Source organism: Bos grunniens, chromosome 11, assembly GCF_055505025.1.
Source record: "Bos grunniens cultivar Pamir isolate PY7600 chromosome 11, Bosgru_T2T1.0, whole genome shotgun sequence".
NCBI lineage: Eukaryota > Metazoa > Chordata > Mammalia > Artiodactyla > Bovidae > Bos > Bos grunniens.
The window spans coordinates 41,965,367-42,037,455 of record NC_141175.1 but is presented as its reverse complement, the minus strand read 5'-3'; the positions used below and the strand labels follow the sequence as shown (position 1 = coordinate 42,037,455).

The following is a 72,089-nucleotide window of genomic DNA, read 5'->3' as shown; positions in this document are numbered from 1 at the left end:
AAAAAAAATCTTAAAAATTCTTATCCCAGAAAAATAAAATGTTTAACAATGTGTGGTAAATGGATGTTAAGTAGACTTTTTGTGGTGATCACTTTGTCATGTATACAAATATTTAAATCACTGTCTTACACCTGAAACTAATGTAATGTTATATGTCAATTCTATTGCAATAAAAAAAATTATTTTCAGTGACGATAAGAAGAAATTAGTACAAACTTAAAGACTGAATAAACAAAGAAAGTAATCTATGTTTAAAAGAGAAACACTCACAAAGATAGTGAGGTTGAAAGTATAGGGAAAAAAAATAACTTGCCCCACTGCCCTCAAAACCAAAACAAACCTGTAGTCTTTATATTAATAGCAGACAAGATGGAACCTAGACCAAAACATGTTTTGAAATAAATAAAGGTCATCATACACTGAAAACATTAATAATTACCAAGAATATATAAAAATTACAGCCTTGTATGTACTTAAAAAAATACAAGATATAAAGCAAAAATCAGCTGAAAGACAATGATAAATTGATAATGCCATAATAGTGAAAGATTTTAATAATCTTTCATTCAGTTCAGTTCAGTTGCTCAGTCATGTCTGACTCTTTGCGACACCATGGACTGCAGCACACCAGGCCTTCCTGTCTACCGGCAACTCCCGGAGTTTACTCAAACTCATGTCCATTGAGTCGGTGATGCCATCCAACCATCTCTTCCTCTGTCGTTGCCTTCTCCTCCTGCCTTCGATCTTTCCCAGCATCAGGATTTTTACAAATGAGTAGGCTCTTCGCATCAAGCAGCCAAAGTATTGGAGTTTCAGCTTCAACATCAGTCCTTCCAAACAATATTCAGGACTGATTTCCTTTAGGATGGACTGGTTGGATTTCCTTGCAGTCCAAGGGACTCTCAAGTCTCCAACACCGCAGTTCAAAGGCATCAGTTGTTCAGTGCTCAGATTTCTTTATAGTCCAACTTTCACATCCATACATGACCACAGGAAAAACCATAACTTTGACTAGATAGACCTTTGTTGGCAAAGTAATATCTTCTTTTTAATATGCTGTCTAGGTTGGTCATAACTTTACTTTCAAGGAGTAAGGGTCTTTTAATTTCATGGCTACAGTCACCATCTGCAGTGATTTTGAAGTCCAAAAAAATAAAGTCAGCCACTGTTTCTACTGTTTCCTCATTTATTTGCCATGAAGTGATGGGACCAGATGCCATGATCTTCTTTTTCTGAATGTTGAGTTTTAAGCCAACTTTTTCACTCTTCTCTTTCACTTTCATCAAGAGGCTCTTTAGTTCTTCTTCACTTTCTGCCATAAGGGTGGTGTCATCTGCATATCTGAGGTTATTTATATTCTCCTGGAAATCTTGATTCCAGCTTGTGCTTCTTCCAGCCCAGTGTTTTTCATGATATACTCTACATATAAGTTAAATAAGCAGGGTGACAGTATACAGCCTTGACATACTCCTTTCCCTATTTGGAACCAGTCTGTTGTTCCATGTCCTGTTCTAACTGTTGCTTCCTGACCTGCATACAGATTTCTCAAGAGGCAGGTCAGGTAGTCTGGTATTCCCATCTCTTTAATAATTTTCCAGAGTTTGTTGTGGTTCATTCTGTAATCTTTCATTAAAAATTGCTAAACTGAGGACAAAAAAACAATCATAAAATAAAATTTAAGAAATCTCAATAATTCATGGATTCTAATTCTAATGGTAGTTTCAAAGTATTTACTATATTTATTTATTTTATAACAGGCAAATTTGGCCTTGGAATATGGAATGAAGCAGGGCAAAGACTAATAGAGTTTTCCCAAGAAAATGCACTGGTCATAGCAAACACCCTCTTCCAACAACACAAGAGAAGACTCTATACACGGACATCACCAGATGGTCAACACCGAAATCAGATTGATTATATTCTTTGCAGCCAAAGATGGAGAAGCTCTATACTGTCAGCAAAAACAAGACCAGGAGCTGACTGTGGCTCAAATCATGAACTCCTTATTACCAAATTCAGACTTAAATTGAAGAAAGTAGGGAAAACTACTAGACCATTCAGGTATGACCTAAATCAAATCCCTTATGATTATACAGTGGAAGTGAGAAATAGATTTAAGGGCTTAGATCTGATAGATAGAGTGCCTGATGAACTATGGAATGAGGTTCATGACATTGTACAGGAGACAGGGATCAAGACCATCCCCATGGAAAAGAAATGCAAAAAAGCAAAATGGCTGTCTGGGAGGCCTTACAAATAGCTGTGAAAAGAAGAGAAGCGAAAAGCAAAGGAGACAAGGAAAGATATAAGCATCTGAATGCAGGGTTCCAAAGAACAGCAAGAAGAGATAAGAAAGCCTTTCTCAGCGATCAATGCAAAGAAATAGAGGAAAACAACAGAATGGAAAAGACTAGAGATCTCTTCAAGAAAATTAGAGATACCAAGGGAACATTTCATGCAAAGATGGGCTCAATAAAGGACAGAAATGGTATGGACCTAACAGAAGCAGAGGATATTAAGAAGAGGTGGCAAGAATATACAGAAGAACTGTACAAAAAAGATCTTCAGGACCCAGATATTCATGATGATGTGATCACTGACCTAGAGCCAGACATCCTGGAATGTGAAGTCAAGTGGGCCTTAGAAAGCATTACTACGAACAAAGCTAGTGGAGGTGATGGAATTCCAGTTGAGCTATTTCAAATCTTGAAAGATGATGCTGTGAAAGTGCTGCACTCAATATGCCAGCAAATTTGGAAAACTCAGCAGTGGACACAGGACTGGAAAAGGTCAGTTTTCATTCCAATCCCAAAGAAAGGCAATGCCAAAGAATGCTCAAACTACCGCACAGTTGCACTCATCTCACACGCTAGTAAAGTAATGCTCAAAATTCTCCAAGCCAGGCTTCAGCAATATGTGAACCGTGAACTTCCAGATGTTCAAGCTGGTTTTAGAAAAGGCAGAGGAACCAGAGACCAAATTGCCAACATCTGCTGGATCATGGAAAAAGCAAGAGAGTTCCAGAAAAACATCTATTTCTGCTTTATTGACTATGCCAAAGCCTTTGACTGTGTGGATCACAATAAACTGTGGAAAATTCTTCAAGAGATGGGAATACCAGACCACCTGATCTGCCTCTTGAGAAACCTATATGCAGGTCAGGAAGCAACAGTTAGAACTGGACATGGAAAAACAGACTGGTTCCAAATAGGAAAAGGAGTACGTCAACACTGTATATTGTCACCCTGCTTATTTAACTTCTATGCAGAGTACATCATGAGAAACGCTGGACTGGAAGAAGCACAAGCTGGAATCAAGATTGCCAGGAGAAATATCAATAACCTCAGATATGCAGATGACACCACCCTTATGGCAGAAAGTGAAGAGGAACTAAAAAGCCTCTTGATGAAAGTGAAAGTGGAGAGTGAAAAAGTTGGCTTAAAGCTCAACACTCAGAAAACGAAGATCATGGCATCCGGTCCCATCACTTCATGGGAAATAGATGGGGAAACAGTGGAAACAGTGTCAGACTTTACTTTTTTGGGCTCCAAAATCACTGCAGATGGTGACTGCAGCCATGAAATTAAAAGACCCTTGCTCCTTGAAAGTAAAGTTATGACCAACCTAGATAGCATATTCAAAAGCAGAGACATTACTTTGCCAACAAAGGTTTGTCTAGTCAAGGCTATGGTTTTTCCTGTAGTCATGTATGGATGTGAGAGTTGGACTGTGAAGAAGGCTGAGCGCCAAAGAATTGATGCTTTTGAACTGTGGTGTTGGAGAAAACTCCTGAGAGTCCCTTGGACTGTAAGGAGATCCAACCAGTCCATTCTGAAGGAGATCAGCCCTGGAATTTCTTTGGAAGGAATGATGCTAAAGCTGAAACTCCAGTACTTTGGCCACCTCATGCGAAGAGTTGATTCATTGGAAAAGACTCTGATGCTGGGAGGGATTTGGGGCAGGAGGAGAAGGGGACGACAGAGGATGAGATGGCTGGATGGCATCACTGACTCGATGGTCGTGAGTCTGAGTGAACTCTGGGAGTTCGTGATGAATAGGGAGGCCTGGCATGCGGCAATTCATGGGGTCACAGAGAGTCAGACATGACTGAGCAACTGAACTGAACTGAACTGAATTTTGTTTATGTATATATTTTATAAGATTTAATTTTGAACATTAATGAAAATTTCACATTTCAAAAGTTGTGGGATACAGCTAAAGAGATATTTAGAAGAAAAATTATACTCTTAATGGCATATACTTTTTTAGAATCAATAATCTATGCAACTTAAGAAATTAGGAAAATAGCTAGAAGAAATACAAATTATTAGAAATAATAAAAATTAAAATAGATATTAATATGTTTAAAAGCAATGACAAAAACAAAGTGAATCAATAAAAGCAAAAGCTGGTTTGAAAACCAAAGCTAGTTTGAAAAAACTAATTAGACAAACCACTAGTCAAAATGATAAAGAAAACAAAAAGCAAAGGAAAATAGATAATTGTCAAAGTGGGGGAAAAGGATATAGCTACAGAAATAGGAGAATTTTTTTAAATCAAACAGATTACAATGGCCAAACATGCTATTAAATTTGAAATCTAAGATAAAAAGGACAATATCTTTAAAATATATACTTTATCTAGTCCATCTCAAAAATACAACAAAAAATAAAACTCCTGAATAGATGTATCATCTTTAGCATGTAGATATTTAATCCCTAGTTAAAATTTACACACCCCACACTCCAAAAGCAAAACAAGTTAATTTGTTTAATCCTTTTCATATGTGAGAACCATATCTAGAATCATGGACTGTTAGTACAAGATGACTTGTAGAAAGCATCTGGTCCAAACCTTTCTTGCAGATAAAGGAATCAAACTTCAGAGAGATGAAAACAACAGCCACTCATGTTAATGGATTCTCATTATGAGTCAGTTACTATTTTAAGCATTTTTCATGCATTACTTCATTTAACATCAATAAGCCTGTAAATAAGCACTAACTTTTTTTTTTTTTTTTACTTTGCACATGAGCACATCACAGCTCACAAAATATAAATACCTTGCCCGAGGTCACAGAGCTCAGGAGGGGCATCAGGATTCAAACGCAGGTTTGTCTGCCTCCTCCCCTGTGCTCCTAGCACAGCAATGGGGATCAAAGGCCATGCAGCAAAGTCATGGTCCACACTCAGTTACCGTATTTCCTTCTTAAAAAGATCTTTCCCTACAACATTGTCTCTTTAAGGGCAAGTCTTTGAGAAATTCTAGGTATCATAACACTAATATATCTTACAGAAGTTGCTGCACATGAATTTGATATTTTAAAAAAAATTGCGGGCAAAAAAGAACTCACATTTCTACAAGGCAGCGCTGATACAAAACAAGGCTGGTGAAAGATACATCAATGTAATCAGATTCATCTCCCCTGAGAACATATATTAATAGTAAAGTCAGATTATTCAGCTCCCAATTAGCAGGGTCTACTTCTCTTTAGGCACTCTCCTATGGGAAGTAAATATACATATGTATATGAAAGTGAAGTGAAAATGAAGGTCTTGTCTGACTCTTTGCTACCCCATGGAATTCTCCAGGCCAGAATATTGGAGTGGGTAGCCTTCTCCAGGGGATCTTCCCAACCCAGGGATCAAACCCATGTCTCCTGCATTACAGGCAGATACTTTTACCAGCTGAGCCACAGAGGAAGCTCAAGAATACTGGAGTGGGTTGCCTATCCCTTCTCCAGAAGATCTTCCTCACCCAGGAATGGAATTGGTATCTCCTGCATTGCACGTAGATTCTTTACCAACTGAGCTATCAGGGAAGCCCACATATGTGTATATATATATAAATGGCAATCTTAATGAAGTAATCAAAAAGTGATCAAATAAGGTATTTTATGTAAAGTACTAAACAATAATATATATCAATAAATATTAGCTGTGTTTTATTTGTTTGTTTCTATCAATAATCATTATTTCTTGCTAACTGTAGTCCTTATATATTTTCTCTAATCCTTATAACAATTTTGCAGCGTCAATATTATTTTCATTTTACAGATAAGAAAATAAAAATTTAGAAAGATTGAGAAATTTGTCCAAGGCTACCCAGATCAAAAGTCAGTTTTGGAATTAATGAAAACTTTCTTAATGTGATTCTATGTGAGGATAAAAATTATTTGAATGTGTAAATTTTAGCTTTTTTTTTTATTTAAAGAAACATCAATCACAGATGTTCTAGACTTCAAAGAATTCAAACTACCAAGTGAACATCTTTTCTGAATCATCAAAAAGAGATCAAAGAAGTAAAAACCAAAAAATCTGCCTCCTGATATCTGCTTTAACTCTGCCTCATTGTGAGGTCTTGGACAAGTCTGTGTATTTCAGTTTCCTTGTCTGGAAAAATGAATGAGGGAATGAAAAACTCACCATGGTGTCTTGCAGTTATTATATTCATGGTTTTAAGAAAAGTAACTTCATCAAGATACTAATTCCAGCACCATAGTAATTTACTTACTGTTGTTGTAATAATAAGTAAGGCTAATAATAAATAAGGCTGTTGAACCAGAATCATATCCTGGCCCTTCTCTTCAATAGAAACCAATTGCTCTTAAACCTACGTTTAGGGAGGAAGCTGTAAAGAGAAAAAAACAAGAACTGGTTAGAACCAAGTAGGCCCAAGATGGCAGAAGACTTGTCTTCATTGTATTACAATCTACATGCTCAGTGTAATACATTAGCATGCTAAACAACACACCTACGAGTGCCATTACAGTTGTTGATTGCCATGACAGCCACTGGAAAACCCATGTTGTTGTTGTTTAGTTGCTAAGTTGTGTCCAACTCTTTTGGGACACCATGAACTCCTCTGTCCATGGGATTTCCCAGGCAAAAGTACTGGAGTGGGTTGCCATTTCCATCTCCATGGGATCTTTCCAACCCAAGGATAAAACCTGCATCTTCTGCATTGCAGGAGGATTCTTTACCACTGAGCCACCGAGGAAGCCCCCTACAAGGACTAAAAAGAAGAGTTGCATCAATTCCAGATCCAAGCCACACTCCTGTTCTTGAATAAATCATGAACATTGATTCTTCTCACTCTTTCCAGTTCCCTTCTTTTTACCTAGATCCTCCTATATACTTGATGTCTCTGGCTGAATTGAGTTAAAAATTTGTAAACTAGGTTCCCACTTCTCAATTCTTCAGCCATTAAATAAAGCCTGTGCTGTTCCAGTGTTAGCATCAGTTTCATTATTGGTTGTGCAAATCCAATTGGAAAAAAAAAAAAAAACTTCCTGGCCAGGACAAGGAGTCTCAGCCAGGGCCCCAGCATGGATCCAGTGATTCAATTCAATTCAGTTTTGGCATCAGGCATCCTCTTCACTGGGTTCCTCTAAACTGCCTCCCTGCTTCCATCATGCCAACACTTTTCAGCCTTGATTCCCAGAAGAGCAAACTCTTCTGATTCTCCTTGCCCCACTTTGTCTCTTTTTACTTTGCATATGTTGTATCCCTGCTTAGTTCTTTGACTAAGAATCCTATATACCCTCTCTGGGGAAAACATTTAAGAAGAAACTAAAACTGGGTACTCATATATGTTAATGATGTATTGTGCCAGGAATGAAAAAATCTAGTAAATATTTTGCAATGAGATAGAAAATTTGAAAACCAAATTTAAAAAAAAAGAAAAGATTGAGCCCCATACCTTTTGAAGTTCTTGTTCTTTTTTTTTCTATATTACTAACTTGTGGATTTTAACTAAAACACATACACAGATCCAAAGTCCCTCTTTGTTAAACTCCAGCACCTCCTAGAAAGAATGTTTTATGTGATGGGAGCCACTGGCATTCTCAGAGTCCCCTCACGGTGCTTTATTAATGTTTATCATCAACATATGATAAGACAAAACTGCATTTTATTTCTCAATAAAAATTCCCCATTTTACAGCCCCAGAGCAAAAATTCAAAATGTTCAGAGAAAGGAAATTCTGACTGGTATACTAAAAAGACCCTTTGTCATCCAGGGAGGTTTCCAGTCCCATTAGTGGCTAATACCACACAACACATGAGTCTTACAAAGATACATTTTCACACAAATGGGGAATATTAAAATAAAAATATACATCTGCAGATAAGATAATTCTATTTTACACTATGGGTTACAATTTTAATTAAAGTTGGCATATTTCTGCTGCTATGATTTATAAGATTAACTAAATTGGACAAGGTCTCAGATCTTTAACTACACCCAACCTGTTTGTGATTTTTGGCACTCTACATTTTAGGTGTGTTATGAAGATGACAATGTGCCAGTCATCCAAGCTGTCAAATACCTGCTAAGATCTGTTCAGAGCCAAACTCATTTGCACTCAGATGAACACCTCCCAAGAAGCAATCGCTTAAATACCTGCAGATTCAGGTGCCACTCAAGGCTAGTAAAAAAAAAAATTCACAAGCAGTCCAGGATGATGTTTCCCAAAGAACTGAAATAATTCCATAGAATAAATCAAGGTCAAGAATTATGGGAGTGATGAGGACTGTAATTATACTATAGGAAACATTCACAGAATAAAGATTTGGGGTTGGACATGTGTACAATTATGTAGTTTAAACATTTTTATGAAATAATTCGGTTAACACTATTTTGAAACACTATTAATGGGAATTTCCTGGTGGTCCAGCAGTTAGGACTCCATGCTTCCACTGTAGGGGGCATGGGAGCAATCCCTAGTTGGGGAGCTAAGATCCCACAAGTTGTGCGATGAGGCCAATAAAGTAAATAAAATAAAATGGTCCAAGAAACTGAGTCATTTAAAAAGATATGACATTGAAACATGTAAAATATCATGTAAGAAACGAGTTGCCAGTCCAGGTTAGATGCACGATACTGGATGCTTGGGGCTAGTGCACAGGGATGACCCAGAGGGATGGTATGGGGAGGGAGGAGGGAGGAGGGTTCAGGATGGGGAACACATGTATACCTGTGGCGGATTCATTTTGATATTTGGCAAAACTAATACAATTATGTAAAGTTTAAAAATAAAATAAAATTTAAAAAAATAAATAAAAATAAAGTAAAAAAATAAAAAGATATGTCCCCCATCAGCCAGGAAGAAAACTTTTGGGAATGCAACACTAGTGGGAATTTAAGCCAATATAAATTTCTGACAAGCTATTCAAGGATATTCATCATCATGTTTCAATGTCTGTATGCTCTGATTCACTAATGACAGAAATTGAGCATACCCACGTGGACAAAGGGGATGAAGATTCCTGAAGAGTCTTTAGGCAGGGAGAAATTCATATGCAAAGTCTAAAGATCTTTTTCAGAACTATTAATACAGAAATTTTCAGGCACTCAAGAACCAACCTGCACAGTCTGTGCTCTTCCAAACAACCAAGAATGTGACATGGAATAGTCTGGAATGTTGCTGGGGAATGACCGTATCTGAATGGGTCGGGGGCTTGAGAACATCTCTTTGCCAGTGAGTGTGCCAGTGGTTGTCTCTCTTGTGCTATCTCTCAACAAGAAATTCTGGGGATATTTATATTTTTGGTTATACTGTGCTGTATTTCTGTGGAGGAAACATTCTATGCTATGATAGTGTAAAGGAGCAAGATTCTATGGGGTCTTCCCACAACAGACTCCCCGTTCTGATATCTTCTGCGTGCCTCTTGTCTGTAGAAAAGCTTCAGCCAAAGAATAAGCCTAACAAAGAAATGAGAAAGTGCAGAAATGAAGAAAAACAATCACACAAGACAAAATAATAATACGTTAACCACTAAACAAAGTCAAGGACCTTTAGTTTCTCTTTAAGGGCTGGATAATGGATAATGGATACTATTCTGAGCCATATCCTTTGAGCTGTTTTGCAGATACTGAAACTCCCAGGAGTAAAAGCTAGCTGTATAATGACCAGACTATAGCCACAACAACCAGTCAATCCTAAAGGAAATCAACCTTGAATATTCACTGGAAGGAATGATACTGAAGCTGAAGCTCCAATACTTTGGTCATGAGAAGCGAAGGGCCAGTTCATTGGAAAAGAACCTGATGCTTGGAAAGATTGAGGACAGGATAAGTAGAGCAACAGAGGATGAGATGGTTGGATGGCATCACCGACTCGATAGACATGAGTTTGAGCAAACTTCAGGAGATAGTGAGGACAGGGAAACATGGCATGCTGCAGTCCATGGGGTCACAAAGCATCCGACATGACTGATCAACTGAACAACAATAGCTATGACATAAGCTCTCACAATTTTGAGAACTGGCCCTAAGGAAATGCGAAAAAAACTGACCCTGAAATTAAAGATTATCTGTACTTAAGACAACAAAGATGATACGAATCAGACCACCACATGACCAATTTCAAGATGATCATTAGAGCTAACTGTGTTGTTTCACAAGTAACATCGCGCCCAGCCTGTGCCCTCCTGAGATTCCCATTTAAAAGCACTTGCCCCCTGATCAGCAAAAGGGAATTTGTTCTTTGAAATATGAATCCACCCTCTCCCCAGGGTTGCCAGCTTTCTCAACAAACCAATCTTTCCTTTTACCCAACAGTTGTCTCTCAGTATTGGATTCTTGAGTGATGAGCAGCTGACAGTGTTATCTGAACCTTGGGGGTTCATGGTGGTCTTCACAAGTGGGAAGGGTATGGATTAGTTTGATATGGCAGTAGCCATAAAGGTGTGTGAGGAAGTGATGAGAAAAACTATGAGGCAGAGACCAGGTTATGAACAAATAGTGCATTCTACTAAGAAGCTGAAGCAGAGGGGAGGTTGTATAGGGATCTTTTGAGTCAGATTTATAAGAAGCTGCTGTGGAGAATGGGAGTGGATAGAGGTTCTTGACAAACACTGCTAAGCATTGTTGTGAGCCAATCTGAGGTAAGAGGAGGGTTAGCTCTTAATTTTTTTAATACAATTTTATTGGCATATAGTTGATTTACAATGTTGTGTTATTTTCAAGTGCACAGAATGTGAATCTGTTTTATATATATATATGTATAAAACATATATCCACTCATTTTTAGATTCTTTTCCCATATAAGTCATTACAGAGTATTAAGTAGAGTTCCCTGTGTTATAGAGTAGGTCCTTGCTAGTTATCTATTTTGTATATAGTAATATGTATATGTCAATACCAATCTTCCATTTTATCCCTCCCCCTGCCTTACTTTCTGGTTACTATAAGTTTGTTTTCTGTATCTACAATTATTTCCTTTTAGGTAAGTTTATTTGTAGTCTTTTTTTTTTTTTTTTTTTAGATTCTGCAGATAAGCAATGTCATATGCTATTTCCCTTTCTGTGTCTGACTTACTTCACTCAGTATGACAATTTCTAGATCCACTCATGTTGCTGCAAATGACATTATTTAGTTCTTTTTATGGCTGAGTAATAGTCCACTGTATATTTGTATCACAACTTCTTTATTCATTCCTCTGTTGATGGACATTTAAGTTGCTTCCATGTCCTGACTATTGTAAATAGTACTGCAGTGTACATTGGGGTGCATGTACCTTTATGAATTATGGTTTTCTCCAGAAATATACCCAAAAGTAGGATTGCTGGATCATATGGTAGCTTTATTTTTAATTTTTTAAGGGACCTCTATGTTGTTCTGTGGCTTCCCTGATAGCTCAGTTGGTAAAGTTGCAATGCAGGGAGACCCTGGTTCAATTCCTGGGTTGGGAAGATCTGCTGAAGAAGGGATAGGCTATCCACTCCAGTATTCTTGGGCTTCCCTGGTGGCTAACCTGGTAAAAGAATCTGCCTGCAATGTGGGAGACCTGGGTTCCATCCCTGGGTTGGGAAGATCCCCTGGAGAAGGGAAAGGCTACCCACTCCAGTATTCTGACCTGGAGAATTCCATGGAATTCTCCCAAGTTCTTGGGGTCTCAAAGAGTAAGACATGACTGAGCGACTTTCACTTTCATACTGTTCTGTATGAGGCTGTCCTACTTTTCATTGCCACCAACAGTGTAGAAAGTGTCTCTTTTCTCCTAGCTCTTGTTTTTTGTAGGTTTTTTTATGATGGCCATTCTTCTTGGTGTGAGGTCATACTTCATTGTAGTTTTGATTTGCATTTCTTTAATAATTAGAAATGATGAACATCTTTTCATGTGCTTTTTAACTCTCTGTATGTTTTCTTTGGAAACTGCTATTTAGACTTTCTGTTCATTTTTTGATTGCCTTATTTTTTTTTATATTGTGTTCCATGAACTGTTTGTATATTTTGAAGGTTAATCCTTTGTCACCTGCTTTGTTTACAAATATTTTCTCCTATTCTGTGGGTTGTCTTTTCATTTTGTTTATAGCTTTCTTTGCTATGCAAAAGCTTTTAATTAGGTCCCATTTGAGGTAAGAATGAGGGTTAGTTTTTAATTCTTAATTCCAATTATTGGCCTGTTTTTATAAATTTCCAAGCTAAGAATTTTACATTTGTGAAGTATCATGAAAAAAAGAAGACAATAACATAAAAGAAAATGGTGTGTGGCCCCAAAAGTCTAAAATATTTACAACATGACCCTTTTCAGAAAATGGGTTTGAAATAGAAATAGAGAGAACTGCTTCTCGTGGTTACTTGAACTCTCCCACTGTGTTCAATAGCCTGCAGCCCACCAGCTACAGGGACTGGTTAATTCACATGGGAGCCAAAGGGATGAAGAGGCAACGAAACATTAATTGATGTGTTGTATGGTGTGGTCAGAAAAAGAAAGATAGACAGAAAAGAACTAGCCCTGGGATTTCTTTGGAGGGAATGATACTAAAGCTGAAACTCCAGTACTTTGGCCACCTCATGTGAAGAGTTGATTCATTGGAAAAGACCCTGATGCTGGGAGGGATTGGGGGCAGGAGGAGAAGGGGACGACAGAGGATGAGATGGCTAGATGGCATCACTGACTCGATGGACGTGAGTCTCAGTGAACTCCGGGAGTTGGTGATGGACAGGGAGGCCTGGCGTGCTTCGATTCATGGGGTCGCAAAGAGTCAGACACGACTGAGCGACTGATCTGATCTGATCTGATCTGATACTTATTTGAGGAAGTGAAGGAATAAGTGGATTGGAGCTCTGAAATATTGGTATGATAAGAGTAAGAGAGAAATAAGCTGAGACTATTGGCGTTTAAACTCAGGGTAAGGAATTAGGATCTAATATTTCAAAGACAAATCAGTTCCAAATTATGTCAAGGAGAATATGACCCTGAGGGCAGGAACAGCAGAAATGGAATGCAGAAAGATGCTGGAAGCTGGAGAGGTTAAGGAGGTTTAGGCTCAAATTCTGGATGAAAATTATCCATATGGTTGTATAGATGGGGATGAAATTTTAAATATAATTCCCTGTGTATGTGTCCTCTGTGTGTGTATGTGTGTGTGTGTGTGTGTGTGTGTTTGCAACCCCATGGACTGTAGCCCACCAGGCTCCTCTGTCCATGACTTTCCAGGCAAGAATACTAAGTGGATTGTCATTCCCTACTCCAGGGGATCTTCCTGACCCAGGGATGAAACCCAAGTCTTTTGCACCTCCTGCATTGGCAGGCAGATTCTTTACCACCAGCGCCACCTGGGAAGCCCAAATCTAATGAGTTAGTGTGTTCTATTCCTTCTGTAAAGCAGCCACCATAGCTGAAGTTGCTGAAGTTGGGAAGAAATACACGATCTGTTCTCTGGACACAGTGGGAGCCACCAACAACATATCACTGACAGAGAGAATGAATGATATCTTAAGAATAAAGAGAATGTGATATTCAAGAGGGTTAACCAAACAGGTGAAAAAAGAATGTCTTTCTAGTTCAGGGACCATAAAAACAAGAAGTGAAGTGTTTGTCACTCAGTCATTTCCAACTCTTTGTGACCCCATGGACTGTAGTCCTCCAGGCTCCACTGTACATGGAATTCTCCAAGCAAGAATACTGGAGTGGGTTGCTATTTCCTACTCTGGGGGATCTTCCCAACCCAGGGATCGAGCCCAGATCTCCTGCATTGCAGGCAGTCTCTTTACCATCTGAACCACCAAGTAAATGGAGACTAAACAGGAGGTCAGAATCTATGTTATATTCTGCACATTAACCCTTATTCAGGAAGACTATTACATGATTATTTACAGGCCAAGGAGTTCTTTTGTATAGTGGATACAGAGCAGATTTTCATTTTCTGAAGAAGATATGGAATTGATAAGAATTATCAGGATTGCTTCTGAAGCTTGGGCCTGGCAACTTAATTTCCAAACCAAGTACATGAAGGCTCTGATCAGTTCCGTTCAGTCGCTCAATCGTGTCCAACTCTTTGCGACCCCATGAATCGCAGCACGCCAGGCCTCCCTGTCCATCACCAACTCCTGGAGTTTACCCAAACTTATGTCCATTGAGTCAGTGATGCCATCCAGCCATCTCATCCTCTGTTGTCCCCTTCTCCTCCTGTCCCCAGTCGCACCTAGCATCAGGGTCTTTTCCGAGTCAACTCTTCGTATGAGGTGGTCAGCTTCAGCATCAGTCCTTTCAATGAACACCCAGGACTAATCTCCTTTAGGATGGACTGGTTGGATCTCCTTGCAGTCCAAGGGCCTCTCAAGAGTCTTCTCCAACACCACAGTTCAAAAGCATCAATTCTTCAGTGCTCAGCTTTCTTTATAGTCCAACTCGCACATCCTGATCATTCTACCCCAAAGCATTCACACTTGTTGCAGCAAGGGAAGAAAAAGAAAAGAAATACTTTAATATTTTGTTGGAGGAAAGCTCCTATTCAGTCTCTGAAATAACAAAAAAAAGTACAATGGGATGGCACCATAGTTAATTTTTTTCTGATTCCATAAGTTCCAATTTGAGGTAGGTTTTAAAAAAAAATGTAGCTACAAAAAGAATACTCTGTCTTTGTATAATCCTATATCTTGAAGAACTTCAGTGTGTTTGGATATTCAAAAACTGGGAACCACACATACACATACAAACTTAACAGCTTAGACAGTCTTGGATAGAAAATAAAGACCCCACACAGATAAAATGTGTTTTATGAGGGGCTCTGGGCAGAGGAGGATTGTAATCTCTATTTCCTAATACAGCCATCAGAGCATGCTAAATTGTGCTGAGACTCACAAACAGAAAACATGAGTAGCTAAAAACCATAATCTAGCTCACATTTCCATTGTATCTCAGCAACTGCAAAGGCAGGAAAAATGTAGTGAGCTGCTCATTGGTTTTTAAAGTTTTTGAATGGAATTCATACATGATTGGTCCATTCATGCCTCATCGACCAGAGAAGGTTACTTGGCCACTTCTCAATTCAAATAATTGGGGTAGTTCATTCTCCTTCAGGAGAAGGCAATGGCCACCCACTCCAGTACTCTTGCCTGGAAAATCCCATGGACAGAGGAGCTTGATATTTGTTTATATATATATAAAACACACAGACTACTGTTTTTAGTATTTTGAAATTTTTGACTCACTGCATTTAAAATAGTCAGTGCATTTTAGCCCTAACACGGGTACATCTGATGGTTCAAACGGATTCCAAAGTAGACATGAGAGATCAAAAGTAAATGTAAAACTTGAGGGGGAAATGGTTGAACTGGGATCAGTATTGTTGAGGAAGGTGGATCTATAGACCAGAGGTTCAATTAATGATAGGGACCAGTAAGGCAGATGGTTAGTATCTGAAGAGAGTAACCCTTAAAACAGGACAATTTGTTACCATAAAGTAAAAATGAGTAGGCATATGGAGTTAGGATTCCTTCCACTTTCTCCCCTGTTGCTCCCTTGATTAAGTGAATGGAAGGAGTGGCACATTTGGGGGAGATCTGATTTTATTTCAGTCATGGAGGTGAGGAAATCTATAGCAAGTTGAAGACTAAAGTGTTTGTTAGTTGCTCGGTTATGCCTGACCCTTTGCAACCCCGTGGACTGTAGCACCAGCCAGGGCCCTCTGCCCTTGAAATTCTCCAGGCAAGAATCCTGTAGTGGGCAGCCATTCCCTTCTCCAGGGGATCTTTCTGACTCAGGGATCGAACCTAGGCTTCCTGCATTGCAGGCAGATTCTTTACCATCTAAGCCACTAGGGAACCCCTTGAAGACTAAGAGGAGAGCTTATTTACTAAGGAGCAGGGGCTTCCATGGGTCTGCAAAATACACCCTGTTGGGAAGAAGCAATAGCAGAAAGACGGGTAGAGGGAGCACATGGATTATAAGGAAAAGGCTAGAATGAGCAGATGACCAAAGAGGCAGGCATTTACGGCACAGCTAGAGTCAATCAATCAAAAAGAGTGGTTTGGAGTAATTAGGTGGTCCCAAGAGTCCAAGTGAACCTGCTGGGACAAAGTGGTTCCTAGTCCTGCATAGACTGAAATTGCGGGTAATCTCATAAGTCTGGGGGTGCTGGGAGCTGCTAAATCCAACACAGACTAGACTCCAAGACTGATGTGGGTTGTGCGACACTTTCCCATTCATAGCACTAACTGGGGGCTTCAGCCCAGAAGTCGCTAAATAACTGGGCAAAGCAAATCCCTCAGGAAGCAAAACTCTTCCTCAATATATTATTTTTCTTTGCCTTTTCATAATAACTCAGAGATATATAGATATACAGTTACAGAAGCTTCAAGGAAATGAACAAATGCTATGACTCTTACTGAAGATAAAACTGAAAATTGCTATCAAGAGCTACTTTATTTCTCACTTTTTTAATCAATGAAGAATTAAGGATATTATCCTATGGATCATTCCCCCTTTTTGTTTAGTTTTTTAACTGTTATGTCTTTGAACAAAATATTTCCCTCCCAGTGGCATTGGTTGGTGAAATACAACTAGACATTCCCTTTAGCATGCTGATGAATGATATCCATTGAATAATTCCATGGCTCTCAGTGCCATAAACCAACAGCCCAAACAAACACCCGTTCATACCACTCCTCACCAGGATCATTCACACTTCACCAGAAGAAAGAAACTCTTTTGTATTATAGGAAATTATACTGGTGTTTGATCTCTGACTGCTAAGTCACTTGATAGAAACTTTGGCATCTAATTACAGTAATGTAACATTAGGGAATTAGCCTCCAAATGATAATATTTTATAAGCAGGATCTATGGGTCAAGAATTCCTTCTAGGAATTCCTAAGAAAAAAGTCCTTCTTTTTGATTAGAAGTTCAGAATTTTTTAAAATTCTGGTTTAATTTTCTTTTACATGAAAATTAATTTTTTGGCAAGGCATGAAACAGAGAGTTAAAACAATTTCTGACCTACACAAACAAAATCCATTAATAAAATAGCAAAAATGTACAAACAGGATATTTTTTCTCTTGATAAATTAGAAAAAAGTGAAAAAATAAAAATACACAATGCTTGTTAAGATGCAGCAAAATGAGTATTTTCACACAGAACTAGATTGTTTCAGTTCTTTTCAAAAGCAATTTTGTAACATCAAATTAAATATGACATATTTATAAAATGTAAAATAAAAATAAGTATTTATAAATGCAAATACGTATTTTAACTCACTAGTCATGTTTTAGAGAATTTATTGAAAAAAAACTTATACTTAAGATTTTCTATACATTATTTAGAATAGTGAAAATTTGAAGATATGCTGCTGCTGCTGCTAAGTCGCTTCAGTCGTGTCCGACTCTGTGCGACCCCATAGACGGAAGCCCACCAGGCTCCCCCGTCCTTGGGATTCTCCAGGCAAGAACACTGGAGTGGGTTGCCATTTCCTTCTCCAATGCATGAAAGTGAAAAGTGAAAGTGAAGTCGCTCAATCATGTCTGACTCTTAGCGACCCCATGGACTGCAGCCTACCGGGTCCTCCATCCATGGGATTTTCCAGGCAAGAGTACTGGAGTGGGGTGCCATTGCCTTCTCCGTTGAAGATATGAGGGGACCTAAATGTTTCCAAAGAGGGAAATGTGTAACTTAATTGTATTATAATCAGCCACTATGCAAAACATATGTTTACAAATGTGGTTTGTGTCTATGTGAGTGTATGCAAACACAGGCTCATACAGACACATGCAAACACATTTAAGAAAACTTTTATTATTTTGACTGGAGGGAATAGAAAACCCAGTGAAAAACTGGCTTTTAAACAATAAGAACATTGTATAAATTAAGATTCTGCTGCTGCTGCTGTTGCTAAGTCGCTTCAGTCGTGTCTGACTCTGTGCGACCCCATAGACAGCAGCCCACCAGGCTCCCCCATCCCTGGGATTCTTCAGGCAAGAATACTGGAGTGGGTTGCCATTTCCTTCTCCGATGCATGAAAGTGAAAAGTGAAAGTGAAGTCGCTCAGTCATGTCCGACTCTTAGCGACTCCATGGACTGCAGCCTACCAGGCTCCTCCATCCATGGGATTTTCCAGGCAAAAGTACTGGAGTGGGGTGCCATTGCCTTCTCCAATTAAGATTCTATCAAGAAACAAATAACATACTCAAATTCAAATAGTTTTAATTTGATGAAGAATTATTTAAAAAGAAATCAATTATATAAGTGCAAATGGAATGTCAAGGAACCATAGGGGATAATGCAACAATCTGCGACTAGAGGCAAGAAAGTTGTTATTACCCATACGTTCCAAAAGAAAAAGGAAGAGTGGGGTAAAGAAAAGGAAATACTAGATAATTGACCAGCAAAGGTGATGTGAGGTTATGATAAGCAAATGTACCAACTCAGACCTGCCTACAAAGTCCTTGTGAACAATTTCTCAGCACCCAGTAGGATGAGAGGAGCAAACTAAAAGAAAATAGAAAAAGAATCCATCAATAGTTCACTACACTGTGAAAGCCAAGGGGATACAGGGCTTGAGGGGGGCAGTAACTCGACATCACAATAACAAAGGCACATCATAATCTATGGGGAGAAATGGCTTTGTGAAAATTCAAAACTGAGCATCACAAGTCTTTGACTTCCAAAGGACTTCTCTAACTTTACCAGGCCAAAAAAAGTAACCCTAAGAACTGAGACAGATTTATTATATCTGGGGGGGGGTCTCAGAAAAATTTTTGATCTTCTTTAAATTCAGAAGGAAGAGACAGTGTGATATGACTATCATTTGAAGTAAAATTTATAAAATAAGAACAAGAGGCAATAGTGATGTAGTGCTGCCTTTGAAAGCAGATTAAATTATAGCCAGAACAATAGTCAGTTACCAGTATGTACAGTTTTAGGAATGTATTGTCTAGAAGTCATGTATGTATGTAGAGGTCACATATGTAGTCATGTATGGATGTTATATAAATCATGTATGGATATAATGTAAGATATGTATTGTTTAGAAGTCATATATGTATCTAGAAGCCATGTATGTAGTCATGTATGGATGTGAGAGTTGGATAATTAAGAAACCTGAGCACCAAAGAATTGATGCTTTTGAACTGTGGGTCTTGGAGAAAACTCTTGAGAGTCCCTTGGACTGCAAGGAGATCAAACCAGTCAATCCTAAAATAAATCAGTCTTGAATATTCATTGGAAGGACTGATGCTGAAACTGAAACTCCAATACTTTGGCCACCTGATGCAAAGAACCGCCTCCTTAGAAAAGACCCTGATTCTGGGAAAGATTGAAGCCAGGAGAAGGAGATGACAGAAGACCAGATGGTTGGATGGCATTACCGACTCAATGGACATGAGTTTGAGCAAGCTCCAAGAGCTGGTGATAGATAGGGAGGCCTGGCCTACTGAAGTCCATGGGGTCACAAAGAATCAGACACGACTAAGCGACTGAACTGAACTGAACTGAACTGTCTAGAAGTAAATGTATAAGTTCCTGGGTTTTTTTTATCATTATACTGAGGTTACCAAAGAATATATTCTTGTTTTGGGAAACACATATAAATATTTAGGGCTAAGGGTCATATGTTTGTAACTTCCTTTCAAATAGTTCAGGAAAAATGGCAATACTTGTGTATATACATATAGATGGAAGAATGATATAGCAAGGATGAAATAATAACATTTGGGGAATCTGGGTGATGGATAAATGGAAATTCTTTATACTATTTCCACTTTCCTGTGGAAAGTCTGAAATTATTACAAGGTAAATGTTAATGTATAATGTATAAAATTTCAAGGATACATTCTTAGAAATTGAATACCAGGTTCCACTGTGCATAGAATTCTCCAGGCAAAAATACTAGAGTGGATAGTCATTCCCTTCTCTAAGGGATCTTCCCAATCCTAGGATCGAACACAAGTCTCCCACACTGCACGCAGACTCTACCATCCAAGCCACCAGAGAAGCCCACAGAGTCCTATACAGCCTTGCTTTGGAAACCATAGCATCATGTTTTGTATGCTGTAATGAATTATCATATGGATCTACAGGATATAAGGAAGAAAATAAAATAAAACAAGAATGTAAGGGAGAGCTAAAATAAAACGTGTGGCATGTTTAACTCTCTTGACTATAGAAGAAAAGCCAAAAGCAGAAAGTAGAAGTAGAAAATATCCTATAATTTTCCATATAAATTCCGGTCTGTCCATGATAAGGATTTATAAGATATTTAAGGACTTCTTTGCTATCATAGCAATGAGACTAGTAGTGCCTAGTGCACCTTCTCCAGACTTCTACTTACGATGAAAATATATAAAAAAGTAAACTGGCAATTACACTGAAGGCCGAAGAACATATCCTAGACTTAAGAGGAATTCCCACTATCTCCATAAACAACAAGGATGAATTAAGAAATGCATTCCTGAATTGCTCAAATTCTAATCTGTGAATCAGAACATTAAAGAGAGGTACCTGGAAGATAGGAAAGGCTTCAACTTATATCACTGACCACCCAAAACTGAAAAGCAGGTTTTGGTTGCCTTTATCAGAAACCCATCTCTCCTCCCCAAAGGAATTATCTTCTAATCTAGCAGCATTTCCCCTCTTCTCCACCACTTGGCAAAGTTACTCTTTTTTCCATTTGCATTCAGATACTGTTCTCAATATGCAATGGGATGGAGCAATTTAAGGCAGATTTGTTGATCTCAATATAATGGTCCATAAGACTACTGTCTTGGCTGTTTTAGCATCTACAGTAATCTCTCAGATTATGAAATTATTTCCGTTTCTAGCATACTATTATTTTATCAAGTAAGATGTTTAGCAGATATAATTCAACCTTTACAATTAAGAGAGACTTTCATTTTTGATATGACGTAAATTTCTTGCAAGAGTATATTTATTTTAGAACTAACAGAGATCATTTTTAAGTATTACAACTGTTAGTCTCTAAGGAAAGATATGTCAGTAGCCCTTAAATCATTATTATAGAAAAGCCTAAATTATACAATTAAATGTAGTATAATATTGAATACAAAAAGAACTGAAGGAAAAAATACTTGAAAATGTTCAATGTAATCTGGAGCTGAGAATAAGACTACATAATGTAACAAATACCCTTTATCTTATAGCCATTTTATAATAAATGTTAAATCAAAATTAAAACTGTAAAAAGAAAGAAGTTGATAACACAGTTAACTGAAGACAAAAGAAGGTATTTTCAACTTGGCCGACATTTCCCTATTTATATCATCAATAGGGATAAATCAAGAAATGCATTCTCAACTTGCTTAAGCTCTGCATTGGGAATCAAGAAAACTTTCAAAAGCAGAGAGTTCCCCTACATTTTCCAATGGAGAAATATGAACCATCATTAAACTGAAAAATGCATGTATGTATTATTTTAAATTAAATGAGTGTGACTATTGTTATTTTAAGAAAGAAAAATGAGAGAATTTGATATGCATACCATATAGGATACAAATGATTTCTTAGAGGATAAGCATACATTTTTGGAGAAGGCAATGGCAGCCCACTCCAGTACTCTTGCCTGGAAAATCCCATGGATGGAGGAGCCTGGTGGGCTGCAGTCCATGGGGTCACGAAGAGTCAGACACTTAATGAGCAACTTCATTTTCACTTTTCACTTTCATGCTTTGGAGAAGGAAATGGCAACCCACTCCAGTGTTCTTGCCTGGAGAATCCCAGGGACGGGGGAGCCTGGTGGGCTGCCATCTCTGGGATCACACAGAGTCAGACACGACTGAAGTGACTTAGCAGCAGCAGCAGCAGACAGAGAAGAACAGTTAGGAAGACACTGCAAAAATAAACATTCAAGGAACCAAAGAAATGTCATGAAATTTAAAATCAGTTCAGTTCAGTCGCTCAGTCGTGTCCGACTCTTTGCAACCCCATGAATCGCAGCACGCCAGGCCTCCTTGTCCATCACCAACTCCCAGAGTTCACTCAAACTCACATCCATCGAGTCGGTGATGCCATCCAGCCATCTCATCCTCTGTCGTCCCCTTTTCCTCCTGCCCCCAAATTTAAAATATGAGAGTGTATATATATATATATATTTTTAAATCTCAGTAGATTTATTAAGAAGTAAACTTTGGGAAAACTTTAGGAAATCTCCCAGAAAGAAGATGAAAAATAACAGAAATAGGAAAGAGGACAGAAGATAAGAAAGCTTGAGTTTGATTTAAATATTTTCTTGTTTTCATCAATGAATAAATGTACAGATTTTTAAAAAGTCAGATTGTACTAAAAGGTTTAAACAGCAACAATAAAAATTATCAGTTCCCCCTACATTTTCCTCCTTTCTACTTGGTGATTCACTTTGACTCTTTCAGCCATTTCCTGTTGGCATTTACCTGATTTTATACACTTAAAGAATGTGCATATTTTGCTATGTTTAGGTATATAAATTTGGAATATAATTGAATTCCTCATTATGATAGTGAAGTTACTCTCTTATATTCCCATCCACTCTGCTTCTCTTGCTCCATGATTCCAATGTAGTTGTATTCATTTTTTAAATTAAATCAATATCCAGTTATGTCTATGTAAATATTACTCACAGCTGAGCACTGTCCTAAGAATATATTTTCTTTCCTATATTTTTCTGAAGTTAATTATCACCATATTTTTTATTGAGGTACAACTTACACAGCATAATATGCACCCATCACTATAATTCAATGTACAGCTCAATGAATTTTAGTAAATTTATAGGGCTATGGAATTATCACTACAATCTAGTTTTGGAACAATTCCATCATCCTAGAAAATTCTAGTGTGTCTGTTTGCAGTCAGCCCGTGGTTCCCCTCCCAGCAACAGGCATCTACTCATCTGTTTTCTGTCTCAATAAAATTTGCCTTTTCTGGAAACTTCATATAAATGAAATGATGCAACATGTAGTCTTTTGTATCTGGCTTTTTTCACTTAGCATAATATTTTGAGATTCATTATGTTGTAGCCTGTATCTGTAGTTTGTTCCTTTTTATTGATGAATAGTATTCTATTTTATGGATATACAACACTTTGTTAATCCACTCACTGACTGATGGATATTTGGATTGTTTCCACTTTCTGGCTACTATAAATAATGCTACTGTTAACATATGTGTACAAGTCTTGTATGACTTGTGTTTTCATTTCCCTTGGATAAATATCTAGGCATGGAATTGCTGAGTTATATAGTAAGTTTACATTTAATGTTTTAAGAAACCACTAATCTGTTTTCCAAGTAGCTGTCTTATTTTACATTCACACAAGCAATGTATGAGAGTTCCAGTTACTCCATAACCTCACCTGCACTCAAAACTGTCAGTCTTTTTGTTTAAAGCCATTTTAATGGATGTAGAGCAGTACTTCATTCTAATTCAAATTTCCCTAATGACTCATTATTTTTAGCCTCTTTTCCTGGGCCCATTATTTTTTTTATAAAATGTCTGTGTAAATCTGTTGCCTACTGTATTAGTTTTTTCTTTGTTTTATTGCTGCCATAACAAATTACTACAAATGTGGTTGCTTAAAGGTGAGAAGCCCATTTGGGCTCAGCTGGATCTTCTGCTTAGAGTCTCACAAGCTGTAATTAAACTGTCAACAGGACAACAGGATGTGTCCTGTACTGAATGCTCTAGGCAAGAATCCTCGGTCAAACTCAGTCAGCTTGCTGGCCAGATTCAGTTCTTTGTGGTTGTAGGACCAAGGTTTCATTGCTAGCTGCCATCCAGAGACCAGTCTTTGCATCTTAATGCTACCTGAATTCCTTTATTTAATTTTAATTCATTTTTAATTGTAGGATAATTGCTTTACAATGTTGAATCGGTTTCTCTCATGCAACAATGTGAATCAGCCATATGTGTACATGTCACTTCCCTCTTGAACCTCCTTCCCACCCCTCTAGGTGGTCACAGAGCACCATGTTGAGCTCCCTGTGTTGTACAGCAACTTCCCATTAGCTAGACGCAGAAGATATTAAGAAGAGGTGGCAAGAATACACAGAAGAACTGTACAAAAAAGATCTTCATGACCCAGATAATCACGATGGTGTGGTCACTGACCTAGAGCCAGACATCCTGGAATGTGAAGTCAAGTGGGCCTTAGAAAGCATCACTATGAACAAAGCTAGTGGAGGTGATGGAATTCCAGTTGAGCTATTTCAAATCCTGAAAGATGATGCTGTGAAAGTGGTGCACTCAATATGCCAGCAAATTTGGAAAACTCAGCAGTGGCCACAGGACTGGAAAAGGTCAGTTTTCATTCCAATCCCAAAGAAAGGCAATGCCAAAGAATGCTCAAACTACCACACAATTGCACTCATCTCACACGCTAGTAAAGTAATGCTCAAAATTCTCCAAGCCAGTCTTCAGCTTGAACTTCGAGTTGTTCAAGCTGGTTTTCGAAAAGGCAGAGGAACCTGAGATCAAATTGCCAACATCCGCTGGATCATGGAAAAAGCAAAAGAGTTCCAGAAAAGCATCTATTTCTGCTTTATTGACTATGCCAAACCCTTTGACTGTGTGGATCACAATAAACTGTGGAAAATTCTGAAAGAGATGGGAATACCAGACCATCTGACCTGCCTCTTGAGAAATTTGTATGCAGGTCAGGAAGCAACAGTTAGAACTGGACATGGAACAACAGACTGGTTCCAAATGGGAAAAGGAATTCATCAAGGCTGTATATTGTCACCCTGTTTATTTAACTTATATGAAGAGTACTTCATGAGAAACACTGGACTGGAAGAAACACAAGCTGGAATCAAGACTGCTGGGAGAAATATCAATAACCTCAGATATGCAGATGACACACCCTTATGGCAGAAAGTGAAGAGGAACTCAAAAGCCTCTTAATGAAAGTGAAAGAAGAGAGTGAAAAAGTTGGTCTAAAGCTCAACATTCAGAAAATGAAGATCATGGCATCCAGTCCCATCACTTCATGGGAAATAGATGGGGAAACAGTGTCAGACTTTATTTTTCTGGGCTCCAAAATCACTACAGATGGTGACTGCAGCCATGAAATTAAAAGACGCTTACTCCTTGGAAGGAAAGTTATGACCAACCTAGATAGCATATTCAAAAGCAGAGACATTACTTTGCCAACGAAGTTTCGTCTAGTCAAGGCTATGGTTTTTCCTGTAGTCATGTATGGATGTGAGAGTTGGACTGTGAAGAAGGCTGAGCGCCGAAGAATTGATGCTTTTGAACTGTGGTATTGGAGAAGACTCTTGAGAGTCCCTTGGACTGCAAGGAGATCCAACCAGTCCATTCTGAAGGAGATCAGCCCTGGGATTTCTTGGAAGGAATGATGCTAAAGCTGAAACTCCAGTACTTTGGCCACCTCATGCGAAGAGTTGACTCATTGGAAAAGACTCTGATGCTGGGAGGGATTGGGGGCAGGAGGAGAAGGGGACGACAGAGGATGAGATGGCTGGATGGCATCACTGACTCGATGGACGTGAGTCTCAGTGAACTCTGGGAGTTGGTGATGGACAGGGAGGCCTGGTGTGCTGCGATTCATGGGGTCGCAAAGAGTCGGACACGACTGAGCGACTGATCTGATCTGATCTGATCTTACACACGGTAATGTATATGTTTCTATGCTACTCTCTCAATTCGCCCCACCCTCTCCTTCTCCTGCTGTGTCCACAGGTCTGTTCTCTATGTCTGCATCTCTGTTCCTGCCTGAAAATAGGTTCATCAAGTACCATCTTTCTAGACTCCATATATATGCACTGAAATTAAAAGTGTTAGTCGTTCAGTCTGTCCAGCTCTTTGCAACCCCATGGACTGTAGCCCCCAGGCTCCTTTGTCCATTCTCCAGGCAAGAATACTGGAGCAGATAGCAGGTAACCATTCCCTTCTTCAAGGGGTCTTCCCCACTCAGGGATTGAATTCAGGTCTCCTGTATTGCAGGTGGATTCTTTACCATCTAAGCTAACAGGGAAGCCCTGTATATGCGTTAATATATGATGCTTGTTTTTCTCTTTCTGTCTTACTTCACTCTGTAGAATAGGCTCTATGTTCATCTACCTCACTAGAATTGACTCAAATTTTTCCATTTTATGGCTGAATTCCTTTAATTCTTTCTCTGTGTCCCCGGTCCAGCAAGAAGGAGTTGCTTTCCTGCCACATTTTTAATTTCTCTGCCTCTGTCTTTTCTTGTTAGCTTATCTTTTTGATGCTAACTTTTATGGGCTAGTATGATTGCTGCTGCTGCTAAGTCGCTTCAGTTGTGTCCGACTCTGTGCGACCCCATAGACGGCAGCCCACCAGGCTCCCCCATCCCTGGCGAGAACACTGGAGTGGGTTGCCATTTCCTTCTCCAATGCATGAAAGTAAAAAGTGAAAGTGAAGTAGCTCAGTCGTGTCCAACTCTTCATGATTAGATTGAGATAATTTAATCACAACCCAGATAATATAGAATAATATCTCTGTATTAAAGTCCATATCCTTAATTAATCAGCAAAGCCCTTATACCAAGTAATATAACATATTCACGGATTTTAGGGATTAGAGCATGGATACTGTGGGGACAGGTATCGCCAAATATCCACTTTTAAGGGGCTTGTTGGTCTTATTAATGAGTTGTAAAATTGTGTATATATTCTGGATTCATGTCTGTTAGTAGAGGTTCACAAACTTTTTGTACGTGGAAAGATAGTAAATATTTTATGTTTTGTAGGTCAAATGGGATTGCTTTTGTATTAGCTTCTTTTATAAACAACCTTTATAAAAATGTAAAAACTATTCTTAGTGTGTGTGTGTGTGTATGTGTGTGCGCACGCACACGCAGTCACTGGGTCGTGTCTCACTCTTTGCAGCCCCATGGACTGTAGCCCACCAGGCTTCTCTGTCCATGGGGTTTCCTAGGCAAAAATACTGGAGTAGGTCATCATTCCCTTTTCCAGGAGACCTTCCTGATCCAGGAATCAAATCTACAACTCTTGTGTCTCCTAAACCAGCAGGAGAATTGTTTACCACTGTGCCACCTGGAAAGCCCCTTCTTAGTTCATAGGTCTTACCAAAAAAGGCTGTGACCACAGTTTGCCAACCCCTGAGCTGTGTGATTTGCAAAAATTTTTATTAAATTTTCTTACTGATCTCTTTAGAAGAGTGTGATGGACAGACTTAAAAATGGCCCTCATAACCCCTGCCCCCTGGTATCAGTGCTTTGATTGAATCCCTCCCCTTGAATACGGTGGGACCTGTGACCTGCTTTTCACCAATGATCTGAGGCAAAAGTGACTCCATGTATACTGTTAAAGAGTATAGCACCCATTTTACCAGAGTCTTTCTTTCTCCTGTTAGAGACTCTCTTTCTCTTTCCCTTTCTCTCTCCCTTCTTCCTGGGTTTGAAGAAGCTGATTGCCATGAATCCTTTAGCCCCCAGGTACCAGACACTTCCAACAACTCTGCAAGTTAGTAAATGGACATTCTGTAACTGACTCTCAGCCCTGGCTGACACCTTGACTGCAGCCTTGTAAGACCCTAAGCAAAGGACCCAAATGAACTGTCCTGATTTCTGACTTAGAGAAACTGTGGACTAATAAGTATGTGCTGTTTTAAGCCATTAATGTTGCAGTGATTTGTTATGCAGTATAGAACACTAATACAAAGAACAAATATCAAGTCTACTTTATTTTTTCTCTTGAAATCATACCTAAGAAATCTTTACCTAACTCAAAGTTACAAAGATTTCATCTTGTGTTTTCTTAAAGATGTTTTAGAGGTTCAGTTCCTACATTTCAATGTGTAAGGGTCTAAGTTTATTTTTTGAAATATGTGAATATCTAGTTGTCAATAATATCTAGTTTGCAACAAATGATTGCAAAGAATCTCCTTTCCTCCATTAAACAACTTTAGTACCTTTGTTGAAAATCAATTAATTATAAATTTAAGAGTTTATTCCTATTTTGTTGATTCATTTTTTTATCTTTACCCAATACTCCACTGTCTTGATTACCATAGGTTTATAATGAGTTTTATAATCAGATATTCTAAGTCCTCCAAATTTGTTCTTCATTTTAAAAATTTCATTGGTTACTTTGTGTTTCCGTAAAATTTTATAAGCATCTTGTCAGTTTCTACAAAAAAATAAAGTCTCCTGGGATTTTGATAGAGATTTGTTTGAATCTAAGAATTACCATCTTATGAATATTGAGGCTTGTAGTCTAGAACATAAAAAATCTCTCCATTTATTTCAATTTTCATTTCTCAGCAGTCCCTTGGAGGTTTCTGTAAATAAAACTTTCTTTCTGTTACATTTACTCTAAATATTTTTTCTTCTTGATGCTCTCAGAAATGGACTTTCATGTTCCAATTCTTCACTGACAAAATACAAAAAAATAATTATTTTGGCATATTTATCTTGAATACTGTGATCTTGAACTCATCTATTAGTCCTAATATTTTATTTTAATATTTCTTAGAAGTTTCTACATGCAGGATCATGTTGTCTTCAGAAAACATAGTTTTACTTCTTCCTTTTGCTTTTTTATATGCTTTTAATCTCTTTGTCTTTTATTGTACAGTCTAGAGTCTACAGTACAATGGTGAATAGAGCTGGTGAGAGTGGATGTCTTTGCCTTACTCTTAATCTTAAAGACAAAGCAATTTAGTATAATGTTAGCTGTGGATTTTTGTATGTGCCCTTTTTCACATAGAGAAACTTCCCTGCTATTGCCAACTTGAGAGCTTCATGGGAGCTGAATATTTTTCAAAACTTTTTTTCTGTTTTTCTTGAGATGATCATGAAGTTTTTAATCCCCTTTTTTATTAATATGGTATGGTGCATGCATGCATGCATGCTAAGTCACTTCAGTCATATCTGACTCTTTGCAGCACTATGGACTATAGCTCTCCAGGCTCCTCTGTCCATGGGAATCTCGAAGCAAGAATACAGGAGTGGGTTGCCATCCCCGCCTTCAGGAGATCTTCCCAACCCAGGAATCAAACCAGCAGTTCCTGCATTGCAGGCAAATTCTTTACCACTGAGCCACTGGGGAAGCCCAATATGGTATGGTACACTGATTTATTTTCAGATGTTAAAACAACCTTGTACTTCTGTGATAAGTAGATCTGTTAGTCACGGTATACTTTTTTTATTTGCTGTTGGATTTCATTTGTTAGGTTTTTGAGGGGAGGGCGTTTGAGAATTTTTCATCTATATTCACATTAGATATTGATCTGTAGTTTTTTTTTTCTTTCTCTTAGGATATCTTTATATGGCTTTGGTATCAGGATAATACTAGCCTCATAGCATTGGAAAGTATCCCCTTTTCCTCTATTTTCTGAATATCTATTTTTCTGGCAGAATTTGTAAAGTGTTTATATTATTTCTTTTTTTGAGCTTTTATTTATTTATTTATTTTTAGCACGTATTTTATTGAAATATAGTTGACTTACAATGTTTCAGGTGCACAGCAAGGTGATTCTATATATATATATACATATATTATTTTTCAGATTATTTTCCATTATAGGTTAGTGCAAGATATTGACTATAGTTCCCTGGGTTATACAGTAAACTTTTGCTGCTTGTTGCATATGTTTTTGTTGTTTTTTTAATTAGAATTTAAATATTTAACAGAGTTCACTAGAGAAGGTATCTAGGCCTGGACTTTTTTTGAGGATTTTTAATTACTAACTCAATTTCTTTACCTGTCATTCTGTTCAGATTTTCTACAGCTCCTTTAGTTTGTTTTAGTAGTTTGTGTCTTTCTAGGAAATTTTCTGCTTCATCTAAGTTTTCTAATTTTTTTGACATAATGTTGTTGACAGTGTATCCTTACAATTCTTTTAATTTGTGTCATCTTTCTTTATCTTGGTTTAACTAGATCAGGAGTCAATACAGTATGTATGGCTTAGTGGTGAACTCATGATTGGCCCGTTATTTCATTCAAACACCTAGAGTCAGCCTGGCTGACACCCTGCTCAGTGATCTGTTTGTGGGTTAGGAGTAAATCCAGATTTCAAGCCTTTGGCATCTTTGATGTTACCTCTACACTTGGTCATGCTCTTTCAAGTATTCTCTGTATAAAGGCATGCCGTCCTGGTCAGCCAGTGATGTCTGAGGACCTTTGCTAGCTCTTCCAGAGCTGTCTGATTTTTTTGGAATCCACTGCTAAATTTCTGGTTAGTTTGTAGGTCTGCCACTCACTCCAACCAGGATCACAACCTCAGGCTTGGATTACAAGGTTGTAGCCTAGACCATTTTCTTCCTATCCAGGCTACTACTATCACTGGCATAACTTTATTGTGTGTGAGTTGTTTTGCCATTCCCTCCAAGTCAAGTCAGCCCTTCAGCAGGAAAGCTTCTGCTTTGATGGCTTGCCCAACCTGGTACAAAGTGAAGTAAAGTGAAATCGTTCAGTCATGTCCGACTCTGCGACACCATGGACTATAGCCTACCAGGCTCCTCCATCCATGGGATTTTCCAGGCAAGAGTACTAGAGTGGGTTGCCATTTCCTTCTCCAGAGGATCTTCCCAACCCAGGGACTGAACCCGGGTCTCCCACATTTTAGGCAGATGCTTTACCATCTGAGCTACCAGGGAAGTCAACCTGGTACAAACACCATCCCAAATGCACTATAGGACTGGATGGTAATAGTTCCAGGCAAGAATGGAACAGATTTCCATTGCCTTTACCTGAAATTCAACAATATTTTTTTAGTAATAAATAATTCTCAATTTGTTGTTTGCCTTTGATTTTCGGAACCCTCAAATTTCTTTGGAAAAAAAATTGATGAGTTTTACAGTTATTTTGAGGGCTTCCCTGGTGTCTCAGCAGTAAGACCTGGGTTTGACCCCTGGGTCAGGAAGATTCCTTGGAGAGGGGCATGGCAACCCACTCTAGTACTCTTGCCTAAAGAATCCCATGGACAGAGCATGGCAGGCTGCAGTCCGTAGGGTCACACAAAGTCAGACACAACTAAGCAGCATAGTTATTTTGAGGAAAATAGGATTTACCAGCCTTATTACTTTCCCATAATTGGAAATTCCTGCCCAGGCCACCTGGCGTCCCAGATATCTGTTCATTTTCACTTATTTAGTTTTATATACATATTGCTAATTGTCCACACACTGCCAACAGTCAGAAAACTTTCACCAGAAAGAAATCTCCCCCTTTCGATGTTTTATTTTGGGAAATTTCCATTCTGAAAATTTTCATTCTAATTTTCATTCATTCAATCTAGAGTAATATTAACTGCACCACTAATATCACTTTTTAATTATGTTAGGGATTCCCTTTACTCATCTCCTGATTTAGTTTATCTATCTAAACAGAATTAAAAGTCTGTCAGAACCTTAAGGTTTTCTCTTTTTTGGTTTATTCTCTTGCTTTGGTGGAACACAACTCCTGTAGAGCTTTTTCTTTTTTGTGTGTGTTAAAAATACTACTCTTTTAGAAAGAGTGGTGATGGCACTCCTCAACATGCTTGCTTCTGTAGTAACACTGATTTAAGCTACGACTCCCTCAGACTGTTGTTTAGTTGGGTGGAAGTTTTGTTGTTGTTTTGTTAAGTGGGCAATTCAACTGAAATAAATAGCCTAACTGTTAGTGAAAATAGAGTGAGGAGAAAGGAGAAAAAGACCCAGAAATAGAGTCTTTCTTTGCCAGTGACTTTTAAAATTAGAGTTACATTCTTTTGTATAAAAAAAAGAAAATGTTGCTTATTCTGGCCTCAAGGTGATTTCAAGACCAAAGAAAAAGTACCCAAGGAAACACATTACATTCTCATTAGAGAAACATGAGGATTAAAAGACATTAATAGAAGCAAAAAAAAAAAAAAAAAGTCCATCTTAACAACACATCAGTATAGATCCTTGCCTAAAAAGGAGTTCCAATATACAAAGACTAGAACTTTACCAAAACTTAGATTAGTTCTAACACATATTGTTGGTCAGAAGCATCTTCCAAATTTGCTTCACTCAAATCCCATCAAAAGAAAAGATGATTCTTACAGCTATGGAGGCCACACCATATGCCCTGAAAATGATGGGACTGATTGTGTCTTGGAGAAAGGGGAAAAAGATGAGGAAGTGCCATTGGCAAATAATCTTATCCACTCCAGAATTACTTGTGAAATGCTTCAGAATTGCTGTTCCTGTATCCAAGGAGGACCTGGATGAATTGACAGTTATTCTGTTTATATTCAGGATGCAATTTGATCCTGAAATCACTCAGTAGCCATCTCCTGGTTTTTACCAAGAACATCCACAATGATGTCACTCAAGAAAAATTCCTAGTTTATGAACACCTCTGAAAACTAACAGCTACCAGCAGCTTTGAACTGGTAAAAATTTTATTTGCTGAACAAATCTTCAATTGGATAGACCACTTGGGTTCCTAAGATGCAGATGGAGTGCCTGAAATGATTAACCACACATTTATTTTTACTTCTACAGTGAAGATGGAAGTTGTACACACAGTACCGAGGCTCATTATGAGCTCTATTGGATGAACTGGCACCAAGGGGCTGTATACATCCTGTATGAAGATTGTCTTCTGAGATGAGAGTCATTTTATCCATGTTAGGGATAAATTTACTACTTTTTCAAGAGAGTTTGTCAAGAACTGAAGGCATAATATTTCTTAATTACACAAAAGTTCATTAGGTTTCACAGAAAATTCTTAATATGCTATTTTGAAGGCTGGACACATTTATTGATGTTGATGATGGAGTATTTGCCTTTATTTACATTTTAAGCAAAAAACACTCTCAGAACCATCTAAAGAGAGATTTGTTTTGGTCTGGCTCACGTGAAAGATAACTTAGGGCCATATAAATGAGGTAAACTTTCCCTTTAAGGCTAGTCGATTTGTACAGCTATGAAGTCTTAAGCAACCTGTAAGTCAACAGGGCCCTTAACAGTTACATATTTACAAAGTCTTGGATTAGGCACAAAATGGGTGGTGAAGGGACCAAAGTCTGCCTGGCCTCCATATTTAAGTCAATTTTTCCCATCTTATTCAATCTTTTAATACTATGTATCTCTTCATAATATTCACCATGATTGTACCTTAACATTTTTAATGATCCTTTTGATGGAATGACTTGACTACAATATCCAATTATTTAATGTCAGTGGTGCTGTGGATGTGTTTTGTAGATGTGATTCAAGTTTATAATCAGTTAGTTGATTTAAAGTAGGGAGATTATCCTAGATGATCTGGGTGGACCTGATTCATGGAGCTGAAAGGCTTGAAAAGGAAAGTTGAGGTTTCCCCAAAGAAGAAGAAATTTCTGTGTGTGGATAGCAGCTTCAGCCTATGCCTGAGAGACCAGCCTGTCCTTTCTGAAGGGCTGCCCTACAAATTTCAGACTTGCCTTAGTAGACCACACAATCAAGTAAGCCAAGTCCTTGTAAGAAATGTCTTAATATATATCTTCTACTGGTTCTATTTCTCTGGTCAAACCTAGATTCTTATAACATTGTGTGTGGTTCCTTAGAAAATATGTTTTACTTTCTGAACTATTTTTATTTATGTATTTATTATTTGCCAGCTATGGTATTTCATGGTATGGAATAATGCCTGTCACAAAACTCACTGAAAAAAAAAAAAAAGTGTGCTGAATGAGTAATTACAGATTGATAGATTTCTGTAGCTTTAACTGAACTATGCTGCTGCTGCTGCTGCTGCTAAGTCACTTCAGTCGTGTCCGACTCTGTGTGACCCCATAGACGGCAGCCCACCAGGCTCCCCCGTCCCTGGGATTCTCCAGGCAAGAACACTGGAGTGGGTTGCCATTTCCTTCTCCAATGCATGAAAGTGAAAAGTGAAAGTCAAGTCGCTCAGTCGTGTCCGACTCTTTGCAACCCCATGGACTGCAGCCCACCAGGCTCCTCCGCCCATGGGATTTTCCAGGCAAGAGTACTGGAGTGGGGTGCCATTGCCTTCTCCGTAACTGAACTATATATAACCCCTAAATAGAACTGAAAGCAGGATTATATCTTCCAAATCTCTAGAAAAAATATAAATGAAAAAATACATAGTTCATCCAGTAAGAGGTAAATAACAAAAAGAACAAGAAGCATAAACTTAGAAAAATACTAAAAATTTCAAAAGTAGATCAAAAAGATTAATTGTAACAATTAATGGATATTGATACAAAATTCTCTATTAAGAAAAAGAAAATACTTAGATTTAGTTTTATAAAAATCCAACTAACTGTTGCTTATAAGAAAAATGTATAAACCAAAAGTTTTAAAAGCTTTAAGAGACTGATATGGTCAACAATATTTCCAACTACTGTTAAAAAAAAGCAGAGGCAGTAATATTAATATTGACAAGAAAATACTCAGAAGGAAAAAGAAAAGCATATATGTGATAAAGAGGATAAATTTATATGAGTAAAAGGAGATATAAAAATTGGGAATTACGGGTCAGCTCATAAAAATATTAAAAATCCATATTGATAAAAATAGAAAAAACGGACATAAATTACTTTAGTGAAATCCTTTATAAACCATTATAAATTTATAAAACATCAGTTCAGTTCAGTAGTTAGGACATGTCCAACTCTTTGTGACCCCATAGACTGCAGCATTCCAGGCTTCCCTGTCCATCACTAACTCCCGGAGCTTGTACAAAACATCAGATAGGTTTAATTGATGAGAAATTAATTTAAGAAGGATACATTTTATATGACATATATTTTGATCTATGTCATATAATACTTTCTTTAAAGTGTCTTTGAAAGATATAATTTCGTCATTTTCTAGAAATAAAGAATATCCAAAGAAACTTCAAAAAATGGATATTTTATTGGCCACGTCCTTTAATCATAATGAAATAAAGCATAAAAAGTACAAATCCACTAAAAATTAATATCAAAAAATCAGACAAACATTTTTAACCCTTTGAGAATTAAAATAATTTCTCTTCAATAACCTTTGGCTAAAAATAAAAACAAATACAAAATGAAATAGCATATAAAAAGGTACGGCACTCAATCAAAAACTATACTGAAAAATAGGAAGAATCAAAAGTTTGAATTGATTTTTTTAAATAGGAAAATAAATAGAGAAAATGCACTAATCATTTACTTCAAGTAAGTTGGTGTTAGTCACTCAGTTGTGTCTGGCTCATGGACTGTAGACTGCCAGGCTCCTCTCTCCAGGCAAGAATACTGGCGTGGGTTGCCATTCCCTTTTTTTTTTTTTTTAATTGATTTATTTTAATTGGAGGCTAATTACTTTACAATATTTCATTGGTTTTGCCATACATCAACATGAATCCACCACAGGTATACACGTGTTCCCTATCCTGAACCCCCCTCCCACCTCCCTCCCTGTACCATCCCTCTGGGTCATCCCAGTGCACCAGCCCCAAGCATCCTGTATCATGCATCGAACCTGGACTGGCGATTCGTTTCATATATGATATTATACATGTTTCAATGCCATTCTCCCAAATCATCCCACCCTCTCCCTCTCCCACAGAGTCCAAAAGACTGTTCTATATATCTGTGTCTCTTTTGCTGTTTTGCATACAGGGTTATCATTACCATCTTTCTAAATTCCATATATATGTGTCAGTATACTGCATTGGTGTTTTTCTTTCTGGCTTACTTCACTCTGTATAATAGGCTCCAGTTTCATCCACCTCATTAGAACTGATTCAAATGTATTCTTTTTAATGGCTGAGTAATACTCCATTGGGTATATGAACCACAGCTTTCTTATCCATTCATCTGCTGATGGCCATTCTCTTTTTGAGGGGATCTTCCTGACTAGGGATCTAATCTGGGTCTCCTACCTTGCAGGCAGATTCTTTAGAAAAGGGGCTTCCCTGGTGGCTGGCTTCCCTGGTGGCTCAGACAGTAAAGTATTTGCCTGTAATGCAGAAAACCTGGATTCAATCCCTGGGTCAGGAAGATCCCCTGGAAAAGGAAATGGCAACCAACTCCATACTGTTGCCAAGAAAATTCCATGGAGGGAGGTGCCAGGGAGGCTACAGTCAATGGGATCACAAAGAGTCATAAATGACTGAGCAACTTCACTTCTTTAGAAAAGAAACAAGTACAGTAATATTTTAAGGAAACTAGAGAATAGAAAGTAATGATGGTTAAGTTAAGATAGTGAATTAGAAAACAACAAAAAAAGAAGATAAATAAAGGCAAGGTCTGGTTCTCTGAGAAAAACTCAACACAATTATAATTCTTTAATAAATCTAATAAAAAAAGATTGTGTCAAATATGGACATAATTTTCATCTCTGTATATCATGCTCAATTCTACAAATAAAATTAACAATCCTTAATGACAAGGAAGAAATTGGGAATCTTAGCTTTAAGGAAAATTTTAGATATCTTCCTCCCAAAACTATAGACTCAGACAGTGTATATCTTGATTTACTTTATGGATAAATTATTTTAATCTTCCAAGAAATTAATAATTCCCACACAATGTAAACTATTCTACAACAATATAACAAAATATGGAAATATTTCCCCATGTATGAAATAAATTAAGAATTAATTTGGGGAATAAGAGGCTTGTAATTTCCTAGTTAGATTATCTTCAGTGATTGCTCTCAAACGCAGTGTCCTAATAAAATGAGAATGGGGGTTTCCCAGGTGGCACAGTGGTAAAGAATCTGCCTCCCAATGTAGGAGATGCAAGAGACGTGGTTTTGATCCCTGGGTCAGGAAGATCCCCTGGAGAAGGAAATGGCAACCCATGCAAGTATTCTTGCCTGGAAAATCCCATGGACAGAGGAGTCTTGCAGGCTATAGTCCATGGGGTCTCGAAGAGTTGAACGTGACTGAACATACAGCACATATACACATAAAATAAAAATAGTTATGGTACAAACTTCATAAATTGTCTATGAAATTTAAAGGGGATAATTCATGTAAGTCTCAATTTAGCAGATTCCCAGGAACACAGTGTAAACTCTATAAGGTTCTTTCAGCTAGAATAACCCTGATACAAAAACTCATTAAATATAACACTAAAGTCAACAACACACCAATTTAGTTAATGAGAAATGATGGACAAATCTAAATAAAATATATGCAATGAAATTTAATAGCCTATTAGAGAATAATAGTGGAGAAAGAAATGGCAACCCACTCCAGTATTCTTGCCTGGGAAATCCCATGGACAGAAGAGCCTGGCAGGCTACAGTCCATGGAGTCGTGAAGAATCAGAAACAATTCAGAGACTACATAACAACAAGAGGGTAATCGAACATAAATACAATGACAAATTAGTGTTAGGACATATGATTATGCAATGAATCTAGCTACATTGATGCACCAAATAAGAAAAGCATATTATCACATAAAGATCCTATGCCTGATAGCATCTTACAAGTGAAGAAGGAAAATAAGATATCTAATATGATAAAGCTAACAGCTTCTTAACGATAGAACACTAGAAACGTTGCCACTGAAATCACAAAGTACACACAAAAGACAAAGAGGCTAGTTTCCCAAGATATTATGCAACCAAGTTTTCAGGCCTAGGTGGCTTAGCTCTAGACAGACTTTCAGTTTCTTATTCATCGATATTCATCAAGCCATTACTCATGTAAACCAGTCATTCTGGGTGTGATCTCTAGACCAGCAGCATCAGTATCACCTGTGAACTTGTTAGAAATCTGAATTCTTAGACACTACCCCAGATTTACTGAATCAAAAACTCTGAAGGAGATGCCCAACAATCTAAGTTTTAATAACCCCTCTAGGAGATTTAAGCCACTGTCTTTGACGGCTCTCTTAAATTCAAATGCAATTCCAACTAAAAATATATTCTGCTGATGAGTATGCTGAGAAAATTCACTAATCTCCCAGGAAAAAAAATTAAGTTAGATATTCACTTGGTACACAAAATTGAATTTCACATAGATTTGAGATTATATAAAATCAGAAAAAAAAACATATAGAGCATTATATGTCATGAGTGTGAAAAATAAGCATAAGAATAGATAGCACATTAGGACTAAAGGGTGTAATTGTTAAGAATGGGCCCCCAAGGCATATTACATAAAATTATATAACAGAATAAGACATTTGTGATGTTTCCAATAATTACCGTACTTAAAAAACTGCTCCATGAAATAAATGGCTATTTTTTTCTCCCCAATTTCCTTGAGTTGGAAGTTTACCCGACCAAATTTCACTTTGGACCTCAGCAAGGCTTCTTAACTCATAGGCTCCTCCTATGTTGTGTGGCTTGGTGCCTTTAGAAATGTATCCAAAACAATGAATAATCTGGGCCTCACATAAATGGGCCTCCTTTACTAAGTGAATTCAGGAACCATCTCATTCTCTCTCTGGCTGTTGAGTTTCCTATCCTGCCTTATTCTCTGTCCTTTTTCAAGTGTGCATCTCCAGTTTAAGTCACCATTTACCCTCTTGTCTTTCAATCTTCAAGCTTCACCTCTCTGGCTTTAATCTCTTCTGATTTGGCTTTTTCCCTAGCCAAACAGAGCAGGAGGGATCAAGCCCTAAACTTTCTGTGCAAGTGGTGTTCAGGTTAATGGTTAACAACCAGCTCCTTCTGATAGATATGGCCAGAAGGCACACACTACATTTATCATAAATTTCTAATGATATGAAGGATATTTTATATCATAATTTTATTAAACTCTTGTATCCAACCCAGCATAAGATTTTGGTTGAGGAGCAAGAGGATAGGTCTGACCTGAATGTTGGTTGATATATTCCTTTACATTAATGAGAAAGTAGAACAATAAAGATCTAAGTAGGAACTTCAACAGTTTCCCAATGATCTGAGTGATTTATTTGCTCCATCAGAAAATTTTTTTTTTAATTCTGGGAAAATATTCCCTCAATTTTTGTGCTAATCACACCTCGTTGGTCACAGTAAAGGCATTCTTTGAAGTGTAATCTACATTTTCTCCTTTACTTTCTAAGGTCCAGACGATCAACAAACAGTAAATCAAGCCTTGATTTGCAGTGTTTATCAGTTTCTTTGGGGTGAGCTTTTCCATCATGGCTAATCTCAAGTTGCTAAGGTGACATCACTGGATGTAGAGTTGAAAAGAAAGGAGTAATAATGATGGTAGCAGATCAGGGCATTTCATTACCACTATATAGACACAGCAGGCACAAACAAACTCAAAATATAGATTAAATAATTACCAGTGGTGAGTTCTGATTATTTATTAACTTTGTTTTTACTATAATTTAATAGATGTTTACATAAATTACTTTTTAATTATGGCTTTCAAAATTCCTGAAATGTTATTTTCATGAGCAAACCACTGGCTCCATTTCCCCTGCATCTCCCCAAAAAGTGTTTTTCAACATTATTTGTACATCCATAAAGAAGACTGAGAAATATATACATTCATTAGTAGCCTGCATATCTTCCATCTTGCTAATGTGTTCTTCCAAGAAGACAAATATTGCAGAGCATCAGGGAAGCCTCTTAGAAATTTGGATCATTGGTGGCATAAGCCCAGATCTGTTCAAGCAGTATGCTCATTTGAGAAGCTCAGGCCCTGGACCTCATTTTCAGCCTGCACAGTTGGAAGAGGCCAGTGTTCATGAAGGGCATCCATGGCAGTTTACTGAAGGGTTGCTGAACTTCAGGCAGGGTTATCTTGCAAGCCCAATGGTTGTGTGGAGTAAGAAGCCAAAAAGACTTCTTCCCACTTTGACTGTGGCTGTACTGTTATTCTTACACATAGGACTGGATTCTGGGCAAGTAGAGACAATAGCAAAGAATAATAATTATTTAGTGAGTACTTGTTCTGTCCTAAATATCATGCTAAATGCTATATATACATCATCTTCATAACCCTTAAAACAACCTTGGGTGGTAAGTATTATTATTCCCACTTACAGCCAGAAACCTGAGAGACAGACCAATTAAGGAATTTGTCCCAGGATCACTCAGACAAGTGATAAATTAGGCTGTGAACCAGCTGTGTTTCTCCAAAGCCAATGCTTTGCTAAATCACCTCCTTGGGCTTCCCTGGTGGCTTCCCAGGTAAAGAATCCACCTGCAATGCAGGAGATGCAGGTTCAATCTCTGCGTCAGGAAGATCCCTGGAAAAGGAAATGGCAACCCACTCCAGTATTCTTGCCTGGGAAATCCCATGGGCAGAGGAGCCTCGTGGGCTACATTCCATGGGGTTGCAAAGAGTCAGACACAAATTAGTGGCTAGATAACAACAACCAAATCCTCAGTCTGGAGATCCAGGACTTTTGAGACCCATTAATAACAATGCGGACGCTGTTCATTCATTCTTCAACATTCCTCATTAATCCATTAACCAGATACACTTAGTATATTCTTGTTTTCAGCTGATATTGTTAATAGCATCCATTTCCACTAACAGAGATGTCCTAATTTGGGGGTTAAATTATACATTTTTCTATATACAGAAGAACATGTTCTGTGTACTAGTAGGAACAGAGGGGAAATTGCATCTCTGCCCTGATTCCAGTGGACCCAAGATGGCAGCAGCACAAAACCTGCCTCAATTCTTTTCTTTTCCAGCTTACCAGGTTGAGTCTGCACAGCCACCTCTCCAAGGGCCCTACACTTTCATGTGCGTGTGTAAAGAGGAAGGGTCAAATTTTCCAAATACAATTTCAGTAATTAGAATGTGTGGTGGTGCCCTTTGACCTCTGAGATTACCTTCACTGAATCCCACTACCTACAACTATATCATCCTAAAACTACATCATCATCTTGAATGAGCACTTCCCCTCACCCCAGTTGACTTCCTATGGAAACCTAGTTCTGACAGTCAAATATGTATTTCAAAGCAACTTTTCTCCATGTCATGCTTGAAAAACACACATTTTCACTCCTGGGAAACTCAGTGGATACCTGGAAAAGGGGCAACCCCTCAAAAGGAACAAGATTACCTAATGCTTCTGAGATATGAAGTCAGCCATGCTCAGCTTGGAATTGCCTCGTGGCTCAGCTGGTAAAACAATCCACGATCCCCGGGTTGGGAAGATCCCCTGGAGAAGGGAAATGCTACCCATTTCAGCATTCTGGCCTGGAGAAGCCCATGGACTATACAGTCCATGGGGTTGCATAGACTTGGACACAACAGAGCTACTTTCACTTTCACTTTCATGTTCAGTTTACAACAGTGTTCTTAGATTATTAAAGATGACTCCACCAAGGACAAAAGATGAAGTAAAATTTGGAAAACTTTCCATAGAAACATAAAAAAAATATTGTGGAAAACCAGGCAAAAATAAAGGTATTTTCACTGGTTATTTGTAGATTAGCTGTTAACTATTGTTAAAGCATGTGTAACCTGAAGACTTTTGTTTTATGAATGTATCAAGTGAACCCTAAGCTTAAAAAGATATGAACACAAATAGTCCACTTAACTTTTTTCTTATTTGTTCATTTATTTACTTTTGGCTGTGCTGAGTGTTCACTGCTGCACAGCCTTTCCCTGGTTGTGGTGAACAGGGCCTATTTTCTAGTTACGGTGGGCAAGTTTCTCATTGCAGCAGCTTCTCATGCTGCAGAGCACAGGCTCTAGAGCGTGCGGGCTTCAGTAGCTGTGGCTGCTGCGTTCTAGAGCGCAAGCTCAATCGTTGTGGTGTATGGGCTTGGTTGCTCCGAGGCATGTGGCATTTTCTCAGACCAGGCATTGAACCTGTGTTTCCTGCATTGGCAGGGATATTCTTTACCACTGAGCCAGCAGGGAAACCCCATAATAATCCCCTTTTGGAATTATTGGAAACCCAATAATCCACTTTTAAATCTTAAATATTACACAATCTCTTTCTCTGTAGATGAGTATCTTAAGAAAAATCATTTATCAAATTAATAACAAATGTTTTCACAATTTTAAATATGTTCTGTATAGTCAATTAAATTAAGATCTTCAAACACAGGCTAGTTCTTTTGATTTAAATAAAAGAAACAATGTATACACTATATAACAGTAAAGTTTTTGGCCTTTACCACCAGGAAAACTACATTTTTCTGGTTTTAAAATACCTTAGTACGGGTTTTTCTTATAAGGGTCAAAACAAACAAACAAACAAACAAACAAAAAACCCAGAAAATATCAACCTAAATAGAAAACCCATTTCTTTCCCAACATTGCCTGGAGCAGTAACCCAGGTAAACATACTTGTGTGTATTTGTGTGTGTGTGTGTGTGTGTATGTGTGTGTGTATGTAATATATGTTATGCTGTGGATTTTCCTGGAGGGTTTTTTCATTCTTTTCTTGCTAATACTGTTTGAATTATTAAATATTAATGAAATCAAGGAACTAATCCTTATGGATTATACCTTAAACACAGGGGATGGTTCGCAACGATATGAAGTTGCAATCTAACACTTAGAGACTAAAGAATAATACTATGGTCAAGTCACAAAATAGGTATTGCCAAAAAATATTTAAACTAACTACTTTGGCATATTTATTCTTTTTTGCTATCAATTGTTATTCATATTGCTGCTGCTAAGTCGCTTCAGTCGTGTCTGACTCTGTGAGACCCCATAGACGGCAGCCCACCAGGCTCCCCCGTCCCTGGGATTCTCCAGGCAAGAACACTGGAGTGGGTTGCCATTTCCTTCTCCAATGCAGGAAAGTAAAAAGTGAAAGTGAAGTCGCTCAGTCGTTCCCGACTCTTAGTGACCCCATGGACTGCAGCCTACCAGGCTCCTCTGTCCATGGTTTTTCCAGGCAAGAGTACTGGAGTGGGGTGCCTTTGCCTTCTCCGGTTATTTATATTAGGTTATTTATATTAGGTTGTAATAAATGCAACATTTCTTTACCAATATGGTCTTAATGAAAAATTATGGATTATATTATTTTGCTGAGTGAGGACTCGTGGTTTACTTTTACATCTTGACATCAATAAGAAAAGAAAAACTTTATATAGGATTATTTGAAATCTCCTATTCTTATTAAAGTTTATTTCTAAAGTATGAAAACACATTTTTAAATAATATTTAGATAACTTTTCATAACTGCTCCTAAAACAGTACCTCAAAATATTTTAGAACATGAGGCAGAAAGGAATATGAAATGACTTTAACAAATCACTGAATAATATTGATTGTAACCTTCCATAACTTTTAGCACTGTGCCAGGAAGTGGAAGTGTTAGTCACTCGATCATGTCCAACTGTTTGCAACCCCATGGACTGTGGCCCACCAGGCTCCTCTGCCCATGGGATTTTCCAGGCAAGAATACTGGAGCAAGTTGCCATTTCCTTCTCCAGGAGATCTTCCTGACCCTGGAATTGAACCCAGATGTCCTGCACTGCAGGCAGATTCTTTACCATCTGAGCCACCAGGGAAGCCCAGCATATAATTCTGGCCCTGCCATCTAGGACAGGGGTGGGCAAATCACTACCCATCGACCAAATTAGCCTGGGACCTGTTTTTGTATGGTTCTCTACCTAGAATGGTTTTCAAAGAGTAAACAAGTCCCCAAAGAACATACAACTAAGATAGTATATGGCCTGCCAAAGCCTAAAATATTTACCATGTGGCCTTTTATAGGATTTTCCCTGGTCTAGAAGGTCACAAATTTGTGAGGGAAATGGGATTCACATATGCCCAATAATTACTGAGAAACATAAATTATATAGAATAGACTGAAGGTAAATTGGAAATTTAGAGAGAAGACATTCATCATTGTGGATCAAAATTCCCTACAGATAATCACCTCTGAAACTTACTGTGATCATGAATGACCTGGGGATCTTGTAACCATGCAGATTCTGATTCAGCAGGTCTGGGGACAGGTTCTGCATTTCTAACAAGCTCCCCTGTGATACCTGGTTGCTCTTCCATACCTTATATTTTAAATAATGAGCACTTTGAGGTCAGCAAGAGTTTGGAAAAGCCAGAGTAGCAGGTAAAGGGGCCTGCCTGTTGATGTACTTAGAAGCCATGGTAACAGGCTTAGGAAAATAGTTCAACGGCAGAATAAATGTATCTGTGTTTTCCGTAAGTTTCTTGCCTATGAGATGACAACCCCCAGGGCTCACTTTCCTCTAACACTGTTACCCAGATTATTGATACTAGACCAAAGCTACATTCATATGAAATACGCCAATCATTTTTTCCAGTAGTCTGAAAGACAGGAAAAACCCTGTTGAAAGGAAAATTTTCTTAAACTGGGAACTGAATCAACATGAGTAGAGTTAGTTTTGTAACATAGACTTTGCAATTTAACTACCTTCTTGTCTATCCTTTCACATTCAAACTGATCTAAAAGTTATTTAACATTTTAATACGTTTTCAATGCTGTAATTTCATCCCTACACAATCAAAAGCCATTTTCAGCTCTAACCAGAAGATTCTGTATAAACAACCATTCACCAAAAGAAACATTTGCATTTAGGACATTGCAAGCATCTCTAAGCATGCACTTGGCTAGACTAACTTAAACACTGTTAACAGTAGTAAAAATATTAAGACTTTATTTTTCATTGTGAAATAAAGAACTTTGTAATAGTCTCAGATACAGTTTAGGAGTGTTTTAAATTTATGGTGTCAGAGTGAATGATGCAGATACTGATGCTTGAAGAAGAATGAAGGGCAGTCTTTAAAATCAGGCCATCCTCCTGGTACCCAAAAATATGAAAACACATGGATGGCAACTAAATTTCATTACAGCCTGGAGAAAAGAACGTTATTAACCCAGAATAAGACATTTGGGGGAAGTTCAGATTTTTCCCCCTAAGGTTTCTCTTAAAGTAACAGAGAATAATATCTGTTAAAATTACCTCTATGACACCCACAGATATTATTCCTGGGTAGATACAGACCCAGGGGGTCTGTATACCCAGGGGCTGGTACCTGCAGTGATGGATGGGTTGAATTCAGTGAGTGGTACTGCTAAGCAGTACCTGCAGAAAGCACTGTGTACAAATATATGGCCCACTCCAGCATCTGAGTAACTTGCTCTGCTTTCTCCTATCAGTTTCCCCAGACTGACCTCCACACTGGTCACTCAGAAAGGGTTTCCTCCCAGGTTGAGCTCCCTTTCACAGAGTCTTTCTAATTTCTTAGCCCTAGTAAGTTGCCCCAGGCTTTCTTTTCCTACAACATTTAAACAGCTTGGTTTCATTTTTTAAAGCCTGTAACCTATGTGTAGGACCCTCTGAGTCCACTTCTGAGAGCAATCACTAAATTGAGAGGCTTAAAACTGATGAAAAGTTTAAAAAAAATAGGCAACATGAGGAAATGCTGAAGGAAATGAGGTTACTTAAACTGGAAAAAGGAGCACAAGACATAAGGAAATCAGTGGTGTGCTCTAACCAATTCAGAGGAGCTATCAAGAGCTGAGTTTTAAATTTTCAGGAATTTTGTGAGCTGATTGTTAAACTCAACCATTAATCACAGGTTGAGTGAATTACAGTGAATTATCAGTATATAAACTTATGTATTACAAACAAAAGTAATACAAAGGACGACAGGAAACTTTTGGGGGTGATGGTTGTATTTATTATCTTCACTGTGGTGAAGATTTCAGGAAGCACGTTGAGTACTATAGAGTGATTGCTGAAACATTTATATCTTATTTATTCCATTATAAAATTTTAGGTAAGATTTATCATAAGCCCATTCTTAGTAATTAAACTCATCATTTCTCTTAATCTTCTTTATATTCTTTTATAGAAAGTGATAGAACTTTGGAATCTCTATTTTGGAGGACAAAAGCATGAGTTCTCCTACTCAATGAGATTTGTCACTTTATCATGTGACATTCAAAGCTCCTGATGACTACAGATTCTTTGTGGCACAGTTGGGAACCTCTCCAACATAATAACTCAGAGGTAGAAGCTAAGAGAGCTAGTGCATGGTTGATCCAAAATTTGAGTCCAGCAAGGAAAATGTACTGGCCAGTTGAGAGGTAAGAAAATTGAGGAAACTGGTAAAACAGAGGTGATCCTGGATTATGGGCAGGAAAGGCAGCAAATATGGTCCATATTTTCTAAACTTTTGGGTATTTATAAAATAGTGAGCCATGAAAAGGTTTTAAAAAATGATTTCAAACGACAGCCAGTGCCCACTATAATTTGTCTCAGGTTCAAATGAATCACTAAAATGTTTTAGCTCCCAAGTCCATCTTTAAATGGATTGTGCTACATTCTATTCTGAGCTTTTTGAAATAATATTTCTTTAACTTACTATTTTTGAAAAAAAATTACTCAATTTATAATTAAGCATGATTTTGCAAAGTTTACAGCAACCATCTTGTGCTTAAGAATGATTTTGGGATCATGCTTCACAAACAGCAATTAAAAGCATTCTGTACCAAGTATTTCTTTGTTCCGAATTTGTGCCATCTAATAAAAACTGAGAAACAATTAGGCCATAATCTTAAATCCCAAGCTTTGCTTTAGTTTAGCATTTGTGGCTATAAGGAATACAAATTAACTGGCATTAGCTAGCTCAAGGAAAGGGAGTTTGCTGTGAGGGCTCACACTGAAAAAGAAAAGGCAATGATTGGAATTACAATGGGACCTGGCCTTAGGGACCCTGGAGCTAAATGGCTGTTCAGTTTCCAGCAACTAAAATCTAAAATATTCATCCAAAGATCCTGTCAAGTAACACCACTTTTTTCAGTTCCACTATAAGACAGGAGAAGGCAATGGCACCCCACTCCAGTACTCTTGCCTGGAAAATCCCATGGACGGAGGAGCCTGGTGGGCTGCAGTCCATGGGGTCGCTAAGAGTCGGACACAACTGAGCAACTTCACTCTACTTTTCACTTTCATGCATTGGAGAAGGAAATGGCAACCCACTCCAGTGTTCTTGCCTGGAGAATCTCAGGGACGGGGGAGCCCGGTGGGCTGCCGTCTATGAGGTTGCACAGAGTCGGACACGACTGAAGTGACTTAGCAGCAGCAGCATTAGAAGGCTGGGCTTCCCTCTTAGCTGAATCAGTAAGTAATCTGCCTGTAATGCAGGAGATCTGGGTTCGATTCCTGGATGGGAAGATCCCTGGGAGAAGGAAATGGCTACTTACTCCAGTATTCTTGCCTGGAGAATCCCATAGACAGGGGAGCCTGACATGCTATGGTCCATGGGGTCCCAAGAGTTGGACAGACTTAGTAACTAAGCCACCACCATTAGAAGACTTCCTCAGAGTTTCTGCACCCTCTCCTCCCACCAACCATCCTCCCATGGTTTTGCACTGGGCCCGCTAGCAAATTCTTTAAATCTCCAAGAGGAAATACAGTTATCTCAATGTATCTTTTTGTGACAGTCAGAAATGGAGAGTCAATCTATGGGTTGGTTCCCAAAGTCAAGAACCCATCTCTAACTCAAATCAGATATCACCTGGGCAGCAGATCATCTGGGCTTTCTGTGGAGCAGTTCCCTCAGAAGAGGGATAGGTGTGGATGTGACTTTAATTACAATGGCCAACAAGGACCTACTGTACAGCACAGGGAACTATACTCAATATCTTGTAATAATGTATAATGGAAAAGAATCTAAAAATTGAAACTAACACAACATTGTAAATCGACTATACTTCAATGAAAAAAATTAACTAGTTAATTAATTAAAAAAAAAAAAAAACAATTATTGGCAGGTCAGAGCTGAGAAAAAATGGGCCCAAACTTATCCAGGTGCATTTTGGGGTATATTTAAGAAATACAGTAACAACACTATTTAAAAAATTCTCTAGTCATTCTGTTGCCTGTTCAGATTCTGTCAACTATATTCTGACAGATTTGGAGCTAGGGCAGAGCTCTGTACACATACTGTGCCACATAATAGCACACTATGATTTTTATTATTATTATTAAAGTCTTTATTGGATTTGTTACAATAATGCTTCTGTTTTATGTTTTTTGGGTTTTTTTTAGCAGGAAGCAGGAGAAGGCAATGGCAACCCACTCCAGGACTCTTGCCTGGAGAATCCCATGGAAGGAGGGGCCTGGTAGGCTGAAGTCCATGGGGTCGCTAGGAGTCGGACACGACTGAGTGACTTCCCTTTCACTTTTCACTTTCATGCATTGGAGAAGGAAATGGCAACCCACTCCAGTGTTCTTGCCTGGAGAATCTCAGGGACGGGGGAGCCCGGTGGGCTGCCGTCTATGAGGTTGCACAGAGTCGGACACGACTGAAGCGACTTAGCAGCAGCAGCAGCAGAAAGCATATGGGATCTTAGCTCCCTAACCAGAGATTGAACCCTTACTGCCTACATAGGAAGGCAAGATTCTAACCACTGAATAGTCAGTGAAGTCCCTATTATTTTTTGCTTCAAATAAAGACCTCCCACAATTGACCTTTGATCCTGACAGTATCATTGTAATGTAAGTGACAAGGCAATCACTTCACTATAAAAAAGCTCCTTAACAACAGACTCTCAATGCCTCAAATTTTTGCTTAATAATCACTGTTAAACTTATGGATAATTTATGCAGGTAAAACAAATCAGTTTAACTCTGATTTATTAAAACAGTTTTTAGTTGTACTAAAACGCACTTATATGCACATGTTATTTAAATGCCTAGAAATGCTATTTTGGCCTTTTGGATGACATTGCATTCAGATGTCTACAGGATTTGCCTTTTATTAAAATATTTTATCCAGAAGTTAGTTGTACTGTAATTCATTTGGAGCTATATTCAGGAAACACATTTATTTTGAACTACATTTAGAACTGGAACAGATTGTGTGAATTAAGTAACTTTAAAACTAAAACTTATGATAGTTTCCTACCACATAATGATTATAGATTATAGCCATCCTGGGGCTACTAAGGTAAGAACATATGTCTGTTTTTTGAGCTCGAGTTGTTCCTTTTTATAAGAGTTACTTGGGCATTATAGAATTTGGACAGTTAAGGGAAATTATTCATTGCTATTTTATTTTCAGTATTAATATGCTTTAAATGATTACCACATAGTTATTGCTCCAATAGGCATTATTAAATACTTCAAATACCTTCAACTATTTTCTCAGTATGAGTTAGGTATTTTTAGGATAAATTTAGTCTTAGATAGCTATGATGCCATTTATTTAAGAAAGTATTATAATGGACATTTGAGTTTGTAAAATTTTGCTTCTGGAATTCTTGGTCAGTTGAGAGGTAGGAGAGACCCCAGAAAATAACTGAAATATTCCTATTATTTTAAAAAATTGGAGGTTCAAGACATTAATTTGAATTTTAAGAGATGTGACCTCCCAAGCAGTCATATCCAGTTACATATAAATAAATAATATAAAACTAAATAATGGTTTTAAAATATGTAGATTACAAATAATTGTGGTGAGACAGGAAGGAAGGGAGCAGGGCAGAACTGTGGCAAAAAAATGGCATTTGTTCAGTTCAGTTCAGTCACTCAGTCGTGTCCAACTCTTTGAGACCCCATGAATCACAGCATGCCAGGCCTCCCTGTCCATCACCAACTCCCGGAGTTCACCCAGACTCACGTCCATCAATTCGGTGATGCCATCCAGCCATCTCATCCTCTGTCGTCCCCTTCTCCTCCTGCCTCCAATCCCTCCCAGCATCAGAGTCTTTTCCAATGAGTCAACTCTTCGCATGAGGTGGCCAAAGTATTGGAGTTTCAGCTTTAGCATCATTCCTTCCAAAGAAATCCCAGGGCTGATCTCCTTCAGAATGGACTGGTTGCATCTCCTTGCAGTCCAAGGGACTCTCAAGGGTCTTCTCCAACACCACAGTGCAAAAGCATCAATTCTTCGGCACTCAGCTTTCTTCACAGTACAACTCTCACATCCATACATGACCACTGGAAAAACCATAGCCTTGACTAGACGAACCTTTGTTGGCAAAGTAATGTCTCTGCTTTTCAATCTAGGTTGGTCATAACTTTCCTTCCAAGGAGTAAGCATCTTTTAATTTCATGGCTGCAGTCACCATCTGCAGTGATTTTGGAGCCCCCAAAAATAAAGTCTGACACTGTTTCCACTGTTTCCCCATCTATTTCCCATGAAGTGATGGGACCAGATGCCATGATCTTCTTTTTCTGAATGTTGAGTTTTAAGCCAACTTTTTCACTCTCTTCTTTCACCTTCATCAAGAGGCTTTTTAGTTCCTCTTCACTTTCTGCCATAAGGGTTGTGTCATCTGCATATTTGAGGTTATTGACATTTCTCCCGACAATCTTGATTCCAGCTTGTGCCTCTTCCAGCCCAGCATTTCTCATGATGTACTCTGCATAGAAGTTAAATAAGCAGGGTGACAATATACAAGGAGCCTTGATGTACTCCTTTTCCTATCTGGAACCAGTCTGTTGTTCCATGTCCAGTTCTAACTGTTGCTTCCTGACCTGCATACAAATTTCTCAAGAGGTGGTCTGGTGTTCCCATCTCTTTCAGAATTTTCCACAGTTTATTGTGATCCACACAGCCAAAGGCTTTGGCATAGTCAATAAATCAGAAATAGATGTTTTTCTGGAACTCTCTTGCTTTTTCCATGATCCAGCGGATGTTGGTAATTTGGTCTCTGGTTCCTCTGCCTTTTCTAAAACCAGCTTGAACAACTGGAAGTTCATGGTTCATGTATTGCTGAAGCCTGGCTTGGAGAATTTTGAGCATTACTTTACTAGCGTGTGAGATGAGTGCAATTGTGCGGTAGTTTGAGCATTCTTTGGCATTGCCTTTCTTTGGGATTGGAATGAAAACTGACCTTTTCCAGTCCTGTGGCCACTGCTGAGTTTTCCAAATTTGCTGGCATATTGAGTGCAGTGCTTTCACAGCATCATCTTTCAGGATTTGAAATAGCTCCACTGGAATTCCATCACCTCCACTAGCTTTGTTCATAGTGATGCTTTCTAAGGCCCACTTGACTTCACATTCCAGGATGTCTGGCTCTAGGTCAGTGATCACACCATCATGATTATCTGGGTCATGAAGATCTTTTTTGTACAGTTCTTCTGTGTATTCTTGCCACCTCTTCTTAATAGCTTCTGCTTCTGTTAGGTCCATACCATTTCTGTCCTTTATGGAGTCCATTTTTGCATGAAATGTTCCCTTGGTATCTCTAATTTTCTTGAAGAGAGCTCTAGTCTTTCCCATTCTGTTGTTTTCCTCTATTTCTTTGCATTGATTGCTGAGGAAGGCTTTCTTATCTCTCCTTGCTGTTCTTTGGAACTCTGCATTCAGATGCTTAAATCTTTCCTTGTCTCCTTTGCTTTTCGCTTCTCTTCTTTTCACAGCTGTTTGTAACGCCTCCCCAGACAGCCATTTTGCTTTTTTATATTAAAAAAAAATTTATTATTTGAAATAACTCCAGAAAGAATGAAGGGATGGAGCCAAAGCAAAACAATACCCAGCTGTGGATGTGACTGGTGATAGAAGCAAGGTCCGATGCTGTAAAGAGCAATATTTCATAGGAACCTGGAATGTCAGGTCCATGAATCAAGGCAAATTGGAAGTGATCAAACAGGAGATGGCAAGAGTTAACATCGACATTCTAGGAATCAGCAAACTAAAGTGAACTGGAATGGGTGAATTTAACTCAGATGACCATTATATCTACTACTGCGGGCAGGAATCCCTCAGAAGAAATGGAGTAGCCATCATGGTCAACAAAAGAGTCTGAAATGCAGTACTTGGATGCAATCTCAAAAATGACAGAATGATCTCTGTTCGTTTCCAAGGCAAACCATTCAATATCACAGTAATCCAAGTCTATGCCCCAACCAGTAACGTTACACTGAAGAAGCTGAAGTTGAACAGTTCTATGAAGAAGTACAAGACCTTTTAGAACTAACATCCAAAAAAGATGTCCTTTTCATTATAGGGGACTGGAATGCAAAAGTAGGAAGTCAAGAAACACCTGGAGTAACAGGCAAAGTTGGCCTTGGAATATGGAATGAAGCAGGGCAGAGGCTAATAGAGTTTTGCCAAGAGAACGTACTGGTCATAGCAAACACCCTCTTCCAACAACACAAGAGAAGACTCTACACGTGGACATCATCAGATGGTCAACACCGAAATCAGATTGATTGTATTCTTTGCAGCCAAAGATGGAGAAGCTCTATACAGTCAGCAAAAACAAGACCGGGAGCTGACTGTGGCTCAGATCATGAGCTCCTTATTGCCAAATTCAGACTGAAATTGAAGAAAGTAGGGAACACCACTAGACCATTCAGGTATGACCTAAATCAAATCCCTTATGATTATACAGTGGAAGTGAGAAATAGATTTAAGGGCCTAGATCTGATAGATAGAGTGCCTGATGAACTATGGACTGAGGTTCGTGACATTGTACAGGAGACAGGGATCAAGACCATCTCCATGGAAAAGAAATGCAAAAAAAGAATGGTATAGAATACTACAAAAACTGATTAGGCCCAAGATGGTGAAAGATCTGACTTCCTATTGATCTTGAACCTCATTACAGACTCATTGTAATGCATGGGCAAAGCTAAAGGACACCAGTGCCATGACAAGTGCTGTGACAGTTCCTAGGCTGACCATAAAAGGCCAAAAGTGAGTGGTGGCCCAATTCCTGGAAATCTCTCCTCTTACCCCAAATAGTTAGCATATTCCTCCCATTAACCTATGAAATTACCTAGCTGAGATGGTCTGGTTTCTGCCAGTGAAATGTGTAACTCTAAATAAACCTGCTGACACTTTATTAATACTTCGGCTCTTGAATTCTTTCCTGCTCCAAGTCAAGGACGCTCACTTACTGGCCCATCCCAGGAACTTGCTCCAGACCTAGGACAAGACCTGGAATGTGACTGTTCTCTGTTCCCTCTTCTCTTGCAAAAATGGCAACAGAAATATTAGTAGAAAGTAAAGTAGTGAGGAAAAAGGAAAGAACTATTTCGCCACAATGTTTTACATAATTGATAGTACCTCAGATTTAGTTCTAGGACTCCTGTCAGCCAAACTGAAGAACAAAAATAGTAAATTACAAAAAAGAAATATAAACCATTTATTCAGTGGAAATAAAGATTTTTTTGCCTTACATTAAAATTTTAAAATATTTTTATTGATAAATATGATTCAGAAAAGTACATAAAATGACATGTTCAGCTCAATGAATTATCACAAAATCAACAACTAGAATAAGACAATGAACAAAACCATCAGATACTCTCCTTCCATCTTGGCTTCTAATCACTGCCCTTCTCTCCTCCCCAAAGCAACATTATTCTGACTATTATGGTCATCACTTCCTTGATTGTTCTTTATAATTTTATCATTTAAGCTTACATCTCTATACAATATGGTTTAATTTTGCCTGTTGGAATTTATGTGAATGGAGTTACATATTATTCTTGGGGAGGATGGAGTGGGGAATATGGCTTCTTTTGCTGAAGTTTATAAGATAAGTTTTTCTTGTTACAAGGAGCTATAGTTTTTCATTTTCATTACTATGCAGCATTCTGTTGAGTAAATATAGCTCAATATATTTACCCACTCTACTGTTGAAGGGTATTTGGTTGGCTTCCAGCTTAGGGTAATTTTGAATTTAATTGCTAAAAGCATTCTTATAAAATGTATCTGGATACACAAGTATGTGGAGTGGGATTGCTAGATCAAAAACTGTTTTGGAGAAGGCAATGGCACCCTACTCCAGTACTCTTGCCTGGAAAATTCCATGGATGGAGGAGCCTGGTAGGCTGCAGTCCATGGGGTTGCTGAGAGTCGGACACAACTGAGAGACTTCACTTTCACTTTTCCCTTTCATGCACTGGAGAAGGAAATGGCAACCCACTCCAGTGTTCTTGCCTGGAGAATCCCAGGGACGGGGGAGCTTGGTGGGCTGCCAGACGTCTATGGGGTCGCACAGAGTCGGACACGACTGAAGCGACTTAGCAGCAGCAGCAGCAAACCAAGTTATGTCATTACCAGCAGTGCTGTGACAGTTTCCATTGGCTGGGGCCTCTGGCTGTCCATTTTCTCGCATGATGCAATCAAGGCAGTGGCTATGGTCTCATCAGTTTTACTTCCTTGTTACCTCTATTGTCAGTCCTTAATTTTAGCCATTCTGATGGGTGTAGAAGAGTATTATGTGCATGCATGCTCAGTAGCTTTAGTGGTGTCCAACTCTTTGTGACCCCAAGGACTGTAGCCCACCAAGCTCCTCTATCCATGTAGATTCTCCAGGCAAGAATACTGGAGTGGGTTGCTGCACCCTCCTCCTGAGAAGAGTATCATATCCTTGTTGTAATTTTCATCTTCCTCATTACAAATAAGGTTGAGTACCTTTATACAAGTTTGTCAAACATTTTGATTTTCTTTTGCAGAGCCTCCTAAAATATCTGACCCACTTTTCTTAATGGTGGTCAATCATTTCCTTAGAGATTTATATCTGTTCTTGGTATGTTTTATATATGAGCCCTTAATTTTGCATATTGTAAAATCTTCTCCCAATCTGTGACTTGCTTTTCATTGTCTTTAATGTTGTCTTTGGTTAGGCAGAAGTCCTCAAGTTATGAATTTAATGTAGCCATATTTTTAATTATTTTCTTTACAGTTGGTGACCTTTTTTGTTCAATTTAAAATTCACTTTATGTAATGAAGACAATATATATTATAGAATGCTATTTTACCTTTTACAATTCAATATATAATCAAATAGCACTAGATTTGAGGGAATCTCTCTTGTAGCTCAGCTGGTAAAGAATCCGCCTGAGATTCAATTCCTGGGTCAGGAAGTTCCGCTGGAGAAGGGATAGGCTATCCACTTCAGTATACCTGGGCTTCCCTGGTGGCTCAGCTGGTAACAGAATCCATCTGCAATGCAGGAGACCTGTGTTGGATCCCTAGGTTGGGAAGATTCCCTGGGGAAGGGAACAGCTACCCACACTATAATTCCATGGACAGAGTGGCCTGGCAGGCCCCAATCCAGAGTCCCAAAGAGTTGGACACCACGGAGTGACTTTCAAGAAAAAAACATCTACCAATATTGAGTCTTGCAATCTATGAATGCAATATTTCTCCATTTATTTAGGTCTTCAATTTTTTTTTTAAATATCTCATAATTCTCTCTGTAGGAGGGTTACCATCTGGTTAAATTTATTCCTAATTAACTGATATCTTGTATGCTCTGAATCATCTTTCTTTAAAACGTCAATGTTAACATTTATTACTAATCCATTGAAACACAATTGATCCTCGAATATTGACTTTGTATCAGCAACTTTGTTAATTTATGAATTCAATAACTTTTCCTACGTGTTTTGATTTTCTATGCACATATCATCTATGGAAGAAGTTTTGTCTTCCTTCCGATTCCTGTACTTCCTCTTTTTCCAAAAATTAAAACCCACAATAATCTGAACCCGAGTAATGTGTTATTCTAGTTGTAAACCCAATAAAAAGTGCCAGAGGATTCTTTCCACCTCGCATGCTCTAGCTCTGAGCCTCTGTGGCCAGACCAACACCCCTTAAATCATTTCCAATGCGGACGAATCCGAGCAAACAGAGCAGACACGGCCGCGGGCTGCGCAGGCACGGACGCGGGCTGCGCAGGCACCCTGGTCGCCCCGCCCCTCGTCCCGACGCAGCCAATCAGCGCCCTCCTCTTACGAGGGTCCCTCCGATCAAAATGGTGGCGGTCGTTGGCTTGCCGTCCCGCTTTTAGTTCCATTGCTCTACTGCTCCCGTTGCAAAATGTGAAAGGAAACGCTGCCAGTGGAGGGGGTCGTGGGCCATGAGTCGGCGAAGGAAACATGGGGACAGCTCTGGCCTGAAGCAAACGCCGCGCAAAGCGATGGCGACTGAAGAATGCAGTTTGGTGTTCGAATCGGGAAAGAGGCGGCTGAGGGCGGCCCGCGGCTCGGGGCCTCAAGGGCCAGGAGAGAGGCCTCCCCGGCCCTTGCCGCAGCAAGAACAGCCTCCAGTAGCCGCTTCGTGCAGTAAAAGTAATACCGAGGGTGAGACATGGGCAGTGGGGCCTCCCTGGGCCTCAGCGCCTCAGTTTTAGAGCCCCGGGTGGGGGTGGAGTCTGAAATCGTGTTTTCTTTCCCTGGGCTTCTCCCTCAAGAGTTCAAAATTAACCAGAAAATATTCCCCCACGACTTTCATCCCCGAGTATGAGCACTGCCTGGTTAGGCTTGACCACCACTTATCGCCCCTGCCACAGGAATAAGTTGTGGGGTTTACCTCAGGGAGGAGCGCTAATTTCTAGGCTGCTTCTCCAGGCATCTGCAGTGGCATAGCGATGAGAAATAATACCTTTTAAAGCCTTCAGGTTATGCCTAGAGGGGTTATTTCACCTTAAACTGTTTGCCCTGACCAGATTTTAGTGAAGAGGCCATATGAAATACAGTTACCTGTATTCTCAAGATCTCGGTGATGTTTTACCTTACGAATAAACCGGAAGTTCCTTTGTATGAAGTTCCTTTGTATAAAGTTCCTCAAAGTACGAAACTATGGGCCTCCAAGTATATCATTCTGATCACTTTTAGGTGTTTCATTTTTTTTTTAAAAGATTTCTGATGAATCCTGATAGGAATTGAAACTCTTAAGAGCTGTTTCCTAGAGCATGTTCTTAAAATAGAGCTTTTTACCTTGTTTGTAGTTTACTTTCACAAAACACTTGCAGAATAAACAAAAAGTGGTATTTGACAGAACGTAACTAAGAAATGGCTCACTATAGTTTTTTGAAATACTTAGTGTAAATTGGGTAGGGTTGCCCAAAGGAGGCTAAACACAGACTATTTCTGAAGTTGCTGTTGAAATATTTTTCATTTTTGAAATGTGTTTGTAAATTACAGGTGGTTCCAAAAGCCTCCGAGTTCTAGTGGAGTGGCTAGCTTATACAGTATTGTCCATTTATAGAGCTATTAGATTGTCTTAAAGTAATTATTATTTACAATGTCAAGTTTGTAAAGTACTACTGGGATTTTTATGTGAAACACGTTTCAGTTGTGGATAAAGTAATATAGTCATCACTGGGAGAAAATTTTATAATTGGAACATAAAAAGTAATTTAGCTGAGGTATTTAACAGTGTGTTATGAAGTAAAGTAATCCTTTAGAATGCAATAATAGTTATTTTCATCTTATTTTGTATAGAAAGATATGAGACACCAAAGAGAATGCTGCAAATGGATTTATTGTCATCTACCTTCAGCTCTCCTAATGATCCAGATGGACAGAATGATATCTTTTGGGATCAGAATTCTCCAATGACAAAACAATTAGGTAATTTGTCATTAACAGTTTTATCTGGGTGAATATTTGATGATTAGGATTTAACCTTAGAATTTCAGTCACGTATTCACATCAGGAACTTTTATACAGCAGATGTTTTTCCAAAATCTTAAGTGATTTTGTTGCTGTGATAGGCATATGATGTCAGAGTGCTTAGTGATTTAAGTCATGCTAATTGTTTTCTATAAGAAGTGACTGATATTTTTAGAAATTTTTGTTTATAATTTATATGAATTTCTTTGTTTCTTTAGATAAAGGAAGAAAAAAGCAGCTTTACACCACTGATAGTGATGAGATCTCACATATTGTTAATCGTATTGCTCCTCAGGTAAATATAGGTAATTTTATAGTGTATTTTAGAACAGTGAAACAAATGGCAGTAAGTTTTGTTTGTAGTTCATTTATGTGAAAAATATTTTGTCTTATTCAATTCTCTTCTCCAAAAACAGACCAGCACAGATTACTTTTACCTTTTCTACCTCTGAAATGCATGTTTTGAAAAAAGGAACATAATGTAAAGTTGGGAACATATATTTTTCTAAGCATATGTTTTATTTTTTAGAGATGATTTTTAACGAGAGCCTTGTTTTTATTTTTAATGTTATTTAATAATGGTTATTATTTTTCAGGTTACTAAAAGAATAGAATCAGACAATGAAAATTTAAACTTCAAAATCTTTTTTTATTATTATTTTAACTGTCTGTAGTAGTGTTTTCCCAGTTGAAACTGCCTTTCTTAATACTTGTGAACTTAAAATATCGTCAGGAAACATTAGAGTGGAAAAAAACTGGATTTGGGTTTAGTACTAAATCTGCCTTCTGTGGCAACCCCTAAGCAAGTCACTTGACTTGCCAGGTGGCACAGCGGTAAAGAATCTGTTTGCCAATGCAAGAGACGCAGGAGACATGGGTTCAGTCCCTGGGTCAGGAAGATCCTCTGGGGTGGAAAATGGCAACCCCCTCCTGTATTTTTGCCTTGGAAATTGCACAGACATAGGAGTCTGGTGGCTACTGTCCATGAGGTCTCAAAAAGTTGGACTTGACTCAGCATACACACACAAGAAGTCACTTAAACTATCTGAACTTCAGTTCATTTAGTTATTAAAATAGAATTATTACTTGTCTTGCTCTCTTTCTTGTATTATTGTGATGATTGAATTAGATAAAAATTGTAAACTAAAGACTACTACAAATACTAGGTATATTAAAATTAAGTATGATAGTTAAATTATTTGCTGTAAAAGAACTGTGTTCAAAAGTTTCTTCTTCATTTCAGCTCTTGTGATGCTTGAGTAAGTCACTCTCTGCTCTGGACCTTTTTCTGTTTTTTCTTATTTAGCAACATTTAAATCCAGAAAACATCCAATTTTTATTTAGTGTCTTCACAGGAAGTATGATATTTTCCTTGATGTGGCCTCAGATAGTGACTGTATGTTGACCATAAACAATACATGGCATTGGCCCAAACTGTGGGTACAAGGATCACCATCATCCTGGTGGAGGAGACAGGAAATAAAGTTTTTCTTAGTGGCTATAAAACATCCAAAATTACAACTAGCACAGTCAAAAGAGCTCTGTTGCTACTAGCTCTTACTTTCCATCTTTGGCATGTCATAGAAATACATTTTACATAGAGTTCATTAGTTAAATAGCATTTATGCCATATATTACTTGCTACGTAAATTAACAATAGATCTTCATTAAATTGTTGATTTTACACGAAAGAAGCATAATAAAATGTGTTTGGACTGGCCAGCCTAAATAGTGATAAAAAAAAGGTAAGTAAATTATTGAACTCTTTACTTAAGTAGGCTGGAAATAATTGCTCACATAAATGGCAGTATTATGCAAGTGATAACTTGTGTATAAGAAAAAATACAGTTAAATTAGTTGTTTTTACTTAATACCCCTTTCAAGTGAGCACTTTTAAAGCGTATAAATCTTTGGTAATATCAAGGTCTGTTTAGGAACTTGTCATGTTCCAGAATGGCATAGATGAGTTACCCTCCTCAAATAATTATTTAAATCACCTTAATAGTTCCAGAGATATATTTTAAAATTTGTACTTTTAATTGATGGGGCTTTCCTGGTGGCTCAGTGGTAAAGAATCCACCTGCCAATTCAGGAGACGTGGATTCAATCCCTGGGTCGGGAATATCCTGTGGGGTAGGAGATGGCAACTTCAGTTTCCTTGCCTGGGAAATCCCATGGACAGGGGAGCCAGGTGGGCTACAGTCCATGGGGTCACAAAGAGCTGGACACGACTCGGGAACTAAACAACAAACAGCAATAGTTCCAGAGATGACATTTTTTAAAATTTGCATTTTTATTTTAGTTGATCAGTCATTTTACTTTCTTCAGGATACTTTTCATACAGTATTGTTTGTTTGAAGATGGTATATATTTTTCCATCATTTTTATACAACTCTGCACAGTATACTCTAGAATTAAATGAACTAATGTGCTTAGATACATTTTACAGCACCTGGATTGTACTATGTAATTATTAATGAGGAATTTTTAAAAATGTAACATTTACAATAATATAAAAACCATATATAGGACCCATGTATTTATATAACTGGATATATAAAGTTATTATACTTTTATTCTCTAAAAATGGAGTGAATTTAAAACTACTTGGTAAATGGACCAAAAAAAAAATTTGTAATTAAATCATTAAGAATGTTATCTTCCCAAATTCAAGATTGTTGAAACAAAAGGGAAGCTATGTATTGAGTCTAAAATATCAAAATAATTGCTTTTCTTGAGTATTTGCAAAGCTGAAAACTGCTAGATTCAATTGGACATCTAAGGAAACTACTTTTTGATTGATTGATGATTTTGAAGTACCAAGTTGTAGGCAACTTATCACCTAACTTTCTAGTGTATAAACATGAACTGACATCTTTATGCTCAGCATTTTGCTAGATGCTGAGTTATAGAAACTGTCCTTGCCTTCAAGTAATCTGTAATCTAGTGATTAGATTATTTTGTGTGACAGTTGCTTGTTTATATTCATTCCAGGTACTATAAAAATAGGGTAGAAAATGATTAACTTGTTTATTTTGTTGGTTTGGTTTGTAACTAATAATAAATTCATTCTCTTAATTTTGTGCATGATCAAGTGACTAAAAGGTATAAAAGAAACATGTAGGACTAAAATGGTTTTTTTCTAGCCTTAATACTACTTAAAACTTCTTTACCCACTTTGTCTACTTAATTTTGTTCTTCTCGATACCTCATTCACAGCATCAGTTCTAATCTTGCCATTGTCTCTAACTTGGTCCTGACTTAATGCTAAATTTTCTTAGTTCTATCTAAGTGTTGTCAATTCACGTCAACATGGATTGTCCAACTTAGATAAATGTTATAATGGCAATAGGGAAAATTTGGAGATTCAGGTAATACAGAAAGAACTCCCTGTTTATTTTTTTATTCCTAATTCTGATAATTCCTGCTGCACAGTTTATTTCTAGTACTAATGTTTATTTTTATCAATATCTTAGGACAACTGAAATAAGTTGATCAGTTTTCTTTTGATAAAAATATGTACTTTTATTATTGAATATGTATTTCTATTCTGCAGTGGCTTCCACAGTGGCTCAGATGGTAAAGAATCTGCCCGCAGTCAATGCAGGAGACCTGGGTTCGATCCCTGGGTCAGGAAGGTCCCCTGGAGAAGGGAATGGCTATATACTCCAGTGTTTTTGCCTGGAAAATTCCATTGACAGAGGAGTCTGGCAGGCTACAGTCCATGGGGTCGCAAAGAGTCAGACATGACTGAGCAACTAACGTGCATTTCTAATTAAATTCTTAAAAACTTAAAAGTTTTTTGAAAATATGGAAATCCCAATTCTGAGTGTTTTCATTCCCTAAAGCAAGTAGATCACGTCTTGCAACTTGTTATTACCATCCTCCAGCTTTTCATTGTTTTGAAGTTTGTTTAATTGCTGTCACTTTACCAGAATTTATTCCTTTAAGAAAATAATTCTACATAATTAAAGTGGGTTTTTGTTTGGTTAGTTGTTTTTGTACTTTCACATCTCTCTTTTTTTTTTTTTGCCCTTCTACCAAAGGATGAGAAACCAACAACAGACTCCATGCTGGGCGTGTGGATTGGTGACACTGCCATTCCTTGCACTCCTAGTGTAGCAAAAGGAAAATCAAGAACAAAACTCAGCTGCACAAAGTAAGTTTAAACTTTTCAGTTTTTCTGACATTCAGTGAAGTGAATATTTTTAGTATTTTGTTTGGGCTTTGTGTGTATGTCAAAATGGTTATAAATTATTATCCTTAACTTTGACATGTAAAGTTTTGAACTTATTTATGTCAGGATATGTTAAAATTTGTGAGTTTTAATATTAAAACATGTTAAATAACGGTTGAGTATTTATGACTTTTAGAATATCTACATAATTTTTGAAATATTTGTTTAATAGGTTAAAATCACAAAATCAAGAGGAAGAACTTATGAAATTAGCTAAGCAATTTGATAAAAATATGGAAGAGCTGGATGTGATTCAAGAGCAAGACAAGAGAAATCATGATCTTATCCAGATGATTTCAGAAGCAGAGACTTCACTTAATTGCAGAGATAATGTACAGATGCAGTTACTGTGTGATATAGTTCCTGAAATAGATAAGGCTCTACTAAAGAAGCCAGTGAAAGAAAACACCAAGATATCTGTGGTAAATGATCAAACCAGCAGTCAGAAGCCATTTGACCAAAATGCTGAAGCAGCCTTTATTGCCATGTTTGATGGTTCTACTCAGAAATGTAGTGGACAATTAAGCCAAGATTTGTCAGATTCTTTCTTGAAAACCAGTAATACCACCTTTGGAAAGAAAAACACTTTGAAAGAGGAGAAAATCATTACTAATGAATCTGTGGTCACTGAAAATCTGCCAAGTAAAACCCTAGGATCACTTTCTCATCAAGTCGATAATCCTGGAATGACAAAATCATATGTAACTTTCTGTACTAAGGAACCAGGAACTTTTAATAAGCACATTGATACTTTTACTACCAGTGATTTTGAGGATGATTGGGAAAACTTACTAAGTAATGAACCTTTTGTTATGCAGAATATTGAAACGTCTGAGCTGTTCCCTGCTCCTAAAACAATCCAAATTGCTGATCAAAAGGAAATGTGTTCCTTTAACAGTAAAGAGGCTAAAAGTAAGTCAGGAATGAATAAAAGTGTAGATGTCAAGTTAAGAGATTCAAAAATTTTACAAGGTCTTCCTTCAAATACATGGAACAATGAATTAACAGATGCTGAAAAATACAGATTTTCACCAAAGCCAAATGATAAACCAAATAAATTATCAACCACTGGAAATAAAATGAAATTGGAGAAATCTTTTAATATAGTTGTTAATCAAGACAAAATTCAAGACTGTGCAGTTGCATCTAATCTGACAAAAGTAAATGAAGATACTCATACTAAATTTAATTGTAAAGTAAATGCTTCTGAAAAGAAATCTGCTTTGAAACCAGGATGTTCTAATAAGTCCATTTTTAATCAGTCTTTGAAGGTGCCTGCTAATGTCAGGCCTTTCAGCTCAGCAACTTTGGGCAGTACAACCAGTGTTTGTAACCCAGATCAGACTAATGGATCAAAGTTAGGTTCTTTCTTTGATGATTGGAATGACCCATCATTTACCAATGAAATTGTTAAAGCATGTCATCAGTTAGAGAATAGCTGGGAAGCAGATGACGTAGATGATGATATATTATACCAGGCATGTGATGATATTGAAAGACTAACTCAGGAGCAAGATATTAGAGTTGACAGCAAGACATCAGAAAGTGTACTTGGGATCAATAATAGTTCTAAACATGGAGCCAAAAACGTGTTTACTACACCTAAACAAGGAAGTCAGTTGATGCAGTCAAAGCACCTGAATCTGAACAGCATTTCAGCACAGACATCTTCATTGGCAAATAGCTTACAAATAAATAAATCAGTGAAGATGGAGAGAGGGGAAATGTATGGAAATTCTCCAGGATTTTTAGGTGCCACGACAAATTTGAGTATATACTCTAAGAACTCAGACTGTCAGATCAGTAATCTGCATGTCTCTTGCAACAACCCTGATGTACCAAAACAAGTGAATAGTTCTAAATCAGTTCTTACAGGAAATTCAAGTTTGAATGTGGGTTCACATCATATGAGTACAGAAATTGCTGCTTCTAAGAACAGATTGAGTACCCTACATCTATCCAAGAGCACCACAAGAGGTAAAGCTCAGAGTGACCTTAACAGAGCAGTTAGATTGTCTGAGTATGTGTTTACAAAGATGAAAAATTGTCCGATGCTTTCCCCATTTAATAACAGTTCTGTAACAGGAAGTATTTCTGATACCAAAATAGCACAGGGTTTGGAGAAGAAGAAAACTGTCAACCCGTTACCTGGGAAGGCTGTTCAACAGCAGTCTTTGGTGAAATTTTCTGAACCTTTGAAACAACCTTCAAAAGGTATGTATGAAACAGTGTTCTTTGAAAAATAGCCAGACTAGTTCTTTGTTGTATTGAATTTTCATAACATATATGTTAAAGACTATTCTGCTTTAACTAGAAGTCTTAAAGTGATTCTTACAAATAATGATGCTGGAATATACAAACACTGGGTGGTTTGTGTTTTTAAAAGACTGCATTGAATTCTTGGCCAACATATAATACAGTGACTATTATAGTTGCCAATCAATAAGTATGTGTTGAGTCTTTTCTGAATTATTTCCTAGAAAATTTTACTTATACATCTATGTATTACTGTCTGAGAGTCCTTGTGTTCACTGAAATACCTCACTGTTTTAAAATCTGAGTAATTGTCTATTTTTAGCAGAACAATATGTGAAGGTTTAGAGCATTCTACTTAAATGCCTTTGCTAGAATACTATCTGATATAAAACTGTTAGCTATTATGGTTAGAGTTGTTATTTAGTACATCTTGTGATCTTTGATTCTTTCCAGTTTTTCTTTTCCCCCAATTTTCCTTTCTATCTCTCAAGTTCCATTGTTTTTACTTCAAAAAATGTATCTCAAAATGGTCCATTTTTCTCACTCTCTGCTGTACCACCCTTATGCAAGGCAACATTGCCTGACTGGACTGCTGCAGTTCTTCTACCTGTTCCCTCTCATTTCTAGTCTCCAAACAGCAAACTCATCTTTTAAAACAAGGTTAAAAAAATAAAAAGCAAGTAGACATATTTGGCATTCCTCTGCTTGAAGACAAGTTTCAGGCACCACTCATCGTATTTCAAATAAAATCTTAATTTACACCCTGATCTGCAAGCCTGGACTGTCTCTATAACCTGCCTGTTCTCTTTTTTCCTTGCCTTACCTACTAGATTTCAGCTACCCCAGCTGTATTTTGAGTTCCTCAAACAGAATAGGTTCTTCTCTAGTTCAGGAACTTTGCTATTCTCAGCTAACACTACTGCCTTCAACAGTCTATAAATGCTTTCCTGTTATTTTCAGTCATCTCTCTTTTATTTCCTTAATTTCTTTTGTCACAGTTTGCAATCAGATATTGATTACCATCTCTCTCATCAGTGAATCTAGGCTACCATAGCAGCTGCCATTTAGAAGATGTTTAATAAATATTTGAGTGAACATTATACAATATAATCTGAAAAGTCTGTCATTCACTGATACTGTAATAATTTTTTAAAAGGAATATTTCTGGCATAACTGTGTGTGTTTCTTAATGCCCATTGCTCTTCAACAGAAACCTGTATCCCCACATGCATACACCAGATCTGCTAGCTGGTTTCCATTTATCTCTTAAACACATTGTGTTTCTAACTACTCAGAATGATTTTGATTCACTTTCTCAGTTATGCCAGTAGCCCGTGCTAACTTGTTTTACACCATTTACTATGCTGGCTTGTAAATATTGACTTTTTACATCAGTCTCCCTCACTTGAGGCTAACATTAGGAATTTTACCTATTATGTAGATCAATGTTGATACGGTAATGGAGTTTTTAGTTTCTTTTAATAGTAGATTTTCTGTTTAGATTCTAAATGATGCTTTTGTTGGCATTATCACTACAACTTTCCTGTTAAGTGATCCCTCACTTTAAAAAAATTTGCAACAGTAATAGGTTATTGTTTAAAAGTAAAAAGTATAAGTTAATTTGACATAAAAAGGTAAGTCCTCTATTTCTCCTTTTTTCTAATGATTTTTCAGGGAAAGCCCCTGTTAATAGCATTTTCTGCAAGTATAAAAATGTAGGGGTGAAGGATGGTGTGTGTGTACCTATACATTTATTTAAATAGTTGTAATTATATAGCAAAGACTATTTGGCAGCTTGATTTTGCTTTCACTTAATATATTGTAACTGTCTTTTTCCTGATAGTAGATAGAGATTTGCTTTAGTCCTTTGAATCTCTACATAGTATGTAGTTGTATGGATGATACCATAATTTATCTGTTTCTCTATTGATGGAGGTTTAGTTTGATTGCAGTTTTTTGCATTACAAGCAGTCCAGTGTGCCAGTGAATATTCTACATAAATTTGCACATGCTCATGAGATTGTATCTGTTTGAAAATTGATACAAGATTCAGAATATTTTAAATGTTGATGGAGATCTTAAAATCTTACCCCTAATTACATCAATTTATACTTTTATCAATACTGACAATGAATACGCTACGTTATCACCCAAACTAGATATTTTGAAACTTTAAAATTGTTGTCAATTGATAGTAGTTTTAGATATTTGTTTATATTTAAGTACAGTTAAGTGAGTCATTCTTCCAGTGTGAATTAACTTAATTATACTTGTAAGTCCATTAAAGACTAAGTCTCTCTGGAATATGTGAGTTTCTCCGAAACTCCTGTCTACTATTTTATCAGCATTGTTTTTTATGGACAGACTCTTTCAGTTTACTTTACAGTTTTTCTGTTAAGTTTATTGATAGTACCTAATATTCTAATTAATATTAACCTTGTTGACATTTTCTATTATTGCCATTTCCTTTTACTTTGGTGTAGCAAGCTGCTCTGCAGCACATACCTTTGGCAGGGTGGGCGGGGTGGGGGATACTTCTAACTACCTCATTGTTTTAAGTTAGATTTGGCTAATTGTGGCCTGTCCAGATCCAGCCTATATAACCTGTTTTTTGTACAGCCACCATATTAAGGTGATTTTCACTTTTTAGATGGTTGAAAAAAATGAAAAGAATAATAATACTTAATACCTTTTGAAAACTATGTGGAATTCATGTTTCATTGTCCATAAACAAACTTTTATTTAAACATAGCCACATCATTTGTTTATATGTGTTGCCCATGGCTGTTTTCATGCTGCCGTGACAGAGCTGAATAGTTGCCACAGGAAATCCTATGCCTCTTAAAAGTTAACATATTTTTGGGTCTTTTACTGAAAAAAAGGACTTCCCTGGTGGCTCAGTGATAAAGAATCTGCCTGCCAATGCAGGAGACACAGGTTGGATCCCTGAGTTGGGAAGATTCCCTGAAGAAGGAAATGGCAACACGTTCCAGTATTCTTGCCTGGGAAATCCCATTGACAGAGGAGCCTGGAAGATTACAGTCCACAGGGTTGCTAGAATCAGACTCGGCTTAGTGACTAAACAGCAACTGAAAAAAAAAAAGTTTTTCACCCCTGCTTCAGGATTAAGATTTGAAAGAGCCATTTTTGTTTTGTTCCTCGCCAGTAGTTGGAGCCCTTGGTATGTATTTTTATCGAAGAAATGAATGGCTCTTCCAAAATCAAATTTTCCCTATGTGACTTTATTGTATCTTTTGAAATTAATTTGTAGAATACCACATAACCAACTGAGGTGCCAGTTTTAGGGAGCTATGTTCTATTCTGCCATGGATTATTAACCTATTTTCCTTCTAAATTTACAGTCAACTGAATGTAAATTGTGTGTGTGTTCTGAGTTTCTTGTGTTTCTCTGCTTTCAGACTAAAATAATAAATTAGTCAAGCTAATTTAAAAGTATGTTGTATCTTTCTATAAGAAAAAATAGCTGCAGTCTATAAGATAATTGATTTAGAAAGTAAAAGGCAACAGAATCACCTGGGGAATTTGAGATATATATCTCTTACTCTGAGCACCCTCTCCCATTTCTGATTATACTGGGGACAGAAGGAGAGAGTGATGATATATTTTGGGTAAATATCTACGTTGGTTAACAAGAGAAATGTCTTATAACAACTATATTCTGAATCTCTGTAGATGTCACTGTAGATATTATTTCTCTTGTTAACAGTACTACTGATTCTTATTCTTTAAAGGGTAAATTTTACAACATATACAGTTTCACCAATACACAGTCACTTAAATATGTATTTGGATGATGGTCTTGATTTTAGAACATTAAATGAAAAAATGTTGGCTAAAATTTTGAAGTCTAATTCTTAGTAGCATTACATAAATAATCTAATATTTTAGCTCAAGAGTGATTTGGCTTAACTGTGGAATTAAATTCATTTTATTAGAACTCAGAATTTTGGTAGAGGCAGAATTGGTTGTGTTAAATTTAAGACACGTTGTTCATTTCATAGTATGTTTATCTGAAGTATATACTAAGGTATGTTGCATAAAAAAATATCAGAATGCTTCATATTTTTTAAAAAGATTTCATACTGAAAATTTTATGCAGACATCCTGCTCCTTGAAATAATTTTCCAATGTTTATAAAAAATATATCCTCCATCTAAAAATACAGTATTTGACAGTGAATTTTATGTTTATTGACATGATAGGTTTCAGTCTATTACTGCAAAATATTTTTCTTAAACAGCTGAAATGAAAATCTCTGAGATCTATAGAGGAAAAAAATGTAGGCGTAGGAATATTAACATCAGTTATAGTAAAAATATATATTTGAAGTATTATTAATATCTGATTCATTTTATTTTGAGTACATTTCTATTAAAATCTATGTAACACTTAAAATTCCAGTTTGTTTTTAAAATATATTCATTTATTGGTTATATAAGTTAGGTGTCATTGTTCATAAGAATTATTTGCTGGGTAGTCAAAATACAGTTTTTAATCAATTTTATCACCCTGTGAGAAGAGGTACATCAAAGAGATTGATGAGTTCTTGATTTCATTTTGGCCTGGAGCCGTGTACTGTATCTGCATTTGTAGTCTTATACTTAATAGTTTAGGATGGGCCCCCTTGATGGCTAGGTGGTAAAGAATCCTCCTGCCAATGCTAGAGACATGAGATGCAGGTTCAGTCCCTGGGTCAGGAAGATCCCCTGGAGAAGTAAATAGCAACCCACTCCAGTATTCTTGCCTGATAAACCCCATAGACAGCGCCTGACAGGCTACAGTCCATGGGGTCACAAGAGTCCCACAGGACTTAACAGTTAAACAGCAACAACATGGTTGAGTAACAAAACCAAAGACATTCTTTACCATCTGAGTTACCAGGGAAGCCCAATAACAAAACCAGTGTGGCAGATCTGGGTAATGAAAAAGTAAAAATTAAAACTCATTCAGAATGATTTTATAGTCTTTAAAACTAATATCTATATTTGGTTTCATTTTTAGAAGAAGAAGAGAAAAATAGAAAGTGTTCTCCGGAAGAAATTCAGAGAAAAAGACAAGCAGCGCTGATTAGAAGAATGGCCAAAGCACAGGCATCATCTGTAAAGAAAGGCAGATGATTTATTTAATGAAATGTTACTTGGGAGATAAAGACAGTTGATAACTATCTATGATAGGAAATGTTTTTCTTGATTTCTCCATGAGAAATTTAATGCTGAGTTATAAAGCATGGACTTCTGCTATATTTAATAAATCAGTGTTTATGTGGTCGATGAAACCTTTCCTTGGAGATGTATATTGAAGTTAATTGCATGTAAGTTTTGGAAGTTCAGTAAAGTTAGCAGTTAGGTAGTAGAATTATGCAGAGGAAAGTTTTATTTTTAAATACTGTGATTACAGAGGGTCATCCCAAAACTCCTTAATTTTTTATTGTTAATTGTTTTCCAAATACAAAACTTCAACCTACTAAGTTAATAGATTTTTTTGTTGTTATTTTCAGTAACTGTTCCTTAAAGTTTTTATACATTTCTGAAATTTAATTAATACTTTCATATTCTTAGGAACATGGATGGTAGGAAATAAAGGACTTCACTTTATTTGTAAGAAATTACTCTTTTCAATTCCTAGTCTGTAATAGATGTGAATTTAAAATTTTCTAAAATGTAATGCATTTTGGAAACTTCACACCATTTTTAGGGAAGATCCTGATTTAAGAACTTTAGAAAAAAGAATGTGGATTGGCTATATAAGTAGTGTAGTGTCATTAACATTTAGAACTATCAGAAACTTTAGAGATCATCTGGTCTAATTTCATTGTATAGGTGAGAGATGAATACTTATTCTGAAAGTCCCAGGCAAGTTCGTGCTTGGATTAGAAAGGTTTATTTCATTCTAATGAATACCTAGTCAAATGGTATCATTTGCTTCAGAGTATTAATTACTACATAAAATAACTTGTTTGTGGGAGCATTAATTGTAGTATAAAATTAAAAGTAAAATACATTAAGAGACTTTCATAATAATGCTGATTGTTTCTTATATTAAAGAATCAGGATATAAAAAGAATCTCTTCAATTTTCCTGTAACTATGTAATTTTCCCTTGATTAATTCACTGACTTTGCTTATTCTTCTCTATTATCTGTTTTTGTCTGAGATTTTCTAAGCCAGAAGTAAAAAGACTCTAAGATGAGGGCATAAGGGTGGTAAGAATGCTTTGTTTATCCCAAATGGCTTTAGGAGATGTGACGAAAGTTATAGATGTGACATACCTGTGAGGGTGTTCACCATTATTTTGACCTATACAGAGATACTTCATTTTTAAAATTGTATTTTCATATATAACACATTCTCGGAGGAGGCAGTGGCACCCCACTCCAGTACTCTTGCCTGGAAAATCCCATGGATGGAGGAGCCTGGAAGGCTGCAGTCCATGGGGTCGCTGAGGATCAGACACGACTGAGCCACTTGACTTTCACTTTTCACTTTCCTGCGTTGGAGAAGGAAATGGCAACCCACTCCAGTGTTCTTGCCTGGAGGATCCCAGGGACGGGGGAGCCTGGTGGGCTGCCGTCTATGGGGTCGCACAGAGTCGGACACGACTGAAGTGACTTAGCAATAGCAATATAGCACATTCTAGGTAATGTGTAATTTTTGTCTAAGGCTCTTATTAGAAAGGACATAAATACAGGTAATTGTTGTATGTAAGAGAATGAAGAGCTGAGAATCTTCAGTCGCTCAGTCATGTCCGACCCTTTGCGACCCCATGAATCGTAGCACGCCAGGCCTCCCTGTCTGTCACCAACTCCCGGAGTTCACTCAAACTCACGTCCATCGAGTCGGTGATGCCATCCAGCCATCTCATCCTCTGTCGTCCCCTTCTCCTCCTGCCCCCAATCCCTCCCAGCATCAGAGTCTTTTCCAATGAGTCAGCCCTTCGCATGAGGTGGCCAAAGTCCTGGAGTTTCAGCTTTAGCATCATTCCTTCCAAAGAACACCCTTATCTTTTTCTAAAATAACTTCACTGTGTTCTTACTATCCTTTGGTATCTATCTCTGCTTTTGTTTATTTAAGCTTCTCCCGCCCACCACTTGATTTATCTAGAATGCCTTTAGCCTATTCTGTCCAGTTGTGAAAACAGCCCAGTAAGTTTCCGTTTCTTTGACACTTGTACCCTACCCTCCTTACTTCTTGTGGGTCAGCTGGTAAAGAATCCACCTGCAATGCAGGAGACCTGGATTTGATCCCTGGTTTGGGAAGATCCCTAGAGAAGGGAAAGGCTACCCACTCCAGTATTCTGGCCTAGAGAAGTTCATGGACTGTATAGTCCATAGTGTCTGAAAAGTTCGGACACGACTGAGCGACTTCACTTTCACTTTCATCCTTACTGGAATTGATTTCTCTGATCATTGTGGTACTTATTTCTTGTATCTTTTGTAGAACAATTCTATAATGCCTTATGTGTTAATTCAGTTGTATATGCATTGTAGTAATATTTGTAAAACTTTTTAGTTTGCATCTCTTCCATAATTTTATCATGTTCTCAATACAGCCTATGCTGCTAATTACTTAACGATTTCTTTAAAGTGACCACTTTTCTCTTTAAAGGCAAACTTACAGTACTTATGGAGTTGTAAGTGTGGCTCACCAAATCCAAGCCTGAGAATGCTCTTCACCCTCTCCCTTTTTATCATACTGATTCGTCTTCTTTAGTTATTGTTGGAAACGGTAGGAGTTGAGGGGCCCATTACTGAGCATATGGAGGACTGTTTAGATAGTGTCTCTAGCTTGGCTTTTTCCAGTTTTCACACAAGGAAAGGGCAACTGGTAGGCCTGGCAGTTCTAGTCCATCTCAAGCTCTGCTGCTATTTATGTATCTCAGGTTGGCTGCAGAAAAACCAATGCTAAGAATGCCATTATTGTAGGAAAATCTACAGAAGAGAGCCTCTCTGTCATTATTCATTCTTGCTGTAGTCATCTCTGATCCAAGGAAAATTTGGATTGCTTCTTATATACAGTGTTACGCATGCATGTACCACACCTTGGGAAAAACTACTTATATCGTTATACTCTATAAAGTTCTTAAGGACAGAGGCATCTTATTCATCTGTCTATCCAATATTCAGTGGCTGATATTCAGTGGTATTTATAAAATGTTGAATGAATTTAAATGGATTCTGATGGCAGAGATT

At 37.6% G+C, this 72,089-nt stretch overlaps 1 protein-coding gene across 16 annotated transcripts; it reads left to right on the top strand.

Annotated features, from left to right (window-relative positions):
* The first annotated feature begins 55,739 nt into the window (after nt 1-55,739).
* Nucleotides 55,740-69,507, top strand: ETAA1 (ETAA1 activator of ATR kinase). 16 transcript variants are annotated; one of them, XR_015135857.1, is made up of 8 exons: nt 55,740-56,074; nt 57,218-57,346; nt 57,607-57,683; nt 61,435-61,547; nt 61,798-63,602; nt 63,735-63,839; nt 66,764-67,062; nt 68,904-69,507. XR_015135857.1 is itself a non-coding variant. In XM_086323645.1 (8 exons), coding segments are annotated over exons 1-8 (2,706 nt in total). In that variant the 5' UTR covers nt 55,740-55,851; the 3' UTR covers nt 68,908-69,507. The 16 variants fall into 16 exon arrangements, 12 of the variants coding, with proteins under 12 accessions (XP_086179771.1, XP_086179770.1, XP_086179779.1 ...); XM_086323645.1 differs by having other exon boundaries at nt 66,810-67,062; nt 68,907-69,507; XM_086323644.1 differs by having other exon boundaries at nt 66,810-67,062.
* The last annotated feature ends 2,582 nt before the right edge of the window (nt 69,508-72,089 follow it).

Coding starts and splice junctions, on each gene's coding strand:
- ETAA1 (XM_086323641.1), top strand. CDS start 55,852: ATGAGTCGGCGAAGGAAACATGGGGACAGCTCTGGCCTGAAGCAAACG. Junction 57,684..61,434: donor TTAATCGTATTGCTCCTCAG/GTAAATATAGGT, acceptor CTTCTACCAAAG/GATGAGAAACCAACAACAGA. Junction 61,548..61,797: donor ACAAAACTCAGCTGCACAAA/GTAAGTTTAAAC, acceptor TTTGTTTAATAG/GTTAAAATCACAAAATCAAG.